At 50.5% G+C, this 50485-nt stretch overlaps 1 protein-coding gene across 2 annotated transcripts; it reads right to left on the reverse strand.

Annotated features, from left to right (window-relative positions):
- Positions 1–13317: 13317 nt before the first annotated feature.
- gpat4 (glycerol-3-phosphate acyltransferase 4) lies at positions 13318–49603 on the reverse strand. 2 transcript variants are annotated; one of them, XM_038785715.1, is made up of 12 exons: positions 49173–49603; positions 36534–36603; positions 33420–33717; positions 28418–28492; positions 27507–27596; positions 23265–23358; positions 20277–20392; positions 19468–19523; positions 17682–17767; positions 16586–16714; positions 15897–15976; positions 13318–14390 (listed from the first exon to the last, which is right to left on the reverse strand). In XM_038785715.1, the coding sequence occupies exons 1-12, from the start codon at positions 49335–49337 to the stop codon at positions 14282–14284; spliced, it is 1368 nt and encodes a 455-aa protein (XP_038641643.1). In that variant the 5' UTR covers positions 49338–49603; the 3' UTR covers positions 13318–14281. The 2 variants fall into 2 exon arrangements, with proteins under 2 accessions (XP_038641643.1, XP_038641644.1); XM_038785716.1 differs by having other exon boundaries at positions 33420–33596; positions 49173–49268.
- Between the last annotated feature and the right edge of the window lie 882 nt (positions 49604–50485).

Here is a 50485-nt window from a genome sequence, read left to right on the forward strand (position 1 = left end):
ATGAGCGAGTGAGTGTGTGTGTGTGAATGAGCGAGTGAATATGTGTGTGAATGAGCGAGTGAATATGTGTGTGAATGAGCGAGTGAGTGTGTGTGTGTGTGAATGAGCGAGTGTGTGTGTGAATGAGCGAGTGAGTGTGCGTGTGTGTGAATGAGCGAGCGAGTGTGTGTGAATGAGTGAGTGTGTGAATAAGCGAGTGAATGTGTGAATGAGCGAGTGAGTGTGAATGAGCGAGTGAATGTGTGTGTGAATGAGCGAGTGTGTGTGAATGAGCGAGTGAATGTGTGAATGAGCGTGAGTGTGTGTGAATGAGCGAGTGAGTGTGTGTGAATGAGCGAGTGTGAATGAGCGAGTGTAAATGAGCAAGTGAATGTGTGAATGAGCGAGTGAGTGTGAATGAGCGAGTGTGTGAATGAGCGAGTGAGTGTGTGTGAATGAGCGAGTGTGTTTGAATGAGCGAGTGTGTGTGAATGAGCGAGTGAATGTGTGTGAATGAGCGAGTGTGTGTGAATGAGCGAGTGTGTGTGAATGAGCGAGTGAATGTGTGTGAATGAGCGAGTGAGTGTGTGAATGAGTGAGTGTGTGTGAATGAGCGAGTGAGTGTGTGTGTGAATGAGCGAGTGAATGTGTGTGTGAATGAGCGAGTGAATGTGAATGAGTGAGTGTGTGAATGTGTGTGAATGAGCGAGTGAGTGTGTGTGTGAATGAGCGAGTGTGTGTGTGTGAATGAGCGAGTGTGTGTGTGTGAATGAGCGAGTGAGTGTGTGTGAATGAGCGAGTGAGTGTGTGTGAATGAGCGAGTGAGTGTGTGTGAATGAGCGAGCGAGTGTGAATGAGCGAGTGAGTGTGTGTGTGAATGAGCGAGTGAGTGTGTGAATGAGCGAGTGAGTGTGTTTGAATGGGCGAGTGAATGTGTGTGAATGAGCGAGTGAGTGTGTGTGAATGTGTGTGAGTGAGTGTGAATGAGCGAGTGTGTGTGTGAATGAGCGAGTGAGTGTGTTTGAATGGGCGAGTGAATGTGTGTGAATGAGCGAGTGAATGGGCGAGTGAGTGTGTGTGAATGTGTGTGAGTGAGTGTGAATGAGCGAGTGCGTGTGAATGAGCGAGTGAGTGTGTGAATGAGCGAGTGAATGTGTGAATGAGCGAGTGAGTGTGTGTGAATGAGCGAGTGAGTGTGTGAATGAGCGAGTGAATGTGTGTGAATGAGCGAGTGAGTGAATGAGCGAGTGAATGTGTGTGAATGAGCGAGTGAGTGTGTGAATGAGCGAGTGAATGTGTGAATGAGCGAGTGAGTGTGTGAATGAGCGAGTGAATGTGTGTGAATGAGCGAGTGAGTGTGTGAATGAGCGAGTGAATGTGTGTGAATGAGCGAGTGAGTGTGTGAATGTGCGAGTGAGTGTTTGTGAATGAGCGAGTGAATATGTGTGTGAATGAGCGAGTGAGTGTGTGTGAATGAGCGAGTGAGTGTGTGAATGAGCGAGTGAGTGTGTGTGAATGAGTGAGTGAGTGTGTGTGAATGAGCGAGTGAATGTGTGTGAATGAGCGAGTGAGTGTGTGTGAATGAGCGAGTGAGTGTGTGTGTGAATGAGCGAGTGAATATGTGTGTGAATGAGTGAGTGTGTGTGTGAATGAGTGAGTGAGTGTGTGAATGAGCGAGTGAGTGTGTGTGAATGAGCGAGTGAGTGTGTGTGAATGAGCGAGTGAATATGTGTGTGAATGAGCGAGTGAGTGTGTGTGTGTGAATGAGCGAGTGAATATGTGTGTGAATGAGCGAGTGAATATGTGTGTGAATGAGCGAGTGAGTGTGTGTGTGTGTGAATGAGCGAGTGTGTGTGTGAATGAGCGAGTGAGTGTGCGTGTGTGTGAATGAGCGAGCGAGTGTGTGTGAATGAGTGAGTGTGTGAATGAGCGAGTGAATGTGTGAATGAGCGAGTGAGTGTGAATGAGCGAGTGAATGTGTGTGTGAATGAGCGAGTGTGTGTGAATGAGCGAGTGAATGTGTGAATGAGCGTGAGTGTGTGTGAATGAGCGAGTGAGTGTGTGTGAATGAGCGAGTGTGAATGAGCGAGTGTAAATGAGCAAGTGAATGTGTGTGAATGAGCGAGTGAGTGTGAATGAGCGAGTGTGTGAATGAGCGAGTGAGTGTGTGTGAATGAGCGAGTGTGTTTGAATGAGCGAGTGTGTGTGAATGAGCGAGTGAATGTGTGTGAATGAGCGAGTGTGTGTGAATGAGCGAGTGTGTGTGAATGAGCGAGTGAATGTGTGTGAATGAGCGAGTGAGTGTGTGAATGAGTGAGTGTGTGTGAATGAGCGAGTGAGTGTGTGTGTGAATGAGCGAGTGAATGTGTGTGTGAATGAGCGAGTGAATGTGAATGAGTGAGTGTGTGAATGTGTGTGAATGAGCGAGTGAGTGTGTGTGTGAATGAGCGAGTGTCTGTGTGTGAATGAGCGAGTGTGTGTGAATGAGCGAGTGAGTGTGTGTGAATGAGCGAGTGAGTGTGTGTGAATGAGCGAGTGAGTGTGTGTGAATGAGCGAGTGTGAATGAGCAAGTGTGTGTGTGAATGAGCGAGTGAGTGTGTGAATGAGCGAGTGAGTGTGTTTGAATGGGCGAGTGAATGTGTGTGAATGAGCGAGTGAGTGTGTGTGAATGTGTGTGAGTGAGTGTGAATGAGCGAGTGTGTGTGTGAATGAGCGAGTGAGTGTGTTTGAATGGGCGAGTGAATGTGTGTGAATGAGCGAGTGAATGGGCGAGTGAGTGTGTGTGAATGTGTGTGAGTGAGTGTGAATGAGCGAGTGTGTGTGAATGAGCGAGTGAGTGTGTGAATGAGCGAGTGAATGTGTGAATGAGCGAGTGAGTGTGTGTGAATGAGCGAGTGAGTGTGTGAATGAGCGAGTGAATGTGTGTGAATGAGCGAGTGAGTGAATGAGCGAGTGAATGTGTGTGAATGAGCGAGTGAGTGTGTAAATGTGCGAGTGAGTGTGTGTGAATGAGCGAGTGAATATGTGTGTGAATGAGCGAGTGAGTGTGTGTGAATGAGCGAGTGAGTGTGTGTGAATGAGCGAGTGAGTGTGTGAATGAGCGAGTGAGTGTGTGAATGAGCGAGTGAATGTGTGTGAATGAGCGAGTGAGTGTGTGTGAATGAGCGAGTGAGTGTGTGTGTGAATGAGCGAGTGAATATGTGTGTGAATGAGTGAGTGAGTGTGTGTGTGAATAAGCGAGTGAGTGTGTGTGAATGAGCGAGTGAGTGTGTGTGAATGAGCGAGTGAATATGTGTGTGAATGAGCGAGTGAGAGTGTGTGTGTGTGAATGAGCGAGTGAATATGTGTGTGAATGAGCGAGTGAATATGTGTGTGAATGAGCGAGTGAGTGTGTGTGTGTGAATGAGCGAGTGTGTGTGTGAATGAGCAAGTGAGTGTGCGTGTGTGTGAATGAGTGAGTGTGTGAATGAGTGAGTGTGTGAATGAGCGAGTGAATGTGTGTGAATGAGCGAGTGAGTGTGTGAATGAGCGAGTGAATGTGTGTGTGAATGAGCGAGTGTGTGTGAATGAGCGAGTGAATGTGTGTGAATGAGCGAGTGAATGTATGTGAATGAGCGAGTGAGTGTGTGTGTGAATGAGCGAGTGAGTGTGAATGAGCGAGTGAGTGTGTGTGAATGAGCGAGTGAGTGTGTGAATGAGCGAGTGAATGTGTGTGTGAATGAGCGAGTGAGTGTGTATGTGAATGAGCGAGTGAATGTGTGTGTGAATGAGCGAGTGAGTGTGTGTGAATGAGCGAGTGAATGTGTGAATGAGCAAGTGAATGTGTGTGAATGAGCGAGTGTGTGTGTGTGTGTGAATGAGCGAGTGAATGTGTGTGTGTGTGAATGAGCGAGTGAATGTGTGTGAATGAGCGAGTGAGTGTGTGTGTGAATGAGCGAGTGAATGTGTGTGTGTGTGAATGAGCGAGTGAATGTGTGTGAATGAGCGAGTGAGTGTGTGTGAATGAGCGAGTGAATGTGTGTGAATGAGCGAGTGTGTGTGAATGAGCGAGTGAATGTGTATGTGAATGAGCGAGTGAGTGTGCGTGTGTGTGAATGAGCGAGCGAGTGTGTGAATGAGTGAGTGTGTGAATGAGCGAGTGAATGTGTGTGAATGAGCGAGTGAGTGTGTGTGTGTGTGAATGAGCGAGTGAATGTGTGTGAATGAGCGAGTGTGTGTGAATGAGCGAGTGAATGTGTATGTGAATGAGCGAGTGAGTGTGCGTGTGTGTGAATGAGCGAGCGAGTGTGTGTGAATGAGTGAGTGTGTGAATGAGCGAGTGAATGTGTGTGAATGAGCGAGTGTGTGTGAATGAGCGAGTGAATATGTGTGAATGAGCGAGTGTGTGTGTGAATGAGCGAGTGAGTGTGCGTGTGTGTGAATGAGCGAGCGAGTGTGTGTGAATGAGTGAGTGTGTGAATGAGCGAGTGAGTGTGTGTGAATGAGCGAGTGAATATGTGTGAATGAGCGAGTGAATGTGTGTGTGAATGAGCGAGTGAATGTGTGTGAATGAGCGAATGAGTGTGTGTGAATGAGCGAGTGTGTGTGTGTGAATGAGCGAGTGAATATGTGTGAATGAGCCAGTGAATGTGTGTGTGAATGAGCGAGTGAATGTGTGTGAATGAGCGAGTGAGTGTGTGTGAATGAGCGAGTGTGTGTGTGTGAATGAGCGAGTGAATATGTGTGTGTCTGAATGTGACTCCAGATCTAAAGTGGTTGACCGTACCTGCCCTCTGAAATGTCCTGACAAGTCACTCAGTTCAAGGACAATTCGGGACGGACAACCGTCCAGTGAAACCCACATGCCGTGAAAGAATATCAAAAACCTTACAGCCAATTGAGTACTTCTGCTGCCATCACTGTTATTCCCCTGAGAATTCCTATATTCCCCAGGTCCGTGTCTAACCTTGTCCTCTCCAGAAACATAAGCTTATTGAAGTCTCTGCTGTCGACATCCTAACTGAGGTCACTCTTAATGCCTTGGGATGTTTTACTATCTTAAAGTTGCTCTTTAATTTGCCGTTGATGGCATTTTGAAAGCAGGTGATAATTGGCAGCTTAAGAAGGGGTTTTTAAGGACAATGAGAAGGAGAGATATTAACGAGGAAAGTTTGGCACAGGATGGGCCTGTATCGGGTGGAAATGAGAAGAATGCGGGGCGATCTTATTGAGACATGGATCCTGAGGGGTCCCTGAACGGATGTCCCCCTGCCTTGCGGGAGAGACTAGAACTAGAGGGGTCTCCCATCTCAGATGGCGCTGAGAAATGTTTTCTCTCAGGGTCGTGAGTTTGTGGAACCGTGCTCCCCAGGGAGTGGTGGAGGCAGGGCTGTTGAATATTTCCAGGGCTGAGGTAGATAGATTCTTGACTAACCAGGGAGTCAAAGGAGGGGGGGGGGGGAGACAAGAAAGCGAAGTTGAGCTTACAATTAGATTGGCCATGATGGCGGAGCGGGATGGGTGGTTACCCATGGTCCGATGGCCGTATAATAAATCAAAATGGCGGCAAAAGGGAAGCAAATATGATATCGGCCTCTTTGGCAGGGCCTCTGCTTATAAAAAAACAGGGGGCCGTACAATTTTCTTCAAGTCTTTTTCTCCCCAGCAGCACTCTTTCCAGTTTGTGTTGAAGAGCATGTCCAGAGAGACGATGGAGAGAGATGTTATTTCACCAAAGCAAGGCTCTCATTCGGGACTTGAACCGAAACAGCTCAAAGGAAGAAAAAAACACACCAACACGCATCCATTTTGTCACAATCTTTTTATTCACCCCCCCCCCCCCCTCCCAAAAAAAAACTCTCGGTGAAGATCCTGCCCAGGCTTCGGGCCTTCCGGTTTCAAGAATCATCTGACTGGACAGTACCTCAGTTTAGGGGAGGTTATGCTGCAATTGTATACGGTGTTAGTGAGGCCACACCTGGAGTATTGTGTTCAGTTTTGGTCTCCTTACCTGAGAAAGGAGATACTGGCGCTGGAGAGGGTGCAGAGGAGATTCACTAGGTTAATCCCAGAGCTGAAGGGGTTGGATTACGAGGAGAGGTTGAGTAGACTGGGACTGTACTCGTTGGAATTTAGAAGGATGCGGGGGGGGGGGGGATCTTATAGAAACATTTAAAATTATGAAAGGGAATAGATAGGATAGATGCAGGCAGGTTGTTTCCACTGGCGGGTGAAAGCAGAACTAGGGGGCATCAAAACTAGGGCACTAGCCTCAAAATAAGGGGAAGTAGATTTAGGACTGTGTTTAGGAGGAACTTCTTCACCCAAAGGGTTGTGAATCTATGGAATTCCTTGCCCAGTGAAGCAGTTGAGGCTCCTTCATTAAATGTTTTTAAGATACAGATAGATTTTTTTTTTGAAGAATAAAGGGATTAAGGGTTATGGTGTTCGGGCCGGAAAGTGGAGCTGAGTCCACAAAAGATCAGCCATGATCTCATTGAATGGCGGAGCAGGCTCGAGGGGCCAGATGGCCGACTCCTGCTCCTAGTTCTTATGTTCTCAGGTGTCTGTGGGGGAGGGTGGAGATGCCTAGAGGGGGCGAACGGGTCGCGTGAAGGATGGCGTGAGTATGACGGCCAGGCAGATGAAGCTCAGGGAGGCGCAGGAGAAGTGGGAGAGGCTACAGCCTGAGAGAGACAACAGCCCGAGTGAGTATATTTGAGAATTGGGATCAAAGTGGGAATTGGGTGCCGTGGGGGGGGGGGGGGGGGGGGGGGGGGCAACGATGCTCCTTTTGTGGGTTGTAAATATATTTTAAAAACCACCATAACTAAGTAAATAATGAAATTCAGCTCCGGAGTCATCGAGCTGGAGGCTGAGTTGCAGACACTGCCACTCAACAAGGAGTTGCCTGGATGCTTCTGCAGCAACGAGGCAAGAGTCCAGCCGGCTGTGTTACCTGCCCGCTGCCAGGGTTACAGACATCTCCTCAGGGCTGGAGAGGACCCCTTCCCTTCCCTCCTGGGTTTCATCTACGGATATTAAAGGAAGTAGCTACAGAGATAGTGGATGTACTGGTAGTAAACGTCTTAAATTCTGGAAAAAAGACTCAGAAGATTGGGAAACTCAATGTAACACCCGTATTCAGAAAGGGAGGGAGACAAAAAACAGGTAACTAAGGCTTCTTACCAGGGTAGGAGAGTCAAGTACCGGGGGACATAGGTTGAAAGTGCGTGGGGGAAAGTTTAGAACAGATGTGCGAGGCAGGTTTTTACACAGAGGGTGGCAAATATATGGAACGCGCTGCCTGGGGAGGTGGTGGGAGCAGGTACCATAGCGGCATTTTAGGGACATCTATAAAAATATATGAATAGGGTGGGAATGGAAGGATACGGATTCCGTAAGTGCAGAGTTTTAGTTTAGGCAGGTACCATGGTCGGCACAGGCTTGGAGGGCCGAAGGGCCTGTTCCTGTGCTGTATTGTTCTTTCGTACGCCAGCTAAATTAGCATCCGTCACTGAGAAAAGGATGTAATAGCAGTTCGTTTAAAAATGTATAATTGTATTAGCGAGCCTCTTTCAGGGGCATGTTCTCTGAGGGAGGGGGGTCACGTAACCCACTCGTCCAATCAGGGCCGGGAGTTGGGGAATTCACTGGGAGGCGTTGAGTCTTGTCCCAGGAGTTGGACCCGCGAGCTGAGGATGGAAAGACCGTTTTAAAGCACTCTGTAAATACTCGTTTGGAGTTGGAATGAATTGTTGTGGTTTCCAAGTTAACTGGTGGAGCCAATTCTTGAAGTTATTGCAACAATCAGGCATAGCTTCAAGAAGGAGAAACCGTGCCTGGCAAATTTATTAGAATTCTTTGAGGTGGTAACGAGCAGGATAGATGAAGGGGAGCCAGTAGATGTAACATATTCGGATTTCCAAAAAGCGTTCGATAAGATGCTGCACAAAAGCCTACTTAATGAGAGCCCATGGTGTTAGGGGTGGTATATTAGCATGGCTAGAGGATTGGCTAACTGATAGAAGACACAGAGTTGGGATGAGGAGTATTTTCAGGACAGCAATAGGGGTGTTCCACACGGATCAGTGCTGTGGCCACAATTAATTCCAGTACATATTAACGACTTGGACGAGAGAAGTTTTTAAAAATTAATTTCCGGGATGTGGGCGTCGCTGGTTCGGCCAGCATTTATTGCCCATCGCTAGTTGCCCTTCAGAAGGTGGTGGTGAGTTGCCTCCTCGAACCGCTGCGGTCCTTGAGGCGTAGGTGCACCCACTGTGCTGTTAGGGAGGGAGTGAATGCACTATTGCCAAGTTTGGAGATGACACAAAAATGGGTGGGAAGGCAGGTGGTGAGGTGACACAAAGAGTCGACAGGGGGACAGAGACAGGTGAGGTGAGTGGGCAAAACGTGGCATTTGAATATCACGGAGGAAAATGTGAACGAATCAGTGGGATTCTTTACCGCAGAGAGCTGTAGAGGCTGGGTCATTAAGTATGTTCAAGGCTGAGAGGGACAGGTTTTTAATCCGGGAATCGAGGGTGATGGGAATAAGGCAGGAGAGTGGTGTTGAGGATCTCAGTGAATGGCGGAGCAGACTCGATGGGCCGAATGGCCAACTTTTTACTCCTGGGAATCTTGTACTCTTGACTATCCGCATCCTGTCTGTGCTGTGGGCTCCGACCTCACTCAGTGGTCCCTTCCACGGACCGACAAGTACCAGTCGGGAAGGGAGTGTGTAATTTTGAGCATTTATTTCACACAAATCGTTACTTAGCTCCTGCTTGCCGGCGAATAGAGAAGCAAAGTGAACTGAGAGCCCTGTGCCGTGTGCATTGTGCCATTTGTTTCGTTGGGGGGAGGCGAGTGTGGCCATTTTGTAGCCCAGTGGATTGGCGTGCGAGAGTTTCTGACCACTTCCCTGCCCTCATCCAGGGTTTGATTGATCTGGGTTTGATAATGTTACCCTGGCAACAGATCCATGAACCCTGTGATTGATCGTTTCAGCCTGTGGGTGGAGCGAGGGAGCTCAGAAAATGGAGACGGTTCAGAAAGACTTGAGGCTCCGAGCTGACACCGTGTCTCGTAGGTCCTGTGAGTTCTGAGGTATTTTAACGTTCTGTGAGTAAATCCTGTTGTTGATTTAGATAGGACCATCTCTGTGTGGCTCGGAGTGAAATTAGACAGACAGCAAACTGGTGAAATACATAACTCTCTCCTACCAGGACTAGGATTTGTGCTTGTTTAAGACCATAAGACAGAGGAGCAGAATTAGGTCACTCGGCCCATCGAATCTGCTCCGCCATTCAATCATGGATATGTTTCTCATCCCCAGTCTCCTGCTTTCTCCCCATAACCCCTGATCCCCTTATTAATCAAGAACCTATCTATCTCTGTCTTAAAGACACTCAGTGATTTGGCCCCCACAGCCTTCTGCGGCAGAGTTCCACAGATTCACCACCCTCTGGCTGAAGAAATTCCTCCTCATCTCTGTTTAAAGGATCGTCCCTTCAGTCTGAGATGGTGTCCTCTGGTTCTAGTTTTTCTGACAAGTGGAAACATCCTCTCCACGTCCACTCTATCCAGGCCTCGCAGTATCCTGTAAGTTTCAATAAGATACCCCCTCATCCTTTTATGACAAGCTCTTCATTCCAGGGATCATTCTAGTGAACCTCCTCTGGACCCTTTCCAAGGTCAGCACATCCTTCCTTAGATACAGGGCCCAAAACTGCTCACCATACTCCAAATGGGGTCTGACCAGAGCCTTATACAGCTTCAGAAGTACGTTCTCGCCCTCTCGACATGAATGCTAACATTGCATTTGCCTTCCTAACTGCCGACTGAACCTGCACCTTAACCTTAAGAGAATCGCGAACGAGGACTCCCAAGTCACTGTGAGCCATTCAGCCCATCGAGGCTCTCCTGCCGTTGAGCTAAATCGTCTATCTTTAGAGTGAGGGGTCCAAGGTGGTGCGACGTAATGGCAACTGATGGCTTCGAGCGGGGGGTGGGGGGGGGGGGGGGGCGAAGGTTTTACTTTCACAGTCGCTTTTGAAACCAATGATATTAAATCATATTCTACGTGATCTACATCTGAACTCCCATTTCAGGTCCTGAGGGGTTTTGACAGGACGGGTGAGGCGAGGGTGTTTCCTCTTGTCAGAGAATCTAGAACGAGGGAGTCTGTTTAAAATAAGGGATCGTCGGTATCTAACATCCAAACCCCCATCAATCAGTCACGAAAGGAGAATATCGAGGTGACTGAGGCAATGTTGGAAGCTCATTGTTTTGTGTTTGGAAGCAGAGTTTTATTAAATGCTTTTGATACTCGGGCGCTTTAGAAATTCAAATCTTTGCGTGAGAGGATACACCTAATTTTCACAAATAAATTGTGGTTGCCAGCAATAGGCTTGTAACTTGTGCCTTTTCTCTGTTTTCGATTCTCAAATACCACAAGGGACAAAATGTTCTGTTCAAAGGTAAGTTGGGGGTGGAGGGACTGGGAGCAGAGATTTTTATTATTCTTTTACGGGACCTCGCTGGCCGGGCCCGGCACTTATTGTCCATCCTTAATTGCCCCTTGAGACGGTGGTGGTGAGCCGCCATCTTGTAGGTGTTGTTAGGGAGGGTTTTGACCCAGCGACAGTGAGGGAACGGCCGATGTATTTCCGAGTCAGGGTGGCGAGTGACTCGGAGGGGAACTTAGTGGCGAGCCCCAAACTCTTCCAGGTGGCAGAGGCCTTGGGTTTGGCAAGTGCTGTTGAACATGCTGCCCCCTAGATAACTACAAGTCTTTCGGAGGAGCTGGCTTATTGGATTGTGGCAGGTACAAAGAAAGGTGGGGTGACATCTTCCAGGAGGGTGAATGGGAGCCCATGTGTGCTGTCTGGAAAAACAGAGAACACAGAGACTTGGGGTTCAGACACACCAAGTATTGTGTGTGTTTGATGGGCCTGGAGGACTGAGGGGACACATTTTACTCTTGGATGCCTCAGTGGCATTTGATTCAAAGTTAAAATTCACAGCGAGTCTGAAACGGGACGAGGAAGATTTTTAAAAAAAAACTTGCCAATCCAATTCTACGCTACAAGAATCCGCGAAAAGTGTTCCTTTTGGGCATGTGTCCGGTGGCTCTATGGTTAGAGAGTTTGGATAAGATCCCAAAGGTGCTGGGTTCAAGTCCCAGGTAGGGCCTTAGACGTTAGCCTAAGGTAGGATAGGATAGATTAATTAATTTAATGGTGGGGTGAGGGGAACTTAGTGCTGAGTAAGATCAAGTGTAAACTCAATGATATCTATGAGAGCACCACCGGAGGCTGCCCGTTTTGCTGAAGGCCAGAGCAAAATTCTCTCCAAAAAACAAGAATAGGAACTGTGTTCCCACCCTGGGATTCGAACCCAGTCTGATCATGCCTACGAGGAGCCAGCACTCTATCATTCTGCTACCAAAGCTTTCACATTCAAAGCCTTTCGGAACTTAACCTTATCTTTTCGAGCAGCCCCGCGGTGTTTTCACAAGATAAATATACCCGGAGAGACTCACACTCCTGCAGGAGGCTGTGGTCAAATGGTAGACCACTTGTGGGCTGTTTGAAAGGAGTCATCCTCCTGGAGGTGATGGTTCAAATCTTGCTTTGGCCCACTACATGTGTTTTTTTTTCAATGATCATCATTGCAAATTAATTTAAATAGAATTTCAATTAAGTTGGTCGTTAAAAGAACTGCAATTAGCTCCTCAAAAATTCCACTCTTCGATCTCTTTGTGAATTGACATTCGCGAGGGACTGAAACATTTATTTTTCATCTAAGTTATTGGGATTGTCCATGGCTGGAGATTGAGATTGCTATCTCTCTCTCTCTCTCCTGTGCCATGGCTCATTGTACTATTGCTTAGGGTGGGGAATCTCTCATTAGCTCCAAGCCATTGCCCAGTGCATTCTCCTTCATTTCCACACAGACGATCTGAGGCCATTCTGCCCCTTGTTTTGCCGAGTCACAGTCATTTCCGCCACAGGTAGGTCCATCATTCCATTCCGGGCGGCTGCAAAGCAAGGCAGTTCCACTCTCACCGCCTCCTCCACTCTATCCCCAGAGTTTACTTCCCTCAATTGTCCATCCAATTTCCCTTTGAAATCACCTGCTTCCGCCATTCTCGTGGGAAGCGAGTTCCTCCTCATTGCCACTCGCCCTGGCTAAAACGTTCTCCCTCACATCTCCCCGCTTCTGTCTCTCACCCTAAACTCTGTGTCTCTCTTCCTCACCCCCCTCCCCTTACCAATAACTATGGGGAACAGCTTCTCCTTGTCGACCTTATCTAAACCCGTCACCATCTTGTCCTCCTTTGCTGCGAAGGGACCAACCCCAGCTTCTCCAACCTCGCCTTGGAGCTAAAATCCCCCTCATCCCCAGAACCATTCTGGTAAATCTCCCTCCGCACCATCGCCAGGACCCTCTCACATCCCCCCGGTCCGCAGCCTCTCAAGTACCCTCACACCCTAAAAAGTGTGATGACCAGAATTTGGGCACAATACTCCAGTTGCGGCCTAATCAGAGCTTTGTAAAAGGGTCAGCCTAACTTTGGCACTCAGTGCCTCTCTTTCTGAAGCCCAAGATCCCATATCCTTTGCTCGTCACTCTCTCAATGTCAGGAAGCACATGTACCCCTCAGTCCCTGGGCACCCCTCAGAGCAGTAAGGGCCAACCTCTGTTTGCCCAAGGACCTGGCTGTACCTCAATGCTAACTTCTTCTGAATCATACACAAGGACACAGAGAGATTCCCTCCTTAGTGAAGCCCTCTGCAGTCTCCATTTAAATAATATTCTGTTTTTCCATTCTTCCTGTCAAAGTGGAGAACCATACATTTTCCCACGTTGCAATCCACCTGCCAAATGTTTGCCAACTCACTTCATCCAAATCCCCTTTGCAGTTTGTCTCCTCCTCACAACTTGCGTGCTGAAGTATCTTTGCTTTGTCAGTAAATCTGGCTGCACTAGACGTCACCTACATCAAATGCATTCGTATCAATGGTAAATAACTTGCGCAGTCAGCTTTTTCTGTGACACCCGATTGAATGCCTTTAGGAATCCAAATATACTACATCTACTGGTTCCCCTGTATCCATCCTGCTTGTTACATCCTCAAAAGACTCGAATAAATTTGTCGAGCACCATTTCTGTTTCACCAAACCAGGCTGACTCTACCCGATTGTCTGACGGGTTTTTCAACATTCTGCTACTGCCTCTGCAAACACTCTATTCTCCATCGTGAGGGTATCCTCCCCCATGTAACCGTGGGGAGAATACTACGGGGAAATCTCACAATCCATCACAATTACAAGACACCAGACCAAAAGGCTTGTAACCAAATGTGATTTATTCTAGCCAGCTTCCTCCGGGAGCCGTCCAACCTGCTTCACACCACGTGACACTGAGAAGTGGCTGAAGACACACCGATAATACTCGAGATTGTGAACTGTTCCATATTCGCTTTGACAAGACGAGATCACTTCATCAAACTGGAATGAAAAACAGTCCTTGTTTTTTTTTTTTGATGCCTGTCGACTGGGTCGCTGAGAGTAGGTTTTCAACAGAGGTATAACCCTCGAGGAACCTGAACTGACAGCTGTTTGCAAGTGTCCTTCCTCACCCGTCTTCACCCTGACAAAGTGGAGCAAACTGAGGACAAGAAGTGATGATCCTTCACATCTGCTGAGGTAGCAGAATCTCGTCTCCTCCTGGTTACAATGAAATGTTAGTCTACGCAGTTTTTAAAAAAAACACAAAGCATGCAAGTACACGTCTTAAAAATGGGGAGGGGGGGGTTCGATACAAAATGAAGACACGTCAAAACATGCATCGTAGTGTTTCTGGCAGCACGGCCGCCCTCTGAGTCAGTTTAAATGTTCCAAAGGTCGTGTGCCTCGGATTCTTCACCGCCCCTCTCGCCAAATAAAATGCTAAAATACACAAGACTATGGCTAACTGCCCCATTTGGTTCTGGGAAGGGGCTCGGGATAGCCCATACCAGCTGCACCACTCCCTCCTTGCAATCAGTCATGTACCATCCCTCAGCCCAGCACTTTTGCCACCTTGGTTCGATGCTCTCCCGCTACCAGGTGTAGGTTGTCTGAGCCTCGGCAGATTTCCTCCCGCGGTGCCGACGTTTATATTCCTCAGCGAGAGGGAGAGAGAGAGAGAGAGAGAGAGAAGAAAAAAGTACTTGGACAAATCGATGCCCTTTGAGGCCAGAAACACAGCCGAAGGTGTGTCCCTTCACATGCCCATACTGGCAGTGTAACGGCTCGTCCCGTGGAGAGATCATGATCGGCTCCGGTCTTTATGGTTCCCCACGATCATCTTACTGTAGAGTTTCTGTTGCTCCTCTTTGTAGGTGTCCTTCACCTTCTGCCTCTTCAGACCGCCGTCCCTGCAAGGCACAGACACAGCAGATTAGAGCAGGACACTGTGCACGCTCTCACCGGGAGAGTCCGACAGTCCCCGGGGATAAAACACATCATACGCAGCTCGTACCTGGATACCGACAGGAGAACCGGGCGCTAATCCAACCATGATTCACCTCCACCCCCAAACTCGCTTCTTACCCGCACACTGCTCCTGCTTCAGAACACAGCTTGGCGACATTAAAAAGGAAACCAGAGCAAGGCCAGCAACTCCCACTCAAGAGGTCTGACCTGCCCCGGCTCAGTTCTCCTTGCTGCGAGCAACCACTTTTATGGAGGCCAGTGACCGACAAACGGTTCTGTCCAGTTACTGAGGGTGAGGATTCTGGCCTCTGCTGACACAGATTCTTCCGCAGTTAGGCGGAGAACTTCTTTCTTGCTCACGCACTACCTCTGCCACACAAGATCCGGAACCATCAAACCCCAGTACATTTCATTCATCTCCCAGACAATGCCCATAATCTTCTTTATGCGATGAATATAGGAATTTCGGACATATTGTACTATTTGGTGCAGCAAGGGTTAGTGTGTGTATGACAGCTGCGGTCACGTCTTTACAAATCCTGGTTTGTACGGCAGCGAGACTTTTTCGGAGCCAGGGGTGCAATTAAAGCATCGTAAAAGTTTGGGCTGATGGATTTTTGTTTGGATTTAGAGGCTTCCCTGTGGAGTAGTTAACTGGAGGCATTGTGTTCGGTTAGTACGATGATGTAACTATTGGGTGGAGCTGGAGTACCAGGCATTCTAGCAGAGCAGCAGAGACTGTTCAGCGGGTTCCTGGACATCAAACCATGAAGACAGTTTCTGAAGACCTTAGCTCGAGATCCTGCATTGTTCTGAAAGGATTCAGGTCTATCTCTTAAAACCGTCTCAAAGAACATCTCTTCAGCAAGTATGCCTGGGTCTTTTAACTGTATTTAAAGTGTATTGAGAGCTGAGATGGTTGTGTTGTTTGAATGGAAGTAAAGATTGCAGTTAAGGGTTACTGTGTCACCATTGATTAGCATTGTCCAAGGGGTAATTGTCAGGTACTTTCTTGTGTGATATTAAAGATATTTTAATACTGTGTTAGTAATAAAGTTTGTTTTAATATACATTACCCCTAATTCTTTGTGCAATCACTGCTGGAGCGAGGTATCCTTCCCTCAGTCTTACTAAATGAAAATTAAATATTATAGCCACTGCTGGGGTCTGATCCAGGATCGTAATCCCTTCTTTCAGTTACAGGCCTCCAAACAAGGTTGCTAAAAGATGCCTGTTACAGGGGGCAGGCAATGTTAAAGCCGCGAGGAGCTGCCAGGCTGCTGGCCTGCTTCTTGCACAGCCTCTGAAATTCAATGTCACGCACGCTTGGGTCACTCAGCATAATCCCCTTTGGAGACAATTGATGAATGTGGAGGCAGGTCACCGGTGTGGTGTCTCCTTGAGGGGTGGATAACAGGACCGGATGATCCCGGAAGAAAGGCACTTACCACAGTAAATCGACAAGGCCCCCTTGCCGAGCGATTGCAGCTTTCACACGGTTCGCAAACTGCACCGCATCTTCGTCCTCCTGTACGACACAAAGAAAGTTCTTCAGTCGGAGCTGTTCTACCAAGCCACTCACCAAGTTACTCTGCAATCATCGCCTCATCTATCAACATCTGCGGGATCTTGCTGCGTGCAAATTGACTGCTGTGTTTCCTCCATTACAACAGTGATGACGCTTTGCGTGTACTTCACTGGGTGCAGAGCACAGCTTGAGGGGGGTAAAATGAAATGAAAATCGCTTATTGTCACAGGTAGGCTTCAAATCATGTTAGTGTGAAAAGCCCCTAGTTGCTACATTCCGGCGTCTGTTCAGGGAGGCTGAACGGGAATCGAGCCGTGCTGCTGGCCTGCTTTAGTCTGCTCTCAAAGCCAGCGATTTAGCCCTGTGCTAAACAGCCCCCAAGGCAGTGCGTGCGATATATAAATCTCAAAGACCGTCACAAATGGGTTAGGCTGGGCAGAATGAAGCTAAGGGACTTATTAAAGTCTATTCTCCTCCTTTGCAGCTTGACCCTCCCACCTGCGCTGAACTCTACGGACTTTTCCCGTTCCTCTTGCGCCCCATGTCGCGCTCAAAAGTCGAGCGGAATAGGGAACATGCTGACGGAGGAAGAGGCTTGACCGAGCTTACCTCCCGTGTCACTGGCGGCAGATACCACACGCTGCAGACGATGGCCCAGCTCGTCATCATCCTCAGGAGGTAGTTGACCATCCCATACTTGCTGCTGTTCCAAAAGGCCTCTCCAAACCTCGGATCGTACTGGACAACACAGGGGCCAAAGTAACAGCGTCACAGACTGGACACAAATCAGTTGAACCGGTCACCCTTTCAAGCCGCAGAATAAAACGTCCTCAAGTCTAAAACAGGAGCTGGGGATAGGCCTGGATGGCAGGCCGATAAGGTGCAGAAACGTTAACTCTCTGGGTGCCAATTGGGCCAGGGAGCTTTAGAGGAAGAATCCTGCCATCTAGTGGGTGCAATAAATAACTGCACGCATCTCACCTTTGCTCCTGGCTTGTCGAAGCTCAAGAAGCAGACCTGAGCGAAATGGACCAATCTTTTCAAATTCTTTTCAAAGCCCTCTATCTCTGTCTGCTTCAAATGTTTAGATGCACTTCCCTTCCAAGATCCTCACCATTCCCTGTGACAAAGTGTTCTGTGCCCCAGCGATCCTGAGGAGATTCGACCTGACTCCCCTCATATTCACCGACGGTTTAATTCCCCCATCACGGACGCCTGCCCATATTCGCAGAGACCACAAGCGACAGATTGTGGCGCAATACAACTCTGCCGCTGGTGGCCCACAGCGCCTGGTGGATGCCCAGTTTTGAGCTCCCACATCTGTTCTGGGTCCACCACCATTGAGCGCAGGGGTAGCGTCAGAGTGTGAGAATGAGACGCCATCTCCAGAGGGACCGTGCCTCCTGAGGTGACTGTTTGTGGGTCAGAGTGAGAACAAGGGCAAGTAGGTTTTGTCCCTTGTGTTGTTAGTTCTCCACCCCACTTGCTGCAGGCCCAGTTTGGAATAGATGTCCGTCGGCATTCAGCCGACTCAGTGCCGATACTGAGCCAGGGAGCTGGATGGATGGCAGTCTCGTGCCCCAATATCGTTCCTCATTACCCCTGCACTCCATTGAGAAAAGATTGAGGTTTTTTTTTATACGGCGTTACCGACCTGCACTCCCAATTTCAGGGAACTATGTACAAATGCAGAAATTTGCCTTACCTTGATGGCGACTGGGTACACAGTAGCTCCAATTTCAAAGCTTCCCTTCTTAAACATCATCACGGAGGTGTTATTGATACACGTTCCTGTCGAGAGAGAGGCACAGTCAGGCACCAGATGAGCGAAACGACCTTCACTGCCCCTCACTGCTTTTGTTAACGTAGTGATGTTGCCCAGTGAAGGTTTCCGCTTCTTCACTTACCCCGGGGAACATCCGCTGCTTAAAGCTACATTTCTTATCTCAGCGGGCTACCTCTGAACGGAGGGTCCTAACGTTACATTAGAAACCGGGACAGTTGGGGGCGGGCGGAAAGGGGGAACGATGCACCAACCCTCTCCCGGGTTCTGTTCTTGGAAAACAATCTCTAACTTAGCCTCTTGCTGCTCTGTATGATTTTATAAGACTGTCGGCCATTGTGTCTGTCCTCGTCCCACTTCTGCTCTTTCCCTGGGGGGGGGGCTGTGCAAACCGTTTTAAGTTTCGATTGAAACCTCTTTTTGAAAGTTCCTGAATCTTTATCCCTCACTCTTTCAGGCAGTGCATTCCAAGTCAGAACAGTCGCTGACTGAGCTGCAAAAACCTTGCTTCTTTTGCAAACGATCTTAAAGCTATGACGTCTGGCGGTGCGTTTCCAGGGAAAACGGTTTCTCCCTGTCCACTCTATCAGTACCTTACGGCGGAGGCCTCGACGCAATCACTCTTTCAGGGTCTCTGCTCCAAGGAGAGGGATCGCAGCTTTGCCAACCTCTCCTCGGAACCCTCCGGCTCCGCATGGAATGGAGGGCAGCACTCCCAGAGGAACTGATGATCCCAGTGAACTTCCTCGCGTTTGGAGTGACTCATGCCTCTTCCTCTCATCACTACCCTTCCTCCATTTGTATCTCAACCTTCCCTCCCTCCCTCCCCCCTCCAGTCCTGTGTTACCCTTGCAGCTCCGACCGTGGCCCCAGCTGGGTGCAAAGTTCAAGCCCTCCCGCTGATAAGTCACTCAGCCGCACATTCATTTTCCTGAGCTGTCTGTCGGACGGGGAACGCTAACAGGTTAGAAAGGAAGAACTGGAAAGTGCGCGGATCATTCGCAGAATGAAACGATCAAAGAATTTGAGAAGAGATAGTGGCGTCGTCTGTGGATGAGTAAATAAAAGTCAGGGTCGAGATAGGGCTGTGAGGGGATAGAACTGCCTCTGCGCCGGGAACTCAATGCAGTTCTCTGCTCACAGCAGACTGCTTTCAGTAGGTACAAAGCTAAACGCAAGAGATGTGGGATGGAGGAAAGATACTTCTTTATGGGGAGAGTTGAGAATTCAGTTCCACAGTAATTATAATAATCTTTATTGTCACAAGTTGGCTTACATTAACACTGCAATGAAGTTACTGTGAAAATCCCCTAGTCACCACACTCCGGCACCTGTTCGGGTACACAGAGGAAGAATTCAGAATGTCCAATTCACCTATCAGCACGTCTTTCGAGAGTTGTGGGAGGAAACCCACTCTCCTCCTCACAGGTTACAATGCTTCCAGGTTTTTGGAATGAGTCAGGGTCTTCATTCCTCGGAGCTACCAGGGTCCGTTAGACCCAGCGCTGCTCCAAGCTGAACTGCTCTTACCATTGAACGGGAGTGAAATCTAGGGCCTCCCGATCTCGGTAGCTCAAGCTGCGGGGGTTCCTCACCCCACTGAGGAGCCCAACTATCCAAGCACGTGTTCTCTTTGCAGATTGAGGCCCGTACCGTGTCAGCTGATACCTGGAGGACGGCAGAGACCATTCAATGCCCAGACACTTACCCTCGGGGAAGATCAGAATGGGAAGCTTCGCCTGGTCTCTGACATGTTCACTCAGTCTATAAAAGATCAACAGGAGCCGGGTTAACCAAGTCAAACAACCCACGGACAGATGTAGACATCCTCTTTGCTTTCTGAGGTGCCCTTTCAGCATTTATCCCATATCTTGGGATATGGCTGTCGCTGGCTAGACCAGCATTTATTACCCATCCCTAATTGCCCCTTGAGGTGGGGGTGAGCCGCCGCCTTGAGCCGCTGCAGTCCGTGTGGTGTAGGCACACCCACAGTGCTGTTAGGGAGGGAGTGCCAGCATTTTGACCCAGCGACAGTGAAGGAATGGCCGATATATTTCCAAGTCGGGACGGTGAGTGACTTGGAGGGGAACCTCCAGGTGGTGGGGTTCCCAGGTATCTGCTGCTCTTGTCCTTCTAGATGGTGGAGGATCGTGGGTTTGGAAGGTGCTGCCTAAGGAGCCTTGGTGAGTTGCTGCAGATGGTACAGACGGCTGCCACTATGCGCTGTCGATACAGGGATGTTTAAGATGGTGGCCGGCGCGCCAATCGAGCACATTGCTCAGTCTTTGATAGTGTCGAGCTTGGAGGCTCTTGTCAGAGTTGCAGCCACCCAGATAGTGACTCATCAGATCTTAAAGGCATTCAAAAGAAAGCAAACTTTGTTGTCTGCCTCTTCACCCCCCCCCCCCCCCCCCCATTACTGCCGATTCTGTACTGCGCCAATAATTGTTTCCCGACAACCTGCTGATAAGGCAGCAATGGAGAGGACCAGAGGATTACCAAACCCTTTTATCTCACCTTCTTGCAACCAGAATGCGGTCCTTGACCTCTGATCTCTCGAACCAGATATGAGGACAAGCCTTGACCATGGCCCTCTGAATGACTCCCATCAGTCCGCCATGAATCTGACCTACCTATGGAAAAATGCAAACACACACGGTTAGACCCGTTCTTGATACATCAGTTGGCAGTCTAGTCGAGTAACCAGGGGGCAGCTTTTCCCTCTCATCCCCCAACCCGCCACAGTCTGAGTAACGGTGAACAGACGGCATTGATACCTCCTCCATTCTTGACTGCTTTGTAAAACTGGGACAGGGACAAAGGTGCACGACAAACAGGACGGCAATCAGAGCTTGGTCGCTCAAAGAGAGTGTGAACAATTATATTTATTCCGTGGCCCACAACGTCCTGAGGCCTTTCATGGAATTCCTTGGTTTGAGGGAAGGAAAAGCAGCAGCTTTGAACATCCCAAAAATTATAAACAGCTTCCAAAGGCAGCCGGGACAGGAAAGGGATTAAGAAAAGTGCTGATAGAGCGGGGTCCATTCACCGAAAATGCACCAAACCTTTTTCTTTGGCCCAATGTTTAGAATGTGCTCTTGCGCGCGAGATTGCAGCTCTGGATTCTGCGCTTAATCGATCTTAATCCCTCCTATTTTCAAATCAAAGTACATTACGGCGAATAGCTGTTGTGCCGTTTAAGGGAACAACGACTAAAGTTTCCCTTTCTGAGCATGATTCAACCACTGGTCAAATACTGTGGCTAAAGGACAACCTGCAAATTGACCTGGTCCGCACCCCTCATTGCCACCTCGATGTCAATGTCACATTCAGTGGGCAGAATTGTGACGTGATTCACTTTGGAAAGACGGATATGGAAGGATAGTTAAAGTGGCAGGGATCGGAACCAGTGTATGAGCTCAGAAACATTGCTCTCCACAGACACTAATCCTTAAAGGTGACAGGGTTACGGGGAGTTACAACTCGAGAAGTGAAATGTATAAAGGCTAATAGATCGAGCTGAAACTTTAGTCCAGGGTGTACTAGCTAGATGGATAAAGAACTAGCTGGGCAACAGGAGACAGAGAGTAGTAGTGGAAGGGAGTTCCTCAAAATGGAGAACCGTGACCAGTGGTGTTCCACAGGGATCCGTGCTGGTTGTTTGCTTGTGATATACATAAATGATCTGGAGGAAAATGTAGATGTCGATGCAAGTTTGCAGATTACACTAAGATTGATGGAGTAGCAGATAGTGAAGGGGACTGTCAGGGAATACAGCAGAATATAGATAGATTGGAGAGTTGGGCAGAGAAATGGCAGATGGAATTCAATCCGGGCAAATGCGAGGTGATGCATTTTGGAAGATCCAATTCAAGAGCGAACTATACGGTAAATGAAAAAGCCCTGGGGAAAATTGATGTACAGAGAGATCTGGGTGTTCAGGTCCATTGCACCCTGAAGGTGGCTGTGCAGGTCGATAAGAGTGGTCAAGAAGGCATACAGCATGCTTGCCTTCATCGGACGGGGTATTGAGTACAAGAGTTGGCAGGTCATGTTACAGTTGTATAGGACTTTGGTTCGGCCACATTTGGAATACTGCGTGCAGTTCTGGTCTTCACATTACCAAAAGGATGTGGATGCTTTGGAGAGGGTGCAGAGGAGTTTCACCAGGATGTTGCCTGGTATGGAGGGTGCTAGCTATGAAGAGGTTGAGTAGATTAGGATTATTTTCATTAGAAAGAGGGAGGTTGAGGGGGGACCTCATCGAGGTCTACAAAATCATGAGAGGTATGGACAGGGTGGATAGCAACAAGCTTTTTCCCCAGAGTGGGGGACTCAATTACTAGGGGTCACGAGTTCAAGGTGAGACGGGAAAAGTTTAAGGGAGATATGCGTGGAAAGTTCTTTACGCAGAGGGTGGTGGGTGCCTGGAACTCATTGCCGGCGGAGGTGGTAGAGGCGGACACGATAGCGTAATTTAAGATATATCTGGACAGATACATGAATGGGCAGGGAGCAGAGGGATACAGATCCTTAGAAAATAGGCAACAGTTTTAGATAGAGGATCTGGATCGGTGCCGAAGGAGGGCTGAAGGGCCTGTTCCTGTGCTGTAATTTTCTTTGTTCTTCTTTACAAATCGCTAGTTAGGCCTCAGCTGGAGTACAGTGGTTAGCACAGCTCCAGGGTCCCGGGTTCGATTCCCGGCTTGGGCCACTGTCTGTGCGGAGTCTGCACGTTCTCCCCGTGTCTGCGTGGGTTTCCTCCGGGTGCTCCGGTTTCCTCCCACAAGTCCAGAGATGTGACGGTTAGGTGGATTGGCCATGATCGATTACCTCCGAGTGTCCAAATAAAGGGTTGGATGGGGTTACGGGGATAGGGTGGAGGTGTGGGCTTAAGTAGGGAGCTCTTTCCAAGGGCCAGTGCAGACTCGATGGGCCAAATGGCCTCCTTCTGCACTGTGGATTCTGTAAATTTTGGGCCCCACACTTCAGCGGAACTTCAAGCGAGAGGGAGAGAGGGTGCAGAGGAGGACGTTCCCAGGGATGGGAGGGACTTCAGTTCTGAGGAGAGGTTGGGAAATTAGGAATGTTCTCCTTGGGACAGAGCAGGTTAAGAGGCGGCTAAATAGAGGTTTCTCAAAACGATGAGAGGTTTCGACAAGTCGATATTGGGAAAAATCATTCCCTCTGGGTGGTGAGTCCTTGGACTTATCCCAATGGTTTTAAATTGAAAGGAGATGTGGAGAAATCGTGTCACACACACAGCTATTGGGATCTGGGCCTGATGGAAGCCAATTCTGAAAGCCCCAATGGTGGGTGAAGACCATATCTCAATGTGAACAAGGCCTCACTGGGTGACATATTGGAGGAGACAGAACGGGTAGCTTCAAACGTTGAGACGAAGATTAAGGACGTGACATTCACCCACCCCAGAGACATCACCTCATGAAGCGCGGTTTTCCTTCGCTGGTCGGGAGCCCGTGCCGAGGTTTAGGAAGCACTCACCATAGCGTAGAAGCCGTCACTTGCCAGGATGATCACGTCAATCGGGGAGGTGTGGTTTGCGACACATATGCCTCCATTTTTCGGCCTGTTTTCACTGTCAGGGAAAGGAATGTAAGAAATTATCACAATGTACGCTAATTGCTGTAGAGTCCAGACTTTTTGCAATGAGAACGCCTCTTATTCTTCCAAACTCCAGAAAATATAAATCCAATATTCTCAGTCGCTCATCACAGACCAATTCTCTCTACCCAGGGACCAGCTTCGCTGTATCGCCTCCAATGCAAGTACACCCTTCCTTAAATGTGGAGACTAAAGCTGCACACAGTATTCCAGATGTGGTCTCACCAAAACCGTGTGTGACTGGAGTAAAACTTCTTTAATCTTGTCCCCCAATCACATTACAATGAAGGCCAACGTGACCCTAGCCTTCCTAATTGCTTGCTGTACCGACTAACTTTCTGCATTCCCTGAACTAGCACACCCAATCTCTCTGCGCATCAACTATTCCAACTTCCTCACCCTTCCAAAAATATTCGGTTTTTTTATTCTGACAACCAGAATTCATTACTGAGTAACTTACTACGCCAACTACACTAACTCATATAAACCTACTACTCTAAATACTTACTGCTCTTACTCTCAGTAAATTACTACTTTAACGACTCTAATTCGTACAAACTTACTGGGGTTCGAGAGACGGTGAGTGAGTGAGGGGAGGGGGAGACGGTGAGTGAGTGAGGGGAGGGAGAGACGGTGAGTGAGTGAGGGGAGGGAGAATGGTGAGTGAGTGAGGGGATGGGGAGAGTGAGTGAGTGAGGGGAGGGAGAGACGGTGAGTGAGTGAGGGGAGGGAGAGACGGTGAGTGAGTGAGGGGAGGGAGAGACGGTGAGTGAGTGAGGGGAGGGGGAGACGGTGAGTGAGTGAGGGGAGGGAGAGACGTTGAGTGAGGGGAGGGGGAGACAGTGAGGGGAGGGGGAGACAGTGAGTGAGTGAGAGAGTGAATAGGGGAGGGAGAGACGGTGAGTGAGTGAGGGGAGGGAGAGACGGTGAGTGAGTGAGGGGAGGGAGAGACGGTGAGTGAGTGAGGGGAGGGAGAGACGGTGAGTGAGTGAGGGGAGGGAGAGACGGTGAGTGAGTGAGGGGAGGGAGAGACGGTGAGTGAGTGAGGGGAGGGAGAGACGGTGAGTGAGTGAGGGGAGGGAGAGACGGTGAGTGAGTGAGGGGAGGGAGAGACGGTGAGTGAGTGAGGGGAGGGGGAGACGGTGAGTGAGTGAGGGGAGGGGGGAGGGTGAGTGAGTGAGGGGAGGGAGAGACGGTGAGTGAGTGAGGGGAGGGGGAGACGGTGAGTGAGTGAGAGAGTGAATGAGGGGAGGGAGAGACGGTGAGTGAGTGAGGGGAGGGAGAGACGGTGAGTGAGTGAGGGGAGGGAGAGACGGTGAGTGAGTGAGGGGAGGGAGAGACGGTGAGTGAGTGAGGGGAGGGAGAGACGGTGAGTGAGTGAGGGGAGGGAGAGACGGTGAGTGAGTGAGGGGAGGAGACGGTGAGTGAGTGAGGGGAAGGAGAGATGGTGAGTGAGTGAGGGGGAGCGGTGAGTGAGTGAGGGGATGGGTGAGGGTGAGTGAGTGAGGGGAGGGGGAGACGGTGAGTGAGTGAGAGAGTGAGTGAGGGGAGGGAGAGACGGTGAGTGAGTGAGGGGAGGGAGAGACGGTGAGTGAGTGAGGGAGGGAGAGACGGTGAGTGAGTGAGGGGAGGGAGAGACGGTGAGTGAGTGAGGGGAGGGGGAGACGGTGAGTGAGTGAGGGGAGGGGGGAGGGTGAGTGAGTGAGGGGAGGGAGAGACGCTGAGTGAGTGAGGGGAGGAGGAGACGGTGAGTGAGTGAGGGGAAGGAGAGATGGTGAGTGAGTGAGGGGAGGGGGAGACGGTGAGTGAGTGAGGGGATGGGGGAGGGTGAGTGAGTGAGGGGAGGGGGAGACGGTGAGTGAGTGACGGGAGAGGGAGACGGTGAGTGAGTAAGGGGAGGGAGAGATGGTGAGTGAGTGAGGGGAGAGGGAGACGGTGAGTGAGTGAGGGGAGGGTGAGTGAGTGAGGGGAGGGGGAGACGGTGAGTGAGTGAGGGGAGGGGGAGACGGTGAGTGAGTGAGGGGAGGGGAGACGGTGAGTGAGTGAGGGGAGGGGGAGACGGTGAGTGAGTGAGGGGAAGACGGTGAGTGAGTGAGGGGAGGGGGAGACGGTGAGTGAGTGGGGGAGGGGGAGACGGTGAGTGAGGGGAGGGGAGGGGGAGACGGTGAGTGAGGGGAGGGGGAATGAGTGAGGGGAGGGGGAGGGGGAGTGAGTGAGGGGACGGTGAGTGAGGGGAGGGGGAGACGGTGAGTGAGTGAGGGGGAGACGGTGGGTGAGTGAGGGGAGGGGGAGTGAGTGAGGGGAGGGGGAGACGGTGAGTGAGGGGAGGGGGAGACGGTGAGTGAGGGGAGGGGGAGACGGTGAGTGAGTGAGGGGAGGGGGAGACGGTGAGTGAGTGAGGGGAGAGGGAGACGGTGAGTGAGTGAGGGGAGGGGGAGACGGTGAGTGAGTATGGGAGGGGGAGACGGTGAGTGAGTGAGGGGAGGGGGAGACGGTGAGTGAGTGAGGGGAGGGGGAGTGAGTGAGGGGAGGGGGAGTGAGTGAGGGGAGGGAGAGACAGTGAGTGAGACTGAGTGAGGGGAGGGGGAGACGGGGAGGGGGAGACAGTGAGTGAGTGAGAGTGAGTGAGGGAGGGGGAAACGGTGAGTGAGTGAGGGGAGGGGGAGACGGTGAGTGAGTGAGAGTGAGTGAGGGGAGGGGGAGACGGTGAGTGAGTGAGGGGAGGGGGAGACGGTGAGTGAATGAGAGTGAGTGAGGGGAGGGGGAGACGGTGAGTGAGTGAGGGGAGGGGGAGACGGTGAGTGAGTGAGGGGATGGGGGAGGGTGAGTGAGGGGAGGGGAGACGGTGAGTGAGTGAGTGAGTGAGTGAGGGGAGGGGGAGTGAGTGAGGGGAGGGGGAGTGAGTGAGGGGAGGGGGAGACGGTGAGTGAGACTGAGTGAGGGGAGGGGGAGACAGTGAGTGAGTGAGGGGAGGGGGAGACGGTGAGTGAGTGAGGGGATGGGGAGGTGAGTGAGGGGAGGGGAGACGGTGAGTGAGTGAGTGAGGGGAGGGGGAGTGAGTGAGGGGGAGTGAGTGAGGGGAGGGGGAGACGGTGAGTGAATGAGAGTGAGTGAGGGGAGGGGGAGACGGTGAGTGAGTGAGGGGAGGGGGAGACGGTGAGTGAGTGAGTGAGGGGAGGGGGAGACGGTGAGTGAGTGAGGGGATGGGGGAGGGTGAGTGAGGGGAGGGGGAGACGGTGAGTGAGTGAGGGGATGGGGGAGGGTGAGTGAGGGGAGGGGGAGACGGTGAGTGAGTGAGGGGAGGGGGAGTGAGTGAGGGGAGGGGGAGACGGTGAGTGAGACTGAGTGAGGGGAGGGGGAGACAGTGAGTGAGTGAGGGAGGGGGAGACGGTGAGTGAGTGAGGGGATGGGGAGGGTGAGTGAGGGGAGGGGGAGACGGTGAGTGAGTGAGTGAGGGGAGGGGGAGTGAGTGAGGGGAGGGGGAGGGGGAGTGAGTGAGGGAAGGGGGAGACGGTGAGTGAGACTGAGTGAGGGGAGGGGGAGACAGTGAGTGAGTGAGGGGAGGGGGAGACGGTGAGTGAGTGAGACTGAGTGAGGGGAGGGGGAGACGGTGAGTGAGTGAGGGGAGGGGGAGACGATGAGTGAGTGAGGGGAGGGGGGAGACGGTGAGTGAGTGAAGGGAGGGGGAGACGGTGAGTGAGTGAAGGGAGGGGGAGACGGTGAGTAAGTGAGGGGAGGGGGAGACGGTGAGTGAGTGAGGGGAGGGGGAGACGGTGAGTGAGTGAAGGGAGGGGGAGACGGTGAGTGAGTGAGGGGAGGGGGAGACGGTGAGTGAGTGAGGGGAGGGGGAGACGGTGAGTGAGTGAGGGGAGGGGATGGGGGAGGGTGAGTGAGTGAGGGGTTCGGCAGAGAGAAAACTAAATGCAAAATAAAATGGGGGTCGTGCTATTTGGCTATCTACCCTAATTCACACACAAAACGCAAATCTCCTGCCAGAAGGTGCTTTAAACCGGGCTGATAACGGATATAAAACGTGTGACATTCCCTCCCATTTTTCGGGTTAAATATCCGATGACAAGTCCTGGGACAAAAGCAGCAGAGAGCTGAGTGCAGCATACACACCTGTCATGGTAGTGAATTATAGCCGTGAGTGCCCGAACACAAATCCTGTAGCACATCAAATGTACGTGCTTGCTGAGAAAGTCTTTCAACCTGGACAAAGGGAGGAGAAAGACTGCCAAGGTTTAGTGCAGGGATAGACGAACAGAAGCCGCAGTGTGCGAGAGAAACAGAATTCAATAAAACAGACAAAGTCTCCCGTGGAACCGTTGCAAATTGCACATTCAGCGTCGGCTGAGCTTTGTGGCGAGGTTACAATTGGCCTCACTGTCCCTCCGTCGCGGAGGGTGAATAACTATCTGCTCCTGCTGTAAATGCGCCATTGAATACTGAACGGGAAAGTGAAGACAGCAGATTCTAAACCGCAGGCTGCAGTCTCCCCCTGTTCCCAGTCAGCCTGGCATCGGCTGCACCAAACCTACCCTGCTGACAAATTGTATCCCCAAGTAAAAACCCTCGTGTGACAAATAGCTTCAGGATCCAAGTTCAGTAAATGAGCATTTGGGTAGCACCCATCCCAGGTTGGACCTCAACATTTTAAAATTGCGACTAACCTCAACTAAACCCTTCAGATTTTTAATTGTAACTGGATGGACCATGAATGGTGCTCAGGTTTCAGGAGTGTACAAGCGTCCTCATTAACACAGTCCAGGCCAGATGTAGGCTGCTGGAATGTGTGTGTGTGCGGAAGCAGGAGGTGAGGACATAACCAAACCAAATTTTGAGGCCATGTGTCTGGACATCAAACCGGGGCAGGAGCAGGCTTATCGCCAACTTCTGAAGCCTGACGACTTTGACGAGATGTGGGAGCTCTGCAACTCAAGCCCAGCGTAAATCGCCACCTTCAGTGAGGAAGCAGCAGTGCTCAGTCGTATCCCAAGCCCTCTGCTATTCGCAGCGAGGACGACACTCACCAGCCATTTGGCAAATATCCCACCATGGTCGTGCCGATCACCAACAAGCTGATGCCCGTGATGGCTAAGGTAACCCTGGAACACAACAAGAATGTCACACAATTAGGCTTGAACGCAGTTCGGAAAGATCTTCCTCAACATAGGGGCCTCACGGTAGCATGGTGGTTAGCATCAATGCTTCACAGCTCCAGGGTCCCAGGTTCGATTCCCGGCTGGGTCACTGTCTGTGTGGAGTCTGCACGTCCTCCCCGTGTGTGCGTGGGTTTCCTCCCACAGTCCAAAGATGTGCAGGTTAGGTGGATTGGCCACGATAAATTGCCCGTAGTGTAAGGTTAATGGGGGGATTGTTGGGTTACGGGTATATGGGTTACGTGGGTTTAATTAGGGTGATCATTGCTCGGCACAACATCGAGGGCCGAAGGGCCTGTTCTGTGCTGTACTGTTCTATGTTCTAACACAGTCCTCGCTGAAACTTCTTGGGAGTCTTACTGCCAGCAAATGCAGAAACCGTGACCTTCAGAACTCTCTATCCCCTATTCATTCCCTGGAGTTTCCACGTTATAATTCCTGGTTCATTTTAAGACACATGGGTCACATGAAGGGTCAAAAGGATTTGTCGAGTTCACCGTCACCTTTGATAAATTCTGGACTGATTAAAATGACAAATGTTGTTCCAAGGAGTGAAATCCTTTTCAAGGTCAGGTTGATGGTAAATAGTTTCTTCTGCGCTGGCACAATCCAATCACAGTAGCACATCTTCCTGTTGGGCTGATATTTGGCAATATAGAATCCCTACAGTGCAGAAGGAGGCCTTTCGGCCCATCAAGTCTGCACCGACCGGTGAAAGGAGCACCAAACTAGGCCCACTCCCTCCACCCTATCATCTTTGCCTCACCTAACCTTCTGGACACTAAGGGGCAATTGCTCATGGCCAATCCACCTAACCTGCACATCTTTGGACTGTGGGAGGAAACCGGAACACCCGGAGGAAACCCACGCAGACACGGGGGAGAACGTGCAGACTCCACACAGTCACCCAATGCTGGGATTGAACACAGATCCCGGGCACTTTGAGGCTGCAGTGCTAACCACTGTGCCACCGTGCTGCCCTGAATCCCACATTCATTCACTGATAGACATTTCAAATGTCAGCCGATGCCAAATTCGGACAGGTTCACACTTCGAGCTAAGCAGGGCATTGGAACTGAGTGGGATACAGATGATGTAATTAATGGGAGAAGCCAGGTCTGTCTGTAGTTTTTGAAGTTTGATATAGGATTTTAAATTGAACAGCAGTTTTGGTAACTGCTGTGAGGTTGAGCTCAAACTCGTATTAGGATAATGGACCAGACCCCAACATTTGTTAGCATCCCGGACCAAACCCCAAAACAAACTTTTAATTTAAACACAGAATTATCAAAGAAATAGCTTTACAACTAACAGTTAAACAGTTCTTAAACACTCGGTAAAACTTAAACTTACCATCTACACTATCCACTAACTCCAATTAAGCAGCCCAATACGGTTCAAATGCCACTTATAAATAAAGTTAACAAACAGATTACTTGCTCAGCAGTGTAAAGACCTTTGAGGAGAGAGAGAGAGAGAGAGATCCTCGAAGTGCAGATCCAGTACATTTCTGCTCAACCTCACAGCAGTTACCAAAACTGCTGTTCAATTTAAAATCCTATATCAAACTTCAAAAACTACAGACAGACCTGGCTTCTCCCATTAATTACATCATCTGTATCCCTGCTTATCCATGGCCTGCTTAGCTCGAAGCACCACTCCCCCATAAATTATCTACACTCCAGGGAATCTCCAGCAATCAGAACAATATTCCATTGGACCATTATCTGTAATCAGGTAAGTGGTTCGAATAAATCATGACCTCACCATTTACGGCTCCTTAATTACAGAATTGGCAGACACATTGCTTGTTTGTATTTTAAGCCAGGGTTCTTAATAACATTACTTCCATAAATATGAAATATTTAACAATTTCTGCATTCAGTGCACTAGTTCCTCTACTTTTCCCCCCAGCTCGAGTATCATGTCCCAACCCAGGCAGCGTCCTCTCGAAGGACTTCAGGGCTTTGGAGACGATATGGAATAGATTTGCTGGTGCTTGGGAAGAGGGAGCCGGAGAAGGCTAAGAGGAGGTTAGATAGGGCCGTCTAAAATCATGAGGGGTTTCGATAAAACGCACTGAGGGAAAGAGATTCCTAATGACTTGAGTCGTGAACTAGAGGACACAGGTTTGAGAGGAGTGGAGGAAGAACCAGAGCTGACTTGAGGGGAAACCTCTCCGACTTCACAGGTGGTTCAGGAATTGGAGTGCGCTGCCTGATTGGGAGGTGGATACAGATTTAAGAGCAGCTTCAAAGCGGAATTGGATGAATACTTGAAGGAGAAAAGAATTGGCAGAAGACAGCGGGGGAATGGGACAAACTGAATTACTCTTTTGAAAGAGCGAGCGCAGTTTTTGCTGGCTTCCTTCAGCACGATACTATTTTTTTTTCCTGGTGTCAGAAGAATGGACTGCTTCCAAGATGTTCCATTTCACACCAAACGTGTTTCTACTGAGGGCTCAGTCTGTCGAGGCACGGCAGCACATAATTCAGCCTCCGAGGTCTCAGGTGCTTGCAGGGATAGTAATGGCTGACTGCCACTCGCTGACTGGCACACACATGAAGGAAGCTGCTGTTTGAGGAACAGCATCCAGTTGAAGCCCGAGAAGGAGGGGAGAACAGGGGAAAATCGGAGCAGTTTCACAGAGTACCGATCAACTGACGGTCGCGCTGGTTGAGGGAACCCCGCCCCGAAAGGTGCTTTCTGACTTTGCGCTCAGTAACTTTTGTCTGACACGTCACAAGAAGGAAATGTGAATCACCCGAATTCCTAGATTTGCCACTTCAGCGTTGCTTAACAGCTTACGAGGCCTGGTAATCAGTCGCTGCATCAATGGCCAGCCCGTTTACATCTCACCGAGACGGGAAGCAAGCTGAATGGCTGAGGCCGAAACCCTCAACACACAGGTCCACTCACACCTGAGAGAGAGACAGTGATGGCAGTGCCTGAGGGTCTGGAATAAGGGGGCATTAACAGAGGAGGCATTGGGAGAGATTTCTAACAGAGGGCGGGGAGAAGGTCTTCACCTAGAGCCGTGAGGCGGCAGAGTTGACTCCCAGGGTTCATGGGTGAGGTCGACATTCGGTCAACACTGCATATTAGGGTGGATAAGCAGATGAGGGTTGAAGCGATGTGGAAACAAGGTGAATAAATAAAGTTGATTCCATTGTTTGTTGGCTAAATACCAGCACAAACTGGGATGGCCTCCTTCTGTACTGTATATTCTGTGTTCTCTGAATCTTCTTTGTCAGCATTTCCTCACGGCTTATCTGCCTCAGTTAACCCATCGTAAACCGACCGTACAGCAATAGCTCAACGGGAATAAAACCCCCCCAGGATGTGACATTCGCTTTAGAAGAATACTTCAGCAGCAGATTGGGAGTGACTTGGAACTGAACCGGGGGTTCAGTTGTCTTTTTTCAATGAACTCTAATTTGCTGACCTTCAGACAGGAGAACAAATAAGGATAAGCACATCGGATAAGCACATCGGAGGTCAAACAGGGTCCATTGCCGCCATGCCCAGGTCACTACTGTTGACACAGATATCGGAAAGTAAAGATGCACTGCAGGTTATAGGGAGCACCAAAGTCCAGTGTGATCGTGCCAACCTCAAGGGAATACATTGTGTAAAATGTATGAGCGGGGATATAAAGATGAACATTAAATTACTATTCCAAGGCTTTGCACTGTCTCGGGCTGAACCAGACCGTTGCCGCCTTATCAGACACAGCCGAGACTCCCACACCATATCCTCTCCCATTAGAAGGCGGTCCCATTTTAGCAGTGTCGTCCCAGGCCCTGACTCGGCCCGTCGTCTCTCAGCTCCAGACTCCACTCGTCCAACCCCTCCCACAGAAAGATCGAATCTCTACAGTGCAGAAGGCCATTTGGCCCATCGAATCTACACCAGCCCTTAAAAAGAGCAGCCTGCTTAAGCTTAAACCCCCACTTCCACTCTACACCCGTAGCACCACCTAACCGTTTTGGACTCTCAGGGCAATTTAGAATGGCCAATCCACCTAACCTGCACATCTTTGGACTGTGGGAGGAAACCGGAGCACCCGGAGGAAACCCACGCAGGCACGGGGAGAACGTGCAGACGCCGCACAGACATCACCCGATGTCGGAATGAAACCCGAGTCCCTGGAGCTGTGAGGCAACAGTGCTAACCACCGTGCCGGAGTGCTCTGCTGCCCAAATCCTCACTCGGACTCTCCCACTCCCTCTTTGGTACGTCCAGAAATGATATTTCCTCTCTCATATCCTGCTGTTTTACTTCCACTCCCTGATATTTTAAAATACCTTTTTTTTTTGCCAGTTTTAAACGTCATGCTGCAGGCAGTCCTCGGGGCATCTCGATCCACAGCGCCCATGTGTCACAACGTAAAGCTCGGTTTCCGAAACCAAGCGCTTGCCTGCTCCTTCAGTCAAGGGGCATAAAATGCTGCGCTCTGTTCAACCGCTGGAACACGTTCCAGATGTTACTCCTTACAATTGTGAAAGGTAACGTGAAAATGCTCGAACTCCAGTCAGTGTTTTCTTTTTCGCTCTCGATCAATGATTAGGGCATTAGAAATTCGCCTCGAAATACTGTACGACGGGGAAAGGGAATGGAGTGGACAAAACTGGGATCAGGGAGCTGTTCCACTGTGATAGGAAATCACAGCCAGACCCGTTTCTCTCCCCGAATAACCTTTCCAGCGCAGACTCGGTACGAGCGACACTATTCCCTAATGGGAATGTCCCAAGGAGGCAACATGGATCTCCAGCCCCTAAAGAACTACTCGTAATTATCCTGAGGCTCCCCACCGCACTGAACAATGGAGAGACGGGACACTGTACAAGCACCGTGGCAACTCTGTGCTTACCTTAGTGGTAGCAGAAAGCAGTACCGCACAAACACGCCCAGCCCCCACAGCACAGTCAGGCGAAGGCTGATGTACTGAAAATTATTGTTGGTCCTCGTCATCAAGTTCCAAGACTCCAGCTCCTCGGCGGAGAAGCGTTTGGTTACCTCGTCGTCCACAATGGTCTCGACGCCCTTCCTGCAGAAGTAGAAGATATCAGACATTTCAAACTCCCGACTGTCGAGGGCTCGGTTGCTCCCATTCCGTCTCAGCTGCTTTATCTCCTCCTCCAGAGATGTAGGCTCCTTCACTATTATACCTAGAGAGGAGAGACAAAGACGTTACACTTTTGCCCACCGTCACCCCCGGCGTCGCTGGTGGGAAAACCGCACGGTTTAAAATGTTACACAGAGAGGCCGGCACAGAATGGTCGTCCTGAACACAAATTAAATTAACTTCAACTTATTCTCGCTTTTAAAGATTGGTACTTTACTTTGTACTCCCTGGGGGAGAGAGGTCTTTGCCCAGGTGCCTGTGGAGCGCAGGCTGGGAGAGAAGACTGCATCAAAGTGATCCCGTCTTCACCAAACATATATATAGAAAATCGAAGCAGGAGGAGGCCATTCGGCCCTTCGAGCCTGCTCCGCCATGATCACGGCTGCTCATCAAGTTCAATACCCTGATCCTGCCTTCTCCCCATGTTCCTTGATCCCTTTTAGCCCCAAGAGCAAAATCTAATTCCTTCCTGAAATTACACAACATTTTGGCCTCAACTACTTTCTGTGGGAGTGAATTCTACAGATTCACCTCTCTGGGTGAGGAACTTTCTCCTCACCTCCGTCCTAAAAGATTTACCCCTTATCCTCAAACTCTGACCCCTCGTTCTGGACTCCCCCACCATCGGGAACATTCTTTCTGAATCTACCCTGTCCAATCCTGTTAGAATTTTATAAGTTTCTATGAGATCCCCTCTCACTCTTCTAATCCCCAATGAATATAATCCTCACCGACTTAGTCTCTCCTCATATGACAGTCCCGCCATCCCAGGAATCAGCCTGGTAAACCTTCGCTGCCCTCCCTCCATAGCAAGAACATCCTTCCTCAGATAAGGACCCCAAAACAGCACACAATACCCCAGGTGTGGCCTCACCAATGCCTGATACAATTGCAGTAAAACATCTCTATTCCTATCCTCAAATCCTCTCGCTATGACGGCCAACATACCATTTGCCTTCTTTACAGCCTGCTGTACCAGTGCGCTCACTTTCAGCGACTGCTGCATGAGGACACCAAGGTCTCACTGAGTATCCGCCTCTCTCAATTTACACCCATTCAAATATTCTGCCTTCCTATTTTTGCTGCCAAAGTGGATAACCTCGCATTTATCCTCATTATACTGCATCTGCCTTGGATGAGCTCACCCACCCAGCCTGTCCAAATCTCACTGAAGCATCTCTGCATCCTCCTCACACTCACCCTCCCACCCAACTTTGTATCATCTGCAAAGCTGGAGAGAATACATTGTTCCCTCGTCCAAATCATTCATATATAATGGGAACAGTTGGGGCCCCAGCACAAATCCCTGCGGTAGCCCACTAGTCACTGCCCGCCAATCGGAAAAGGCCCATGATTCGAACATTGTTTCCAGTCATAACATTGTTATGCTACTGGCAGTAGTTTGGCCTTTGATCACTCCAAACGTTCTTGCGTGAGCCGCAGAACTGGGACGTGAACCACATTAGCCACTTTCCAAAAGGTCGGCTTGGTTTTCTTTGTCCATTTTTTCCCGCCGTGTTACATGGGCCTACCACAATGCTGGTTGATCAATTCATCCTGTCAACTATCACTGCTGTGGAATTGAGTGGGTGCCATTTTACAGCCCCTTCCTGCCGCTAACCCTGGCCTACACGCTGGCTTTACCCCCATTTTCTTTACTCGACTGGAACTAAATAGCTTCAACCAGTCTAGCATGGTGATGACTGTTAATTGAAGACTCCTAGTGCCTGACCCCACTGCTAAATAAGAGAACGAGATCCCTAATGGGTCAGTTCACTCTGCAGCACTCTGAACTAGCCCTTTGCAAACTCTTGTTCAATAGCGTGATGAATGGAGGAACTTCAGACATATTGTATTCTATGTATTTGGAGCTGGAAGGGTTAAAAGTTTGGGTTAGTGTGCGACTGCCGCAGTCACGTCTTTTTTTAAAAACCTGGCTTGAAGGGCAACTGGAGACAGAGGTGCAATTAAAGCATCGTAAAAGAAAGATCACAGTTTATTCCAGCCGTGGACATTGTCTGCTAAAGTTGGGCTCATGGAATTTTGTTTCTATTAAGAGGGTGTCCTGGGGAGCAGATAATTATAGACATTGTGCTTAGCTTAGTAAGATGATGTAGTCAATGGGAGGAGCCAGGGCGCTTATTGTCACGAGTAGGCTTCAATGAAGTTACTGTGAAAAGCCCCTAGTCGCCACATTCCGGCGCCTGTCCGGGGAGGCTGGTACGGTTAAAGATCTGTCTGTGAGCAGACGGGCAGTTTCTGGACAAACGGCCAGTTAACGATTTGACCGCAGACAGACCAGCAGCTTTTCTCAAGGCAGTTTAGTTACAAAACGTTTGCCTGTGAATAGAACGGCAGTTTCTGGAGTGGCTGTCGGTTTAAACAGTCGTTTGAGACAGGCAAGAATGTGCAAGCTGGGTCCTGAAGGATCTCTCTTTCTCAAAGTGGTTTTCCAAGACATCTGTTTGGAGCAAGAATTCCTGAGTCTGCCAGCTCTATTTAAAAGTGGATTGTGACCGGAGATGGGTTTTGATTGAGTGGAGATAAAGACAACAGGAAGGACTATTTCATTGTATTGTTAAGCATTGTTTAACTGGTAATTAAAAGTTGTTTCTATGAAACTAAAGTTAATAATACTGTGTTAGTAATAAAGTTTGAATATACCGTATCTCTACATGTGTGTGGAATCAATCTTGGAGCGAAATATCCTTTCTCACCATTTTATAAATGAAATTAAATATTGGGGTCTGGTCCGGGATCGTAATAAAAGCAGGTGATGATCCCATGTCTTCCCCCCCCCCCCCCCCCCCCCCCTCCATCGCACTCAGCATGGCGGTGCGGTCATTATTTGGTACTTACCATTCGAGTTGGTTTTGTAGATCGCCTGTTTCCTCTCTCGGGCTCCTCTTTCGATCCGTAGTGTTGCCCACTGAAAGGTAAAGCAGAAACACTCTGAAGAAAATGGAAGTGGGAGCGTGCAGGCATTGGAACGATGATAAAACGGAGAGGAGCTCAGGTCGGGGCACTCAGTGAAAACGTCTCAGATAGTGTCTGATATTGGAGCGATTACAAACAGCCTCAGGGATAGGTTAACTGGTGGTCACCTTCTGCTCCCAGCCCAGGGATGGACGGGCCATGTTAGCGTTCCCACCCTCAAGCTGGTTTGATGTTCAGCGTACATTCCTTTCATTTTCGGGCCGGTGAGTGTCTCCAGGTGGCCTAACCTTAGGCAACACTAGGGCAGCACGGTGGCACAGTGGGTTCTCCCTGTTGTCTGACGGCGCCGAGCTCCCAGGTTCGATCCCGGCTCTGGGTCACTGTTCGTGTGGAGTTTGCACATTCTCACCGTGTTTGTGTGCGTTTCGCCCCCACAATCCAAAGATGTACAAGGTAGGTGGATTGGACACGCTAAATTGCCCCTTAATTGGAAAAAAATGAATTGCGTACACAAAATTTAAAAAAAAGATAGGCAACACTCGTATTTTCCAGTGGGGAAAAGCCACTCGGATTGGGAACGCTTCTGATTTGCCCCCGCTCCTCGCTAGCTCAGGAGCAGCTGTATTTAAAAATGGATTGTGAGCGGAGATGGGTTTTGTTTGAGTGGAGATAAAGACAACAGGAAGGACTGTTTCATTGTATTGTTAAGCATTGTTTAACTGGAAATTAAAAGTTGTTTCTATGATATTGAAGTCCGTTGCAGCTTGCCTGGGCGAGGTCAGGGATCGCAGCACAGAACGAGCACTGAACCCACTGGGTCTGTCTGATCCCGCGCAGTACCTAGCCGGCCAACAACAGCAGAATCTTTCTAAAAACCCAGCACATGCAATATTTAGTTTCAAATTAAACCAGCTGGCAATTGCAGAGAGCAGCGCCGCCTACTTCTCCGAACCAACACTGCTGTTGAACCGGCAACTATTCTTGGAAGGTCAGGGCGATCGATACCTCACTGAAGCACGAGCAAACTTTTGAAATGTGTAAGAATAGACCGGCAGTAAAACAATACGAGTGAAACCCAAGCTCAGAGACCTTCTGCACAGCCCCGTCCAATTTTGCAAATAGCTCCCAATGAGCCAGCCACGGAAGACGGAGTGAGAGGGCAAGACAGCATCGATGGTGTCAGCAGATACAGAATGCTGACTTGGCATATTGACTGCCTTGGAAAGTGGCACTGCTTCGCACACAGCAGGGGTCAATGAATTGCAATGACCCTCCCAGTGTCCATTCTCAGTACATTGATTGCTGCGAAAGGGAATGGTGTCTGTATCTTAACTCATCATAACTCCCAGACACAATGAGTTATTCTGACGTTCAAGCCACTGCAAGCTCCGACAGACGATAATGAGTTGAATGGCCAGTTAATTGTTTCTTCATGGTAATGGTTGAGAGAGGAATGTTGGCCAGGATTCCGAGAAATCGCTCTTCATATATTTGCACAGGATCGTTAACATCCACCCGTGCAGGCAGACAATGCCTTACTTCAGTGGCGCATTCCTAGTGCAATACTACCAACCCAACAATGCAGCACTCACTCAGCAGAATGCACATCACACAGACAGAAAAACCAGCGTGAAGGACAAAGAGGGCTAAGAATTCAGTAAGATTGCAAGGAGATTATTCCTGATTGGTGTGCTTCCAGGCCAATGAGGAAGGAAGCAGAGCTGGATTTGATTCCGGGGAACGGAGTGGGGCAGGAGGTGCATGTTGCAGAGGGGGTTCATTTGGGAAACAGTGATCATAACATCATCAGCATTCGAATCGTTCTGGAAAGGGACAAAGGGCAATGGTATCGATACCCAACAGGAAGTGAATTGAAAAGGGATCTGAACCTTGGCAGGTAAAACAGTAAATGAACAATTAGAGGCCTTAAAAGAGGAGATAGTCCAGGCGGAGAGTAAAGACATCCCCACGAAGCGGAGGGGAAATAGAACATTGGAAATTACAATTCCTGGAAAGACTGAAGATCTAGAGATTATATTTCAGTAAAAATAGCCTCATGACAGAGTAGACAAACAGAAAACACAGACGAGAACTGAAAGAAAGAACTAAGTACGGCAAAGACGGAGTAGTACAATAAATTGACAGCTAAACAGTTAAAATTGTATCAACAGTTAAAGAGTAGGAGCTATTAGAATCCAAAAAGGAGACCTTCCTGTGGAGTAAGTGTCGAGGCTCTGCTGCTGTCTTTCAATCCCCCTTAGATATGGGAGTGGAGCCAGAGAATGGGCGGATTCGAAGTGTTACCACACTTGGAATAATGTGTCCAGTTCTGGTCGCCTCGTGTACAAGGTGATGAGAGGCATGGATAGAGTGGATAGCCAGAGACTTTTCCCCAGGGCGGAAATGGCTGTCACGGGGGGGACATCATTTTAAGGTGATTGGAGGAAGGTATCGGAGAGATGTCAGAGTTCGGTTCTTTACACAGAGAGTGGTGGGTGTGTGGAATGCACTGCCAGCAGAGGTGGTGGAGTCAGAGTCATTAGGGACATTTAAGCGACTCTTAGACAAGCACATAGACAGCAGTAACTTGAAGGGGTGTAGGTTAGGTTGATCTTAGATTAGGATAAATGGTCGGCACAACATCGTGGGCCGAAGGATACTGTTCTATGTTGCATCCTTATTCCACACAACAGGAGAAGGATTTAGTAACTACAGGCCAGCCAGCATTAACATCAGTAATGGGAACATATTAATCAAGGAGAATATTAACTGTTCCCTCCATGAATAAATGAAAGCCATCATGGATTTGTTAAACCATATTTAATTAACTTGATTCAGTTCTTTGATGGGACTAATGGAGAGGGCTGATGAGGGGAGTACAGTTGATATGGTGTATGTGGACTTTCAAAAGGCGTTTAATGAAGTACCACACAACTTCTTTTGAACAGCTGAATTCCAGAAACCTCCATCTGTTTTCCAGCAAGTTAACAGAACATTTTAACCTTTTGCGCAGCAATCTGAAACATACTGTTTCAAGAAGGACTCCATGGGGTTTAGCAACCAGAGAACTCTCCAGAACCAAACTGCTTCACTGATCACCGACATCATTTTGACTGGCATAACTATGGGCACATAACACAACATGGTAGCACAGTGATCAGCACTGCTGCCTCACAGGGCCAACGACCCAGGTTCGAATCCTGCCTCGAGTGGCTTTCTGTGCACGTTCTCCCCGTGTCTGAGTGGATTTCCTCCGGGTGCTTCGGTTTCCTCCCACAGTCCAAAGATGTGCATGTTAGGTCGGTTAGCCGTGCTAATTTACCCCTTAGTGCCCAAAGGTATGTTGGTTAGGTGGTGTTACGGGGTCCGGGCAGGGGTGTGCTCCTGGGTCGGGTGCTCTTTCAGAGGATCAGTGCAGACTCGATGGGCCAAATGGCCTCTTTCTGCATTGTAGGGATTCTATGCATTCTTTTCCACTTTAACATTTACTGATTGAAGTCAAATTTCTTTATTATTTTCCCCATAAATTTAGAGTACCCAACTATGTTTTTCCAATTGAAGGGGAATTTAGCGTGGCCAATCCACCAACCCTGCATATCTTTTTGGGTTGTGGGGGTGAGACCCACGCAGACACGGGGAGAATGTGCAAACTCCACACGGACAGTGACCCGGGGCCGGGATCGAACCCCGGTCCTCAGCGCCGTGGGGCAGCAGTGCTAACCACTATTCCGCCATGTCGCCTGTCACAGGTTTTTAAACTTGAGCTCCCCAAACCTTTCCTCTTGCGCAACGTTTTACTCACTCACTCACTTCTGTCTTCACCCAGTGACCCATTTCATGCTGTTGTCAAATTTGGCTTCAATCTCACGGCGCTGAGGTCTCGGGTTCGATCCCGGCCCCGGCTCACTGTCCGTGTGGAGTTTGCACATTCTCCCCGTGTCTGCGAAAAGGTCTCACCCCCACAACCCAAAAAGATGTGCAGGGTAGGAGGATTGGCCAACGCTAAATTGCCCATAATTGGATAAAAAAGTCAAACCTCGACCATGTAAAACTATTCCCCGCCTGCAATAATAAGTAACAAGCCTGACCTTTAATGTAACTTTGCTCAACTTCATGTGGGCGTTGTTCCGCAGAGCTGCTCCAGCAGTACGAACTGTCTATCCTCTAAAATGGACAGAACTCTTGGTCACGTCCCAGTCCAGGACGGTTATTGATTGCATTTTCCCAGCTCCTCAGCACAGTAAATTCTCAGTCCCGCGTCCAACAACTGAACCTTTCATCAGAGGGATTGAACTGGTCGTATATATCCAGGTTAGGGTCAAGCTCCATGTCCCATCGTCACATTGGGCCTCACGGTAGCATGGTGGTTAGCATCAATGCTTCACAGCTCCAGGGTCCCAGGTTCGATTCCCAGCTGGGTCATTGTCTGTGTGAAGTCTGCACGTCCTCCCCGTGTGTGCGTGGGTTTCCTCCGGGTGCTCCGGTTTCCTCCCACAGTCCAAAGATGTGCGGGTTAGGTGGATTGGCCATGCTAAATTGCCCATAGTGTAAGGTTAATGGGGGGATTGTTAGGTTACGGGTATACGGGTTACGTGGGTTTAAGTAGGGTGATCATTGCTCGGCACAACATCGAGGGCCGAAGGGCCTGTTCTGTGCTGTACTGTTCTATGTTCTATTGTATTACTGGGCTTCATTAATCATCCAGGCTTGGGCTGGGAAGTGGCAGGTGAGATTAGTGCCAGGGAAATGGCCATCTCCGACAAGTCCAGGCACCACCTCACGATCTTCAATAGCCACCACTCTGACCAACAAGATCTAATCATGTCATCCCTTTAGCTATTAACAAGAAGTTTAGATTTCTTTTTCTAAGTTATCAGTCTCTATGGAGATCGTAACAGCTACAAGTTGAGCACCATCCTGATTTGGACAAGAATGACCCCAGGGATGAAGGACTTGTCGGATGAGGAGCTGTTGAGGACTTTGGGTCTGTACTCGTTGGGAGTTTAGAAGGATGAGGGGGGGATCTTATTGAAACTTACAGGATACTGCGAGGCCTGGATAGAGTGGACGTGGGGAGGATGTTTCCACGAGCAGAAACTAGAACCCGAGGACACCATCTCAGACTGAAGGGACGATCCTTTAAAACAGAGATGAGGAGGAATTTCTTCAGCCAGAGGGTGGTGAATCTGTGGAACTCTTTGCCGCAGAAGGCTGTGGAGGCCAAATCACTGAGTGTCTTTAAGACAGAGATAGATAGATTCTTGATTAATAAGGGGATCAGGGGCTATGGAGAGAAGGCAGGAGAATGGGGATGAGAAAAATATCAGCCATGATTGAATGGCGGAGCAGACTCGATGGGCCTATGTTCGTATGTACACACGTTATCATTATTTGGTTCAATCCCGAGAATTTCCTCCCTCCTCCATCACGGGATCAATGTCACAGGAGAGGCAGCAGCTACAGGATGTCCCACGGGGAACCCGGATGGTGGGGGCGAGGAACATGGTTTTCCCTGTGTCGTCCCACACACCGTGAATCTTGACTGAGAAACGGTGTACGTTGGTGCCACTGGGATCACATTGTGCGGTGTGGACAGCACGGTGACGCAGTGGTTAGCACTGCAGCCTCACGGCGCCGAAGGCCCGGCTTCGATCCCGGCTCTGGGTCACAGTCCGTGTGGAGTTTGCACATTCTCCCCGTGTCTGCGTGGGTTTCACCCCCACAACCCAAAGATGTGCAGGGTAGGTGGATTGGCCGCTCTAAATTGCCCCTTAATTGGAAAAAATGAATTGGGTGCTCTAAATTTCTTTTAAAAACACTGCATGGTGTGATACTGAACCGGAAAAAACGCTGAGCCGATGTGTCCCGAGGCAATCAAGGCAAAAAGTCTGTTCCCACGCGCTGTCCAGGGAAAACTCAAACCGTCCTAACCTGCTGACAAGGTGTCCTCTCCACAATGTGCTGACTCGCACTGGGTTGCACAAGCACCTTGCCCAACTGAGCCCTTCTGACAGACTGTTTGGATAAGCAATTGAGACACAAGCGACAACACAGCCAAACTCAACTCTGTCTCAACTCAGCAGCTGTGCACTCTCTCGGGATCACCGGGGAGCAGGTGGGAGCGAGCAGGAGCTGTGCTCAACTTTCACTTCCTTTGCCTTGGTGGGGTGGGTGCGTCGAGGCCAAATTGCCCTCCCGGGATTGGATGGAGTGGGGGACATCAGTGCAGTGTCCTCCATCGGTGGAATGAACACAGAAGGAATTTTTATGTGTGCAGCAGGATATAGACGTGGACATAGCACAGATAGTATTGATAAGCTGAAGCCACATGTAAAAGGCAAACTGTTTATGGAGATCGGAAGAGTGTGAAGAGGCTGAGGTGTGGGAAGAGTTACACACACAAACACAAACCAAATTACCGTATAATGAAGTACTGATTGCACAAGGATGTGCAAAACCTTTAGTTAAATGACAGCCTTGAGCTATGCTCAGATCGTGACTGGCACTCCAGGTGCGGCCCCATTATTTGCCACTCTTCCCTCACTCACACTTTCACTCCGCAGAGCCAGGGGGCATCCTCCCGCCCAGCGATTCTCCGCTCCCGGACAGCCGAGTTCCCGATTGCGTGGAACAAACATGCTATGGTCAGTCGGGACTCAGTCCGCAGCCACCCTGGTGGGGAGCACTGGTGCTGCACTGTCAGAGGGTCAGGACTGAGGGAGTGCTGCACTGTCAGAGGGTCAGTACTGAGGGAGCACCGCACTGTCAGAGGGTCAGTACTGAGGGAGTGCCGCATTGTCAGAGGGTCAGTACTGAGGGAGTGCTGCACTGTCAGAGGGTCAGTGCTGAGGGAGTGCTGCACTGTCAGAGGGTCAGGACTGAGGGAGTGCTGCACTGTCAGAGGGTCAGTACTGAGGGGGTGCTGCACTGTCAGAGGGTCAGTACTGAGGGAGTGCTGCACTGTCAGAGGGTCAGTACTGAGGGAGTGCCGCACTGTCAGAGGGTCAGTACTGAGGGAGTGCCGCACTGTCAGAGGGTCAGTACTGAGGGAGTGCCGCATTGTCAGAGGGTCAGTACTGAGGGAGTGCCGCACTGTCAGAGGGTCAGGACTGAGGGAGTGCTGCACTGTCAGAGGATCAGGACTGAGGGAGCGCCGCATTGTCAGAGGGTCAGTACTGAGGGAGTGTTGCACTGTCAGAGGGTCAGTACTGAGGGAGTGCTGCACTGTCAGAGGGTCAGTACTGAGGGAGTGCTGCACTGTCAGTGGGTCAGTACTGAGGGAGTGCTGCACTGTCAGAGGCTCAGTACTGAGGGAGTGCCGCACTGTCAGCGGGTCAGTACTGAGGGAGTGCTGCATTGTTAGAGGGTCAGTACTGAGGGAGTGCTGCACTGTCAGAGGGTCAGTACTGAGGGAGCGCTGCACTGTCAAAGGGTCAGTACTGAGGGAGTGCTACACTGTGAGAGGGTCAGTACTGAGGGAGTGCTGCACTGTCAGAGGGTCAGTACTGAGGGAGTGCCGCACTGTCAGAGGGTCAGTACTGAGGGGAGGGTCAGTACTGAGGGAGGGTCAGTACTGAGGGAGTGCTGCACTGTCAGAGGGTCAGTGCTGAGGGAGGGTCAGTACTGAGGGAGGATCAGTACTGAGGGAGTGCTGCACTGTCAGAGGGTCAGTACTGAGGGAGTGCCGCACTGTCAGAGGGTCAGTACTGAGGGGAGGGTCAGTACTGAGGGAGGGTCAGTACTGAGGGAGTGCTGCACTGTCAGAGGGTCAGTACTGAGGGAGGGTCAGTACTGAGGGAGTGCTGTACTGTCAGAAGGTCACTACTGAGGGAGTGCTATACTGTCAGAGGGTCAGTATTGAGGGAGTGCTGCACTGTCAGAGGGTCAGTGCTGAGGGAGTGCTGCACTGTCAGAGGGTCAGTACTGAGGGAGTGCTGCACTGTCAGAGGGTCAGTACTGAGGGAGTGCTGCACTGTCAGAGGGTCAGTACTGAGAGAGTGCCGCACTGTCAGAGGATCAGTACTGAGGGAGTGCCGCACCGTCAGAGGGTCAGTACTGAGGGAGTGCCGCACTGTCAGAGGGTCAGTACTGAGGAAGTGCCGCACTGTCAAAGGGTCAGTACTGAGGGAGTGCTGCACTGTCAGAGGGTCAGTACTGAGGGAATGCTGCACTGTCAGAGGGTCAGTACTGAGGGAGTGCTGCACTGTCAGAGGGTCAGTACTGAGGGAGTGCTGCACTGTCAGAGGGTCAGTACTGAGGGAGCGCTGCTTTGTCAGAGGGTCAGTGCTGAGGGAGGGTCAGTACTGAGGGAGTGCTGCACTGTCAGAGGGTCAGTGCTGAGGGAGGGTCAGTACTGAGGGAGTGCTGCACTGTCAGAGGGTCAGTATTGAGGGAGAGCTGCACTGTCAGAGGGTCAGTACTGAGGGAGGGTCAGTACTGAGGGAGTGCTGCACTGTCAGAGGGTCAGTGCTGAGGGAGGGTCAGTACTGAGGGAGTGCTGCACTGTCAGAGGGTCAGTGCTGAGGGATGGTCAGTACTGAGGGAGTGCTGCACTGTCAGAGTGTCAGTACTGAGGGAGTGCTGCACTGTCAGAGTGTCAGTACTGAGGGAGTGCCGCACTGTCAGAGGGTCAGTACTGAGGGAGTACAGGTTCTAAGGAACAAACTTTAGTCCCTCAGCCCACCATGAAACCAGTGCTTTGCCGTGCTCCTTCACCCTTGCCAGCTCCGCTACACCTCAATCAAACAAACATTGCCACTAAATCCGATCCACACGGGATAGGCGTTCCAACGAGTTTGACATTGTAGTAGACCCCACGAAGGTTAAGGAAAATTGAGAAGGCTTCACTGAAACTGGCTGAGCTTTCTCGAGGTAAAAACCCGCAGACAAGATAACACCTTCCAGTTCACTCCTGGCTCTCGGTATGGGAATGTTTGCTCAATGTTATTACTCCAGTGGGATAACAGTTACTTCACACGCAGTGATGGGAGCTCCAAAAGAGCCATCTGCATTCAGCCGGAGATTCATTTGCTCCTGCATTTGTTTAGCCGCCAGTTCCACCCATTCCTTTCGACCAGTCTTGGGCCCGCAAACGTGGAGCAGGCGGACAAATTCCGGCCTTGTGATCTTGCAAACCCAAAGTGGGATGAGTACAGAATTCCCAACCAATTACAGAAGCCCAATGCCGCAATGGCCTCACTTAAGCAGATCGGGAACGGCGAGTAAATAACAGGAGTAACTGTCCCGTCTCAATCAGACAGAAACAGTCTGTGCTGTACTGCAAATAAAAGGGAGCTTACTCAAAGCTGTAATCTAATCTCTCAGTTCTGACATATAATTCTTATACGATTGCAGTTTTTGCTCTGGCAAAACTACAACCAAGATTAGATTATAGTTCTTTTGCTGTTACTATGACGCCAAGATACTATGGGCTGGATTCTCCGATTTACAGGACATGCTCGGAGGATCCGTGGCATTTTACGTGGGGGAAAATCGGCGGCGCCCCAGCATCGATCCTCCGACCAGTGAGGGGCTCGCAGCCACACCATGTAAAACGCCCGAAATAGACGGCCGGAGAATTGCCGGGACCGTGGCCACGCGTGCGGACGGTGATGACCGGCAGCAGTCATGCCGTACAACATGGCGCCTGCCATGTGCGGACCGACCTGCCAGATAATGCCGCGTCGGGTTAACAGAGAATCCGGCCCTGGGTGTGGCATAGACTTTCACAGATTTGCTACTTGTGCCTCTGGCTTCAGGGCAGTGAGGATGGTCTTTCGTGAATGCTCCTTTCACAAGAATACCACGGAGACCAGCAATCAGCCCTCTCTACTCCAACACAAATAATGACTAGAATTTATGGCCCAGATTGTCCTTTCCCTGCAGACACACACCCGTATCCACCCGTCTGGACTCGGGGCTGTCCTTTCCCTGCAGACACACACCCGTATCCGCCCGTCTGGGCTCGGGGCTGTCCTTTCCCTGCAAACACACACCCGTATCCACCCGTCTGGGCTCGGGGCTGTCCTTTCCCTGCAGACACACACCCGTATCCGCCCGTCTGGGCTCGGGGCTGTCCTTTCCCTGCAGATACCCGTATCCGCCCGTCTGGGCTCGGGGCTGTCCTTTCCCTGCAGATACCCGTATCCGCCCGTCTGGACTCGGAGCTGTCCTTTCCCTGCAGACACACACCCGTATCCACCCGTCTGGACTCGGAGCGGTTACAAGAAACAGAAGGTTAGGATGCACAACTCCGAAAACGTAGGACGGTAAATCGATGGAGCTGTTCGCAGAATGGTATCAGATTCCTCAACAGGGCTCGAGAGTACAGAAGCAAAGTTGCAACGCTCCTCCGACAGAAGGTATTCGTTAAGCTGCAGCTTTTGCTGCTTTTTGAAGAGGGTATTGGTACCATTGAAAGGGAGCAGAAGATACGCAACATGGTGGCAGAGGTACAGAAGCTGCGTTGCGTGCAGACAATGACCAAAACTGAGGCTCTGCTCGCTGGCTGATGAAGTGAAACGGGGGTTGAAAATTGAGATTTGGACGGCTCAAGTGAGGAAGAAGCTATTTTCCTTGATAACTGAAGGGCCTGGAGTTCAGACTGCCAAAAGGACAAAGTGGGGAGAGTGGAGTGGCTCTTTACGCAGAGGATTCGAAGGTTGGAGATCCACAGGAAAGAATTCAGAACCAGTCCAACATGCTGTTTAAGCTCTTGTCTAAATGCCACTCGCGTACGCTGCTCCTATATCCCTTTACCCCCCATTCTGCAACTCTCTAACCAATTCGCTTACAAACTCATTCAACACTCACGCGATCATCCATGTTTTATCCCCTCAACCCTGAAAATTGATCTGAAATCACTGCCTGGTTTGATTTATACCTTTCATTCTTTCCACAGAGAATTATTTCTTCTGGGGTCAAACAACTGGAGGTGTTCAAGAAAAACCTCACCAGATACAATAGCCAGCGCACAGCCCCGAGAGTCCAAAACGAATCAGTCACACACACCTAAATCGCTGCTGGACGATACATAAAACAGAGGCACGCCCCTTCAGAAAGGTACATTGACTCCACGGGAACGCAGTTCACATCCAGCACAAAGACCCCTGGATTCCAAGGCTTCAAATTACGAGGAGAGAGATGTGGGCTATTGCCCATCCCTAGTTTCTCCTCGAGATGGTGGTGGATGAGCCACCTTCTTGAGCCGCCGCAGTCCGTGTGGTGCAGGTACACCCACAGTGCTGTTAGGGAGGGAGTTCCAGGATTTTGACCCAGCGACAGTGAAGGAACGGCCGATATATTCCCAAGTCGGGACGGTGAGTGACTTGGAGGGGAACCTCCAGGTGGTGGGGTTCCCAGGTATCTGCTGCCCTTGTCCTTCTAGATGGTAGAGGTCGTAGGTTCGGAAGGTTTGCACTGCTGCCTCACGGCCCAAGGTCCCAGGTTCAATCCCGGCCCCGGGTCCCTGTCCTTGTGGAGTTTGCACATTCTCCCCGTGTGTGCATGGGTCCCCCCCAGTCAGGAGGTGCGGACAAAAAAAAAAGATCAGATGTTTGGAAAAGAGAGCAATCTGAGGGAACCTCGAGGCGTAGGTCAGCCGTGGAAGGGATTGTCACAATAAACCACGTTCAGTACCGAACTGACACCCCGGACGCAGTCCATCACTTCCTGTGACTGTCAGATGCTCATAACCAGAATAATCCTTTCGAACATTCATTCTCGCTGTTGGAACTTTCATCAAGTCATCTGCACAGTTTGCAATAATTACAATCACAATAACTGACGTTAATCAGAATCTGTCAGGCTGTCCCTGGGCAGCTTTTCACAGTTCAGGTGTGAAATGTTCCCGCTTGCCCCAGGTCTGTGCCATCTAACTGCCCTGTGTGTCGCATCCATACAGGTCCTGAGAACGCAACCGAGTCACACATTCAGGCAAACCGCAGATCACCAAAGGATGCGGCACAGAAGGGGCCATTGGGCCCACCACGCCTCTCCCAGCTCCCCGAAAGATCTCGCCGATGAGTCCTAGTTCCCCGGAGTGCTGCCAATCGCCTTAAATCCTGTCTCCTCCAGTTACTGATGCCACTGGAGACAGCTGCGCCTTATTTACTCCATCAAAACAATTTCAGATTCTGACCGGTGTCCCTTAACCATTTCTGCCCTGGATCAGAGCAATCCCAGTTTCCCCAACCTGGTCACAGAACGAAAGTCTCTCAACTCTGGCGCCATTCCAGTAAATCTCTTCTCGAAGGCTGAGTGTGTTGCCCTGGCACCCCCCCCCCCCCCCTCCCTCCCTCCCCGCAACACTTGCCCCCATATTAAAACATCATGGACCAGCCTGCCCCATAAATGTGGGATACCATCAAACAGACCCTCCCCGCCACATGCAATCACCCAGTTATTTTAAGAGTTCCTTGAAATAACTGGATGAAGGCGTCCACGGATATAGCTGAATAACTTCAGAGGAAGGAGTTTGGCAATCACCCCCCCCCCCCCCCCCCCCACTCATTTCCAGATCCCAGTGCTGTTCGTGGCTTGTTTCGACGACGTCGGACATACCTCAAAGACTTTCAGCAGCGTTTTCATGTAGAGCTTGCGGATGCCAAAGGACACACCGAAGATGGCAGGCACGATGATGAAGACGAGGAGAAGGGTGATCCAAACAGTCAGTGAGATGCCCAGCAGGATACACACCAGGCTGTCGAAGGGCAAGAGGAACGACATGACGACAACCCTACTCACCCAGCTGGCTCCCTGGCCCCTCCTTCACAGGATCCACCCTTCACACATCCCTTCCCTACCCTCATGGAGCCATCCTCCAACCCCACTCACCCTGACCAGACGCTCCCCTCCTCGCAAAGGCCTCTTTCTCCACGACACCCACAATCACTACCCTCACCAGCCCCTGTCCCCACCTTCACTGCCCCTTCCCTCTGGCCAGGCCCTTACAAACTCCTCTCCTTAATGAGCCCCTCCTCTCTCTCCTCCCCTTTCCCTGGCTCCTCCCCTCTCACTGGCCACACCCTCCCCCAGTAGCCCCTCCCCCACTCTAGCTCCTGTTCTCTCCCAGAACCACTCCTCCCACTCTGCCCCCCCCCCACTTCTTCTTGACTCCTCTGGCCCCTCCTATTGATTCCTCCCGCTTCCTGGCCCCTCCCCCCCAACTCCCCCTCTCTGAACCCAACCCTTCCCTGGCTCCTCCCCCTCGCTGAACTCAACCCCTCCCTGACTCCTCCCCTTCTGAACCCAACCCCTCTCACACTCCTCCCCCTCACTGAACTCAACCCCTCCCTGGCTCCTCCTCCCCCTCCCTGGCCTTTCCCCCTATTGGCCCTCCCCTGCTCGTCCCCCAACTGGCCCCACCCCCTCCCTGGCCCCTCCCCCTCCCTGGCCCCTCCCCCTTTGACCCCTCTCTGGCTCCTCCCCTCTCTGACCTCCCCGACTGGCCTGCCCCTATCTGACTCCTCCCTATAGGCCCCTCCGCCTCCTCCCCTACAGGTCCCTCCCCCTCTCTGACTCCTCCCTCCCTGGCCCCGCCCCCTTCCTGGGCCCTCCCCCTCTCTGACTCCTTCCCTACAAGCACCTCCCCCTCTCAGCCCCCTGACTCCTCCCCCTACCTGGCCACCCCCTATTTGACTCCTCCCCCTCCCTCCTCTTTGACTCCTCCCCCCTCCCTCCTCTTTGACTCCTCCCCCCTCTCAGGTCCCTCCCCTTCTCTGCCCCCCCTTGACTCCTCCCCTACCTGGCTCCACCCCCTCTCTGACTCCTCCCCCCACTGACTCCTCCCCCTCTCTGCACCCCCCCGACTCCTCCCCTACCTGGCCCCTCCCCCTCTTTGACTCCTCCCCCCTCTCAGGCCCCTCCCCCTCTCT

Source organism: Scyliorhinus canicula, chromosome 26 (genome assembly GCF_902713615.1).
Source record: "Scyliorhinus canicula chromosome 26, sScyCan1.1, whole genome shotgun sequence".
NCBI classification, from domain to species: domain Eukaryota; kingdom Metazoa; phylum Chordata; class Chondrichthyes; order Carcharhiniformes; family Scyliorhinidae; genus Scyliorhinus; species Scyliorhinus canicula.

Excerpts from the sequence above, each read along its gene's own strand:
- gpat4 (XM_038785715.1), bottom strand. The coding sequence starts at position 49,337 with ATGTCGTTCCTCTTGCCCTTCGACAGCCTGGTGTGTATCCTGCTGGGC. Across the intron at positions 20,393-23,264 it reads GTGACGGCTTCTACGCTATG|GTAGGTCAGATTCATGGCGG; the intron begins GTGAGTGCTTCC and ends ATTTTTCCATAG. Across the intron at positions 17,768-19,467 it reads CATTCTGATCTTCCCCGAGG|GAACGTGTATCAATAACACC; the intron begins GTAAGTGTCTGG and ends CTCTCTCGACAG.